General features: G+C 40.7%; 3 protein-coding genes and 3 long non-coding RNA genes across 7 annotated transcripts; 3 read left to right on the forward strand and 3 right to left on the reverse strand.

Moving 5' to 3' along the window:
- The first annotated feature begins 3,816 nt into the window (after positions 1–3,816).
- On the forward strand, positions 3,817–18,859 carry LOC113016616 (NLR family CARD domain-containing protein 3-like). The gene is made up of 5 exons (XM_026159556.1): positions 3,817–4,567; positions 7,097–8,867; positions 8,947–9,120; positions 11,509–11,685; positions 18,631–18,859. The coding sequence occupies exons 1-5, from the start codon at positions 4,294–4,296 to the stop codon at positions 18,806–18,808; spliced, it is 2,574 nt and encodes an 857-aa protein (XP_026015341.1). The 5' UTR covers positions 3,817–4,293; the 3' UTR covers positions 18,809–18,859.
- Positions 18,860–30,163: 11,304 nt separating this feature from the next.
- Positions 30,164–33,753, reverse strand: LOC113016500 (uncharacterized). The gene is made up of 5 exons (XM_026159373.1): positions 33,535–33,753; positions 33,028–33,339; positions 31,624–31,741; positions 31,313–31,358; positions 30,164–30,503 (listed from the first exon to the last, which is right to left on the reverse strand). Exons 1-5 carry the CDS (start codon positions 33,608–33,610, stop codon positions 30,351–30,353), a joined length of 705 nt encoding a protein of 234 aa, XP_026015158.1. The 5' UTR covers positions 33,611–33,753; the 3' UTR covers positions 30,164–30,350.
- Positions 33,754–37,047: 3,294 nt separating this feature from the next.
- Positions 37,048–38,701, reverse strand: LOC113016683 (uncharacterized). Its single transcript, XM_026159695.1, has 3 exons — positions 38,367–38,701; positions 38,095–38,150; positions 37,048–37,937 (listed from the first exon to the last, which is right to left on the reverse strand). Exons 2-3 carry the CDS (start codon positions 38,107–38,109, stop codon positions 37,071–37,073), a joined length of 882 nt encoding a protein of 293 aa, XP_026015480.1. The 5' UTR covers positions 38,110–38,150; positions 38,367–38,701; the 3' UTR covers positions 37,048–37,070.
- A 4,975-nt stretch (positions 38,702–43,676) lies between these two features.
- LOC113016998 (uncharacterized) lies at positions 43,677–46,119 on the forward strand. The gene is made up of 3 exons (XR_003271347.1): positions 43,677–43,709; positions 45,545–45,724; positions 45,823–46,119. It is a non-coding gene; the product is annotated as an uncharacterized LOC113016998 (long non-coding RNA).
- Positions 46,120–46,150: 31 nt separating this feature from the next.
- On the forward strand, positions 46,151–47,907 carry LOC113016999 (uncharacterized). 2 transcript variants are annotated; one of them, XR_003271348.1, is made up of 5 exons: positions 46,151–46,330; positions 46,809–46,939; positions 47,188–47,225; positions 47,401–47,522; positions 47,665–47,907. It is a non-coding gene; the product is annotated as an uncharacterized LOC113016999 (long non-coding RNA). The 2 variants fall into 2 exon arrangements; XR_003271349.1 differs by having other exon boundaries at positions 46,814–46,939.
- A 2,616-nt stretch (positions 47,908–50,523) lies between these two features.
- LOC113016667 (uncharacterized) lies at positions 50,524–52,231 on the reverse strand. The gene is made up of 3 exons (XR_003271286.1): positions 52,219–52,231; positions 51,735–51,792; positions 50,524–50,788 (listed from the first exon to the last, which is right to left on the reverse strand). It is a non-coding gene; the product is annotated as an uncharacterized LOC113016667 (long non-coding RNA).
- Positions 52,232–72,089: the final 19,858 nt, after the last annotated feature.

The raw sequence follows: 72,089 nt of genomic DNA on the forward strand, positions 1-72,089 counted from the left end.
ATAAAGAAAAATGATATGATTAAGAATTATGAAGAGGGTGGGGCTAATGCCATTGACTTTGATGTTATGAATGGTGTACTAAAACTGAAATGGTTAAGATCTTTCATTAGGAACAAAAATTCCTTTTGGAACATTATTCCCAGTGTGATTTTTGGCAAAATGGGTGGAATAGACTTTTTGTTACGTTGTGACTTTGATTGCAGTTCGTTACCTGTTAAACTCTCAGCTTTCCATCAGCAGGTCCTTCTCTACTGGAAGATCTAAAGGGATTTGGGCTGTAGCTCATTTTACGGATGATAATGGGGTCTTATTAAAACATGAGACGTTTTGTGAGAAATTTGATGTAAGATGTACTGCTAACAGATATAAATCCCTAGTGAAAGCCATCCCAGTCCCTTTGAGATCAAGGATAAAAGAAGATATTGTGCACTCTAAAATTTCTCCTGGACTGAGGCAGCTCTGCATAGCTGGAGCTGAATTTGGTGACAGCAGGTTTACAAACAAAGTGATCAGGAATATTTTGATCAACGACATTTGCCCTAATCTGGTTAAAAGAAATTATATCCTTAAAGAATTTGAGACCATGGAGGTTAAGGCGATAAGAAAAAAGTATATTTCACTTCCTCTTTCCCCTAAAGTAAAAGAGGTTCACTTTAAAATCATTAATGAGGTTTATCCAACCAATGAATTCTTAAGACGGAAATTTAACTTAGATGTGAACGCCTGCACATTTTGTGAAAATGATATTGAAAGTCTGGATCACTTGTTTTTCTACTGTGAATCAGTGCACTCCTTCTGGACTGACATGTGGAGCTGGCTACAGTCCAGGAGAATTCAGTTACCACATTTGACGGTGACAGTAATAAAATTTGGAATACTTGCTGAGAATGCAGATTTTGACCTGTTGATTAGGACGATTTTGTTAATGGGAACATTTTTTCTTCACAAATGCAGATACTTTAAAGCTAAACCATGTATAAACAGAAGGCTGAATGACTTTAGACTCTGGGCTAAATCGCTGAAACTTGTGAATAACAAGAAAGCTCATAAACTTGTTGTTTTATTTAACGAGTTTAATCTATGTTAAAAAAAAAAGAAACCTCCCTATTTTATAATCATGACTGCCATTTTTTGCTCATGGTATTTTTTGCCTTTGGTTCAAATCCTTCAAAATACATACAAAATCAGTATCGATACTGACGTAAATTAATAGAAATAGAGATGGACCGATACGTAATATCGCATCGGTCCATCTCTATTTCCCTGTCTGGATTAAGGAAGGTTGTAAAAGCAGCTCGATGTACAACCTGTTCTTTGGATCCTCTACCAACCTGGGCTATAAAGGAACTGTGGTCAGCATTAGGACCCTACAACCTGTTTCTTTTAAATACTTCATTGAGTCTTTCCTGAATGTTTTAAATCAGCTGTGGTAGTACCAATCTTGAAAAAGCCTGGACTGGATGTTGACATGGTCGCAAATAGGGCAGCGTATCGTCACTGATTTCTAGAATCGATTTGATTCCGATTCACAAGGTCCTGAATCAATTCGATCCACGATTTGATTCAATTCGATTTGAATCTGGGAAATTTTGCCTCAGACAGTCAGAAATATTATAATTCAGATCAGTACATTTACATATTTTTGTATCTATAAAAAGGAAGCTGACACTCGCAAGACTTTATCAAAGGTGTGAGCATCACAGCAGAGGCCTTTGTGTCAAAGTAGCTGAAGATAAAACAGAAAAACATGAAGGTGGTTTTATAAAAATATTCTACAGTAGATCAAAAACGAAAGAAAACCATTAATCGACATATGAACATTACCTCTGAAGTTACAGCGGTTTTATGACAGACACAGCGTTTTGCATTTTGCATAATTTTAAAAAGTTTAAATTTGTTCAGAAGCCTGTTGAACGGCAGAAATTAGGTTTTCTTTTCGGAAGTAAGTAAAAGGAAAAAAACAGCGGCCGACAGCGCTGTAAACAACGGTAGACTTGTGCGTAACAAGCAAGCGAATAATGCAGAAAACAGATTTTTAGACAGGAAACTGTGTGTGAGAGAGAGAGAGAGAGAGAGAGAGCTGTGCATGAAGTGTGATTTTTATCCTGGTGGAAGCAAAACAGCAAAAGTCAGAGTGAGTTCATGACGATGTTTATGTGAAGCGTAGTTTGGATCTTCTTTTGCTGCTGGTTCAGTCAATATTGTTTGGAGAGAGATAAAACTAACAGCTTTAGAATCAGCGTAAAAAGGACGTAAACACAAAGCTCGGAGCCGCAGAAACATCAGAATCAGCGAGCTGTCGGCTTTCAGCCCCGACCGTGTCCGTGCCATCGGGTGAGAAAGGCGACATCTCACTGATTCTGATGTGTCGGCGGCTCTGAGCTTTGTGTTTACGTCTTTGTGCAGAATCCGTGTTCCTGCTCTCATTTACTGTTTCAGCTGTTTGGTGGTTGTTAAAGTTTTGTGAGGTTTAACCTGAGATTCTGGCGTTGGTGCAAAATGCAGCTGCTCGCATTTTAACAAGAACTGGGAAATTTGAGCACATTACCCCTGTTCTGAGATGTCTTCACTGGCTACCTTGTCAGGTTCGAGCAGATTTTAAGGTCCTGCTGCTCACCTACAAGGCTTTAAACGGATTGGCACCTTCATACCTCTCCGACCTTTTACACCTTTATGTTCCATCTCGTGCTCTCCGATCTCAGGACTCTGGTCTTCTAAAAGTTCTTAGAGCCAGAAAAAAGACAATTGGAGAGCTTTTTCTTTTCATGCCCCGTTTCTGTGGAACAACCTCCCACAAGATATTCGGCAGGCTGCTCTGTGGAGGTTTTTAAAACCAAGTTGAAGACACATTTGTTCACCCGATCCTACATGTCTTAATTCTATGGCTTTTAGTTTTTACATTTTTATTGTTTTTAACTTGTATTGTGTCTTTTACCTGTATTGCTATGTATCGCTTTTATTTAATTTATCTCTTTAGTTGTACAGCACTTTGTTTGAAAGCGCTTTATAAATAAAGTTATTATTATTATTATTATTACAAGGTCCACGTTTACGGGAACATCTGCTACAGATATGGGAGAATATTTGATTTCTATTGTAGACAGAAGCCACGGGTGTGTTCAGTCAAACGTTTAGAATAAACTTTGGTCTATAAATGTGTTTCATGATTTATTTTTAACTCCAACTGCTTATTTGTACTATGCTTTCATTTCAGAGCGCAATGAGAAATAAAAAGGATATTTTCAATAAAACTGTCACGATCCTGGGTCTGTGACTCAGTGTTTTCTGTTTTGTATTGTTAATCTTTGATTTCATGATGTATCTTTGTTTATTCTTACGTTTTGGTTCTGTGTTTTGTTGTACCTCTAAGTTCAGTCTTTCTATTTCCTGCTTTGTTGTGAAGGTCCGTGTCTCATGTCAGTGTGTTTAGTTTGCGTTTCCTCTGTCTCGTCTTGTCAATCACTCCCAGCTGTGTCCTCCTTCTGTGTCTCATTCCCTCGTTATCCCTCTGTGTATTTAAACCTTGTGTTTGCCTCTGTTAGTTGCTGGTTTGTCTGCGTATCTGTCAGGGTCCTGGGTCTCCTGAGCTAGTGGTTTCAGTTCTTTGTGATTTTTGTGTTATGTCAGTTTCGTTTGTGAGTTATTCTATGCTTCCTAGGTTTTGATTCCCTGCCCCCCTTGTTTCTCTGTGCACTCTGTTCTGTGTTTAGTCTTCTCTGTCCATTTGTTGCGCCCTGTGTTGTTGCCTTCTGTGTCTCCCTCTGTGTAACTGTCTATATAGTGATGTGTTGTGGTGCTTTGCTTCCACCCCTTGTGTTCCGTGTTTTCGTCTTCCCTTCGTGTACTTCTTCATATTCGTGTACTATTAGTTTTTAGGTTTTTGCTTAGTTTCCATGCTCACCTTCGCCATTTCTGTTTGTATCACCATGTGATGAATAAACTCACTTGCATCTGAGCTGCCTGCATAAAGGGTCCTTTGATAATTTACACACGGCTCGCAAACCGTGACAAAAACACTGGAAAAATTGGGCTGTTCTAAAACGTTTGACGGGTAGTGTATATATTTAGTTTATATATTTTCTTTATTTATAATAGTTTGTTTTATATTGTAGCAAAGTGTTACTTGGATACTTCTCTATGTGCTTCTTCATGTGCAATTTTGTTGCATTCTGAGCCTTAGAAATTTATTGTGATGAACTGCTGTTAGAATCAAGTTAAATTCTGATAAATCAGACAATTACCTCTCCAGCTGTTGTTACAGTCTTTGTTTATCGGGTCCTTACAGGGTAAAAGATGACGACACCCAAAGAAATCCTTCTGGGGACTTTGGAGGATTTGGGACGTGATGACTTTGAAAAATTTAAGTGGCATCTGAAGAACGGGTCTGTAGAAGGTTTACCAGCAATCCCAGTGAGTAAACTGGAGGATGCAGAGAGGACAGACATAGTGGATCTGATGTTTGATACCTACTCTATCAACACTTTTCAAGTCACTAAAAATCTTTTGGGGAGGTTAAACAGGAATGATCTGTTGGAGAATTTAAATAAAACCATCCCAGAACCCACAGGTAAGTCAGGGAATGACTAAACAAAAAACACATAAACAATAAAAACCTTAGTTAACATTACACAGGTGCCATTAAAATCTATATAAATAATAAATCCAAAACACTTGCCAACACTTTCAGGAGTGAGAGACTGCAGAAAGCCAACAGTTTATGTGTTTTATGCATCTGCACAAATAACCTCCTGTGTACACATGAATATCTGCTCTTTGGGTTGGTTTGATTAAAATGGGACCAGCAGCAGGTTTTCTGCCCATTTTACAGATTTATATTGTCAGATTGGTTTTAGAGCTGTTTTATCAACATAAATGAGGCGACAACAACAGTTTGGGACACGTCACAAATATGATCAAAGTGCTATTTCTTAAATCTATTTACCAGTTGAAGGTAAAGTTGAAATAATGGCTGCCATTTCTTTCTGCTGTTTGGAGACCCAAACAAAAAAATGCCCACACAGTAAATGCTTTTTATTATGGTTGATAAACAGGACACTAAGGTGATTGGTCAAAGGTTGGAGGAAAGCCACAGTTCTCCTTATATGACTAAAATCCACCATTTCAGCTCATGTTTTTTCTTCTGCAGCTTTCTTGGAGATTCCACTTCAGCCTTCTGCTGGCAACGCTCCCATTACCAAGCTTCCCTTAGGCAGCATCATTAGAAAACATAGCATACATTTACACTGCTATGCAGATGACACCCAGCTCCATCTGTCCATGAAGCCAGATAACACACACCAATGAGTTAAACTGCAGGAATGTCTTAAAGACACAAAGACCTGGATGGCCGCTAACTTTCTGCTTCTTAATTCAGATAAAACTGAGGTTATTGTACTCGGCCCTGAAAATCTTAGAAATATGGTATCTAAGCAGATTCTTACTCTGGATGGCATTACCTCGGCCTCCAGTAACACTGTGAGGAACCTTGGAGTCATTTTTGACCAGGACATGTCCTTCAACGCACATATTAAACAAACATGTAAGACTGCTTTCTTCCATTTGTGCAACATTTCTAAAGTTAGAAATATCCTGTCTCAGAGTGACGCTGAAAAACTAGTTCATGCATTTATTACTTCCAGGCTGGACTACTGTAATTCATTATTATCAGGATGTCCAAAAAACTCGCTGAAAAGCCTTCAGCTAATCCAAAATGCTGCAGCAAGAGTCCTGACAGGGACTAGAAAGAGAGAGCATATTTCTCCTGTTTTGGCTTCCCTTCATTGGCTTCCTGTTAAATCCAGAATTCAAAATCCTGCTCCTCACATACAAGGTCTTAAATAATCAGGCCCCATCTTATCTTAATGACCTTGTAGTACCATATGACCCTGTTAGAGCACTTCGCTCTCGCTCTGCAGACTTACTTGTTGTTCACAGAGTATTTAAAAGTAGAATGGGAGGCAGAGCCTTCAGTTTTCAGGACCCAAAAAGATATTTGGTTTTTTTTTCAGTTGTATTATTGTAGGTTCTTTATCTTACAATATAAAGCACATTGGGGTGACTGTTGTTGTTATTTGGAGGAATTAAAAAAAAACTTTTATACTTGAAATTCTTTCATTTATTCTACATATTTATTCATTACTGGCTCCATAGTGTTGTTTATGTAATATGTGAAATGTTGCTAGTATTGATTTGGTGCTGTATAAATAAACATAATTAAATCGAATGTGTCTCTATAAAACCTGCCCTCAGTTATAACCCAAGTGTCAGGGCTCAATGGCTCATGAAAAGGAATGGAGTCAAGCACAGAACCAAAAAACGGAGGCTGAGTGACTTTTAACAGAAATGTATTTTACTAGATTTCTTGACGGAGAAAGCTGAATCACGGCTAAATTCAACAGCAAGCGAGGTATTATGAGAAGTGCAGAGCTGAGGCCAGAACATAAGCTGAGGCAGGTCAAAGGAACAACAGGGGCAGAATCGGGCGAATAGAAACTATCCAGGATCACTGGAACAAAGGAGATAATAATCAGAGTGGTCCACAGTGTAGTGAATGAGTCCAAGATTTAAAAACTAAGAGGTGTTACGTGGCTGCAGGTGGAGATCAGCTGGAGGAGGAGATGAATTAAATCTGGGTACAGAGTGAGATGTGGGTGCACAGGGAGGCAGGCAGGTGAGGATGGCAGTTTGCAAGAGTGAGTTTTCCCAGCAGTGGCAGGCCAGAATCCTGAGGCGTGACTTATGGCGAGAGTTGGAAGATATATCCAGGTGCCGACTAGGGAACAGGAAAAGAGGGTTACGCGAAACAAGCTGAGGAGCACAAGACAAAATGTGAGGCAGAGAACTGACTGTGCTAAGCACACAATCTGGAGAAGGTTCATTGTGAGTGCTGCTCATAAATACTGCCGGAGTAATTGGCAACAGGTGAGGAGCAGGGAGGAGTGAGGAGGGCTCCACCCAGGGGAGGAGAGCTGATGCTGTGGAAAGTTACTCAGACTCACCCGGATCATGACACCAAGAGTCCAGTGAACTGAACACATAACCACAGTAACCAGAATGCAGTTTTCTCATTTGTGTCATTTGCTGTTTATTCATGCAGAGATTCTCACTGAGTGTCAGCTCAAACTCAAGTCAGACCTGAAGCAGAAGTTCCAGTGTGTGCTCGAGGGGATTTCTACAACAGAAAACCCGACCCTCCTGAGTCAGATCTACACAGAGCTCTACATCACAGGGGGAGGGACTGCAGAGGTTAATGATGAACATGAGGTCAGACAGATTGAAACAGCATCCAGGAAACCAGACAGACCAGAAACAACCATCAGACAAGAAGACATCTTTAAACTCCCACCTGGAAGAGATAAACCAATCAGAACAGTGCTGACAATGGGAGTGGCTGGCATTGGGAAAACAGTCCTAACACAGAAGTTCACTCTGGACTGGGCTGAAGACAAAGCCAACCAGGACATCCAGTTCATGTTTCCATTCACTTTCAGAGAGCTGAATCTGCTGAAAGAGGAAAAGTTCAGCTTGGTGGAACTTGTTCATCACTTCTTTACTGAAACCAAAAAAGCAGGAATCTACATCTTTGAAGACTTCCAGGTTGTGTTCATCTTTGATGGTCTGGATGAGTGTCGACCTCCTCTGGACTTCCACAAAACTACAATCCTGACTGACCCTAGAAAGTCCACCTCAGTGGATGTGCTGCTGATAAACCTCATCAGGGGGAAACTGCTTCCCTCTGCTCGCCTCTGGATAACCACACGACCTGCAGCAGCCAATCAGATCCCTCCTGACTGTGTTGGCGTGGTGACAGAGGTCAGAGGGTTCACTGACCCACAGAAGGAGGAGTACTTCAGGAAGAGATTCGGAGATGAGGAGCAGGCCAGCAGCATCATCTCCCACATCAAGACATCACGAAGCCTCCACATCATGTGCCACATCCCAGTCTTCTGCTGGATCACTGCTACAGTTCTGGAGTTTGTCATGAAGAACAAAGAGAGCAAAGATCTGCCTAAGACTCTCACAGAGCTCTACCTACGCCTTGTGCTATTTCACCTAAAAACGAAGGACATCAAGTATGATGGAGGAGCTGAGACAGATTCATGCAGGAAGATCATTGAGTCTCTGGGAAAACTGGCCTTTGATCAGCTGCAGAAAGGAAACCTGATCTTCTATAAATCAGACCTGACAGAGTGTGGCATCGATATCAGAGCAGCCTCAGTGTACTCAGGAGTGTTCACACAGATCTTTAAAGCTGATGAGTGCCACATGTTCAACAACGTTGTTTACTGTTTCGTCCATCTGAGCATTCAGGAGTTCTTTGCTGCTCTTCATGTCTATCTGACCTTCATCAACTCTGGAGTCAACCTGCTTAAGAAACAATCTCCTCTCTTTAAAATCTTCCAGAAAACACTTACTGTAAAAGACTTCTACCAGAGTGCTGTGGACAAAGCCTTAGAGAGTCCAAATGGACACCTGGACTTATTCCTCCGCTTCCTCCTGGGTCTTTCACTGCAGACCAATCAGGATCTTCTATGCATGCTGACACAGACAGGAAGTAGCTCACAGACCAATCAGGAAACAGTTCACTACATCAAGAAGAAGCTCAGTGGGAAACTGTCTGCAGAGAAAAGCATCAACCTGTTCCACTGTCTGAATGAACTGGATGATCGTTCTCTAGTGGAGGAGATCCAACAGTCCCTGAGATCAGGACGTCTCTCCACAGATGAACTGTCTCCTGCTCAGTGGTCGGCTCTGGTCTTCATCTTACTGTCATCAGATCTGGATGAGTTCGACCTGGAGAAATACTCCCGTTCAGAGAAGGCATTGTTGAAGCTGCTGCCAGTGGTCAAAGCATCCAAGAAAGTGCTGTAAGTGAATCTATGAACAAATATGTTTAATAATGCTAGATGAATAAAAGAATATGTCTCCATTATTATTCTTCCTCAGGCTGAGAGATTGTAAACTCTCAAAAAGAAGCTTTGAAGCTTTGTCTGAAATTCTCAGCTCCTCATCCAATCATCTGAGAGAGCTGGACCTGAGCTCGAACTACCTGCAGGATTCAGAATTGGATTTGCTGTGTGTTGGACTAAAGAGTCCTGACTGTAAACTTGAAACTCTCAGGTAAGGATACAGACTTTTTGACACTTTTTGACTCTTAAATCTGTAAGTTTATCTTGATGCGGACGTTCAAAGTCAGCACAATTTTCCTTTTAAGTTCCTGAGTTTATATTTTTGACTGTCAGGTTGTCTGGACAGATGTTTTTATTTTATTTTATTTTTTTACTTGTCCCTAAAGTCAGAACTAAACCCACATGTAGATGACTTTCTGTTACTGGAGCAGCCTTCCTGAAGACAGCAGTGTGTTTTCATGCTTTTAAAGCCAAACTCACCTTTCAGACCTGGCTTTCATTTATTATCTATTTTTGTTTGTTTATTATATATTTATTTCTACTGTTTAACTACTGCTCACATCTGTTATCCTCCTTTTTAATTGTTCATTTCTTTTTACCCAGTGTTTCTATATTGCACTTTGTATTTGTCATCTATATTTATCATGCACTACTTTGCTCATTTATTGTTTGGTTTTAATGTTATTAAATTCCGGTCCTTTGGTATTCGTTATGGCCAAAAAGACACGGCTCAAAAGTGGTCTTTTTACTTTAAAAGATGATCTTTATTTTACATATCCGGATATGGAGACCTGAACACACAACCCCAGGTCTGAAGCACAAAACAGCAAGCCTAGTCATTTATATAGACATCACACACACTTTAAGTTTCGACCAAACACTGTGCTTAGTTTCACTTTTTGCCTGCAAAAGCATGTAATTTCCTGTCAGTCCTGTCGGCACAGAGTGTACTCAGAGTTGGGCCTTTCTTATAAAGCAATATAATCAGCATATAAGTATTTAAGATTATAAATTTAAACCTCAACAATGTTCTTACCTGGTCTCTGGTTTGTTTGTTTATTTGTTTGTTTGTTTGTTTGTTTGTTTGTTTGTTTGTTTGTTTGTTTGTTTGTTTGTTTGTTTGTTTGTTTGTTTGTTTGTTTGGTTTGCTCAGTTCTGTTTTTCTGAGGTTTTTAAGTTATTAAATTTGTAACTGTAGTGATTTGTGTGTGTGACAGAGAGGCACTGCCAGGGATTTTTGACACAAGTTGTTCTTGTAAAATCAGTCTGTGAAGGTTCTCAGACATCCAGGTCACCGTAGTCTAAGGAGCTTGGAAAGAAAAGTGTCTGGACTTCTTTAAGTTTCCTTGAAGATGTTTCACCTCTTATGAGAGAAGCGTCTTCAGTTCTAAGGGTCAAATGGTGGAGTGGGGCAGTCAGTGAAAGGGCAATGGTGGTGGCTCAGGGTTTGTATGTTTGGGGGGTTCAGAGGGAAAAGATGAATGCAGGTCTGGAGTTGGTGTGTGAGAGCAGGGAGTGAATCTGATCAAACATGAGTGTCATGAAGCCTGTTTGCAGTTATTTGCACTGTTTTCCACTCTGGATGTTGTTTCTGTTCAGCTGTGAGTAGAAAAGGCTCCATTCTACAACCTGTTTGTGTTAGTTGTTCAATAGAAACATTATTTTGTGCTGATGTTGCACTTCTTTTATTCACAACCAAAGAGTTTTTGAAGTCTGCATCAAATTGATTTAAATGACTTTTGAATATTACTTTAAATACTTTTGATTTAAAATTCTGATAAAAGTTTAAATACAAAGATCACTATATTCTAATGTTTTGGCTGCAGTGTGTTTTTGCAGACAGGTATAACAGAACAGCTTTAGTGTTTAGGTTGTTTAAACTTGAGTATGAACTTATACAAAATGCAGCAAGAGATTAAAAAAAAACGTTTGATTATAAAATCAACTATATTGGATTCCTATCGATATCGGACATGAAAAGTGGCATCGTTCCATCTCTGCTTTGATTAGAGACACAGCTCTGTGTTTTCCAATTTGTCATTTTGAAAATTTACATTTCTTCACTGTTGAAGAGCAGAAATGAGACTTTCCTGTCAGAGGTCATTTTTAAAAAATGAGGTGAATCAACCATGAAAACCATGAATCAACATGTGAACATGAGCTGATGCTGCTGAAGTGAAGTAAAGTTACAGAGGTTTGATTAGGTAATGAGTCCTAATGAGTCCAAGTCTTCTGCTGAATCAGCAGAAGACTTGGACTCATTTGATTCCAGCTTTGATATCATTGATTTCAATATGTCCATTTCTTTCACACTTCACCTTTAAAAGTGAAGCCATGTGGTTCCTGGAAGGAAAAACACGACTTTTTCAAGTCTTTGTCCTGTTTTTATGAGAAATGTACGACTTTAATGTGAAACATTCAGAGTTTTTTCTCTTGTTGTGTTTGTTTGAAGCTGCTTCCTGTTGGCTTCAGCTGTTTGGAGTTTCCATTTTCTAAACTTCTACATTCTGAACCTTCTTCAGCTCTGAACAGATGATGAAACACTGAATGATTTCAAGCACTTTGTCTAATAAACTTACATCTTTCATTCTTTATACAGATTGAAGAGCTGTGATTTGTCAGAGATCAGCTGTGATTATCTGGCAGCAGCACTGAAGTCCAACCCCTCCCATCTGAGAGAGCTGGACCTGAGCTCCAACAACAAGCTGCAGGATCCAGGAGTGAAGCATCTGTGTGGTTTCCTGGAGAGTCCAGGATGTAAACTTGAAACTCTGAGGTCAGTCAGCATGTTTTAGTTGTGCTGAGATGAATATGATGTGAAAGTTGTGCTGACACTAAACTGCAGACATCAGGCTGATATTATACTGATCCACACTGAGGATCTTCATGGTAAAGTCTGTTTTCTTCTTCTCTGGTTTAGTCCATTGACTGCAGCAGAACAATGTTCACATTTCAAACAGTGATACTCAACGTATGGCCCGCGGCCCACACGCGGCCTGCCCACCTTTCCTGATTCAGAGAGCTGTGTTTGTGTGGGCGGGGCTCAGACAGCTCCGCCCACTCAGTTTGTTCCCTCCTGATTCATCTGCATGTGTTCTGCTTCACACTGCTCACCTCCACCAAAGACTTCACAAACATCTTCTTTCTTTGAGTCCAGTTTGTCCCACAAACACTTCCAAATCTCCTCCTCTGAGATTCTGCAGCTTCTTGCAGTGTGACTCAGCTGACTTCTGACAGACCACAGACTGGCACAGCATCCACATGTGTCTCCTTTCAATCAGGCTCTTGATGTTTCCTCCCACATCATTCTGGCCTCTCAGTCTCCTTTGTTCTCCAGCTCTGTAGCTCCATCTGATGAAGCTTCAGTTTTCCATGTTGGTAACAGTAAACTACAGCCTCTGCTGTCAGCTGGGTAACTAAACAGAGCTGCAGCACGTCTCTGCGGTGGTGCTACATCCAGCCTGCAGACGGCCGTCTACATGTTGTAGTGGTTTACACTCACACGACAAGAGGTGGAGGTGGTGGGGCCACAGCACCATCATCACTGAGTGCCATAGGACACTTAACCTTTGTTTCCATATGCTGGGAACTTCCTGTTGTTCCAAGGAGGACTGGAAAATGTGTGAAACTCTCTCAGTCAGTTCCTCACAGCACACTTCAATCATTTCCCTCCCACAGCATCAGGACCAGGGCTTTTTCTCTCTTTGGTCCCACTAAGAGATTTCCACACAAACACCTCATCAGTGGGACTCTCAGAGCTACCAGCCCTTTGCTACAATCACAAAGCTCTTCTTTGAAATCAATGATATCAAAGCTGGAATCAAATGAGTCCAAGTCTTCTGCTGATTCAGCATCACATTCATCTTTGCTCCTTGTTCTGCATCCCCACCATGGACTTCATTCCTTTCCAAGCCAGCCTTGAGTGTCCTTTATTCAGCTCATCCTCTGCTTTACTTTTACACCTGATTTTAGCTGCTTTATCTCTCTTTCAACAGGTTTCTGTGCCTCAATCTTTTTCTTCTCTCCCTCATAACAAGACAGCTTCTTCTGCCTGAGAACATGTTGGAGTGATTTACTAATCCAGGGCTGCTTATTGGGGAAAATACTTCCTGTTTCCAAAGTAATCCCCATTTTTCCCAGAAAGAAATGTCAGTAGAAATCGATGATCTAAGTGAGAACATGAGCCTTTAAAAAGTCCCAGTGGGTGCAGTCAAAGCAGTCCCTCAGTCCCAGTATAGAGTCTTTGGTCCAGACTGGAACAACTGTGTGCCCAGTTTGAGCTCTCTTCAGTGCTGTGACCTGACAGACCCAGAGGGGCCATCACATCACATTTAGAAGCTAGACATTCTGCAACCCTTTACAGTGAACAGATGAGGAAACACGACTTTTTCAAGCTTTGTCTGTTTTATGAGAAATGTACGACTTAATGTGAAACATTCAGAGTTTTTTCTCTTGTTGTGTTTGTTTGAAGCTGCTTCCTGTTGGCTTCAGCTGTTTGGAGTTTCCATTTTCTAAACTTCTACATTCTGAACCTTCTTCAGCTCTGAACAGATGATGAAACACTGAATGATTTCAAGCACTTTGTCTAATAAACTTACATCTTTCATTCTTTATACAGATTGATGGACTGTGGTTTGTCAGAGATCAGCTGTGATTATCTGGCAGCAGCACTGAAGTCCAACCCTCCCATCTGAGAGAGCTGGACCTGAGCTCCAACAACAAGCTGCAGGATCCAGGAGTGAAGCATCTGTGTGGTTTCCTGGAGAGTCCAGGATGTAAACTTGAAACTCTGAGGTCAGTCAGCATGTTTTAGTTGTGCTGAGATGAATATGATGTGAAAGTTGTGCTGACACTAAACTGCAGACATCAGGCTGATATTATACTGATCCACACTGAGGATCTTCATGGTAAAGTCTGTTTTCTTCTTCTCTGGTTTAGTCCATTGACTGCAGCAGAACAATGTTCACATTTCAAACCTTCAAAGAAGAAGAAAAATCCTCCACTGGAAAATTCACTGTGAAACTCTCAAACTCTTCATTGCACCTTAAAGTCTGTCTGACACTGAAATCCAAAGCAAAATGTGCGTTTGCTTTACAGACAGCAGTCCAACACAAACATACACACATCATCCAAAACACAGTCCAACATCCAAATCTCCTCCACTGCCAGCATGAATGATGGGAAAGAGAAGGAGGAACACTCTGACATTCAGGGTTAGAATGAGTTTCATCAAGCAGACTGTGAAGATCAAAGCTGCATTAGAAAGCTTACATGAATGAATGAGTGGACAGAAGTGGACAGAGATCATCTGAAGCACTTCAAAGGCTTTAAATCAGCACATTTCTCTTTATTCTTTATCAACTCTGTTAGTTTCTCTCAGTTTTCTGTGGAATGAAGCTAACAGCAGGCTAATAAGATGCTGACCAATAGGTTTCTATTAAAGGTTGTAATTTGTATATGAAAAAGTGCTTTGGCTCAGCAGGGATCAGCTTACAGGTAGAATACAGCTGCTGGATGGGATTAGCATGTCATAGCTATCTACCAAACTGCTAACTGGGGGATTTCAGGCCATCTATGGATCATTTTTGCTAACTGTTTATTCAGCTTAGGCTCACAGGGCTGCAGCCTGTGCCCTAGCTGTCATAGGGCAAGAGGCGTGGTCCACCTGCACAGGTGAGCAGTCCATCACAGGGCCAACAGAGAGCGACAGAGAAGCACTCCCTCACATCCACACCTACAGCCAATGTAGAAGCACCAATGAACCTAAGCAGCATTTCATTGGACTGTGGGAGAACATCCAACCTCCACAGAAAGGCCCAGCTGACCAACAAGCTTCAACCTACAACCTTCTTGCTCTAAGGCACTAGTGCTAACCACTTTTGCCCATTTCAGCCCAAATCCTGCATCTTCCTGTTTCTGACTCCAGGCCAGCTCCACTAACACTTTCTCATCAGACACTGCCACCTAGTGGAGGAAGTCTTAGTTCCATTTGAAGCTTCAGATTACAGTTAGTTCCTTTACAAAGAGGTGGAGGTGGTGGGGCCACAGCACCATCATCACTGAGTGCCATAGGACACTTAACCTTTGTTTCCATATGCTGGGAACTTCCTGTTGTTCCAAGGAGGACTGGAAAATGTGTGAAAATCTCCCAGTCAGTTCCTCACAGCACACTTCAATCATTTCCCTCCCACAGCATCAGGACCAGGGCTTTTTCTCTCTTTGGTCCCACTAAGAGATTTCCACACAAACACCTCATCAGTGGGACTCTCAGAGCTACCAGCCCTTTGCTACAATCACAAAGCTCTTCATTGAAATCAATGATATCAAAGCTGGAATCAAATGAGTCCAAGTCTTCTGCTGATTCAGCATCACATTCATCTTTGCTCCTTGTTCTGCATCCCCACCATGGACTTCATTCCTTTCCAAGCCAGCCTTGAGTGTCCTTTATTCAGCTCATCCTCTGCTTTACTTTTACACCTGATTTTAGCTGCTTTATCTCTCTTTCAACAGGTTTCTGTGCCTCAATCTTTTTCTTCTCTCCCTCATAACAAGACAGCTTCTTCTGCCTGAGAACATGTTGGAGTGATTTACTAATCCAGGGCTGCTTATTGGGGAAAATACTTCCTGTTTCCAAAGTAATCCCCATTTTTCCCAGAAAGAAATGTCAGTAGAAATCGATGATCTAAGTGAGAACATGAGCCTTTAAAAAGTCCCAGTGGGTGCAGTCAAAGCAGTCCCTCAGTCCCAGTATAGAGTCTTTGGTCCAGACTGGAACAACTGTGTGCCCAGTTTGAGCTCTCTTCAGTGCTGTGACCTGACAGACCCAGAGGGGCCATCACATCACATTTAGAAGCTCCCCTGATGGAGCCACAACACATGTCCAATACTTAGTCTGTCTTGTTGGACCAACTGGAAGAAATGATTCAAGGACTTAGTCACAGAACAGAGATTCAAATCTCCAAAATCCAACTGGCTGCATCAGGACATATAGTCTGAAACTCTGCACAGTTTCCTGTTTGAAGCTGCTTCCTGTTGGCTTCAGCTGTTTGGAGTTTCCATTTTCTAAACTTCTACATTCTGAACCTTCTTCAGCTCTGAACAGATGATGAAACACTGAATGATTTCAAGCACTTTGTCTAATAAACTTACATCTTTCATTCTTTATACAGCTTGATCGACTGTGGTTTGTCAGAGATCAGCTGTGATTATCTGGCAGCAGCAGTGAAGTCCAACCCCTCCCATCTGAGAGAGCTGCACCTGAGCTCCAACAACAACCTGCGGGATCCAGGAGTGAAGCATCTGTGTGGTTTCCTGGAGAGTCCAGGATGTAAACTTGAAACTCTGAGGTCAGTCAGCATGTTTTAGTTGTGCTGAGATGAATATGATGTGAAAGTTGTGCTGACACTAAACTGCAGACATCAGGCTGATATTATACTGATCCACACTGAGGATCTTCATGGTAAAGTCTGTTTTCTTCTTCTCTGGTTTAGTCCATTGACTGCAGCAGAACAATGTTCACATTTCAAACCTTCAAAGAAGAAGAAAAATCCTCCACTGGAAAATTCACTGTGAAACTCTCAAACTCTTCATTGCACCTTAAAGTCTGTCTGACACTGAAATCCAAAGCAAAATGTGCGTTTGCTTTACAGACAGCAGTCCAACACAAACATACACACATCATCCAAAACACAGTCCAACATCCAAATCTCCTCCACTGCCAGCATGAATGATGGGAAAGAGAAGGAGGAACACTCTGACATTCAGGGTTAGAATGAGTTTCATCAAGCAGACTGTGAAGATCAAAGCTGCATTAGAAAGCTTACATGAATGAATGAGTGGACAGAAGTGGACAGAGATCATCTGAAGCACTTCAAAGGCTTTAAATCAGCACATTTCTCTTTATTCTTTATCAACTCTGTTAGTTTCTCTCAGTTTTCTGTGGAATGAAGCTAACAGCAGGCTAATAAGATGCTGACCAATAGGTTTCTATTAAAGGTTGTAATTTGTATATGAAAAAGTGCTTTGGCTCAGCAGGGATCAGCTTACAGGTAGAATACAGCTGCTGGATGGGATTAGCATGTCATAGCTATCTACCAAACTGCTAACTGGGGGATTTCAGGCCATCTATGGATCATTTTTGCTAACTGTTTATTCAGCTTAGGCTCACAGGGCTGCAGCCTGTGCCCTAGCTGTCATAGGGCAAGAGGCGTGGTCCACCTGCACAGGTGAGCAGTCCATCACAGGGCCAACAGAGAGCGACAGAGAAGCACTCCCTCACATCCACACCTACAGCCAATGTAGAAGCACCAATGAACCTAAGCAGCATTTCATTGGACTGTGGGAGAACATCCAACCTCCACAGAAAGGCCCAGCTGACCAACAAGCTTCAACCTACAACCTTCTTGCTCTAAGGCACTAGTGCTAACCACTTTTGCCCATTTCAGCCCAAATCCTGCATCTTCCTGTTTCTGACTCCAGGCCAGCTCCACTAACACTTTCTCATCAGACACTGCCACCTAGTGGAGGAAGTCTTAGTTCCATTTGAAGCTTCAGATTACAGTTAGTTCCTTTACAAAGAGGTGGAGGTGGTGGGGCCACAGCACCATCATCACTGAGTGCCATAGGACACTTAACCTTTGTTTCCATATGCTGGGAACTTCCTGTTGTTCCAAGGAGGACTGGAAAATGTGTGAAAATCTCCCAGTCAGTTCCTCACAGCACACTTCAATCATTTCCCTCCCACAGCATCAGGACCAGGGCTTTTTCTCTCTTTGGTCCCACTAAGAGATTTCCACACAAACACCTCATCAGTGGGACTCTCAGAGCTACCAGCCCTTTGCTACAATCACAAAGCTCTTCATTGAAATCAATGATATCAAAGCTGGAATCAAATGAGTCCAAGTCTTCTGCTGATTCAGCATCACATTCATCTTTGCTCCTTGTTCTGCATCCCCACCATGGACTTCATTCCTTTCCAAGCCAGCCTTGAGTGTCCTTTATTCAGCTCATCCTCTGCTTTACTTTTACACCTGATTTTAGCTGCTTTATCTCTCTTTCAACAGGTTTCTGTGCCTCAATCTTTTTCTTCTCTCCCTCATAACAAGACAGCTTCTTCTGCCTGAGAACATGTTGGAGTGATTTACTAATCCAGGGCTGCTTATTGGGGAAAATACTTCCTGTTTGCAAAGTAATCCCCATTTTTCCCAGAAAGAAATGTCAGTAGAAATCGATGATCTAAGTGAGAACATGAGCCTTTAAAAAGTCCCAGTGGGTGCAGTCAAAGCAGTCCCTCAGTCCCAGTATAGAGTCTTTGGTCCAGACTGGAACAACTGTGTGCCCAGTTTGAGCTCTCTTCAGTGCTGTGACCTGACAGACCCAGAGGGGCCATCACATCACATTTAGAAGCTCCCCTGATGGAGCCACAACACATGTCCAACACTTAGTCTGTCTTGTTGGACCAACTGGAAGAAATGATTCAAGGACTTAGTCACAGAACAGAGATTCAAATCTCCAAAATCCAACTGGCTGCATCAGGACATATAGTCTGAAACTCTGCACAGTTTCCTGTTTGAAGCTGCTTCCTGTTGGCTTCAGCTGTTTGGAGTTTCCATTTTCTAAACTTCTACATTCTGAACCTTCTTCAGCTCTGAACAGATGATGAAACACTGAATGATTTCAAGCACTTTGTCTAATAAACTTACATCTTTCATTCTTTATACAGATTGTGGGACTGTGGTTTGTCAGAGATCAGCTGTGATTATCTGGCAGCAGCACTGAAGTCCAACCCCTCCCATCTGAGAGAGCTGAACCTGTACTACAACAACCTGAAGGATCCAGATGTGAAGCAGCTGTCTGATCTTAAGAAGAGTCCAGACTACAGACTGGAGACTCTGCTGTAAGTAGAGTGATGGAGTGAGTGGGTGGTGCTGTCAGCAGTATTGTACTAAACACAGTCAGTATGAAACAAAGATCCAGTGTTTCCTGTAAAGCTGCAGCTTCTCAGTGAAGCTGTGAGAGGAGAACGGTGACAGGCTTCAGGATTGGACACAAACACTTCCTGTTTCTCACCTTTATGGTCACCATAGTAACGGCTGACACGCTCTGATCAAACACTGTCAACAGCCAATCAGCTCTCTGAACAAAGCAGCACGCAGACCAATGACTGCATTGATTTCCAAGTTTAAAGCAGTGAAGAACACAGTCTGTAGGTGAGGAAGAATTTAGTGAGAGCAGATGTTTGGATGGAATTCCTCCAGTTAACAGCTGGAACCGTCCATCTGGATTGTTGGGCTTGTTGTTGGGGTTCCTACAGAGCTCAGAGTGGACACACCAAGGTTCTTCTAATGAATGAAAGTCCAAACTCAAACTAGGAGGGAAAAACATTTTCAGCAACTTCAATAAAAATCCAAAGATTAGAAAAAGTGAAGCAACAATGAGTCCTAGTACAGTCCCAGCACTGACGTCCCTGCTGCTCTTTATACTGGATGTGCTGCATCACTGACTGACAGCTGATGAAGAGTCTCTGGAAACACTCGTTTATCTCCTCTGCTCTTCCTCCTTCTCTCTGCAGGTGGAGGCCATGATGGTAAACAGGACGGTGTGTGTGCTGAGAGAGGAGCAGCTGTGTCCTGATGATCCAGAGAGGTTGAAGCAGCAGCAGCTTGTGTGTAGAGACGCTCTGACTGGGCCATGTTACTGGGAGGTGGAGAGGAGAGCTTCATCCAGCAGTGACTGACAGAGGAATGAAGTGCAGATGACTGTCAGTGCTGCAGAGTGAACTGCTCTGAGAACAGCTCCACTGTCAGACACAATGTAGAGTCCAGCATCAGCCCTGTGTGTCCCTCTGGATCTGACAGAGGATCATCAGTGTATCTGGACTGCTCTGCTGCTGCTCTGTCCTTCTACAGTCTCTGCACAGTCTCTGTCTCACTCTGGAAAGATTTTACAACTTGTTGTAATTACAGAACGTTAATATAATATTCAAACATGTGATCTTCTCTTTATTTCTGAATCTTTACCAAATAAAGAAAAACCAAACTAACAAACAGAAGCTGTCGTGTCCTTTTTCACCACATCTGTGAATCTTTTCTGTGTTTTTCCTCTTTTCCTCCTTCCTGCAGCTCCATCTTCATCATTCTGTGTCCAGTATATGTGAACACGTCCAAAGCATCTGAGCCTCATGTTACCCGTTTGTGTGAGTTACGCCTGTCGTTGTGTTGTGGTGTATAAATAAGGGGCAGGAGACAGCGCTGGATCTCCGAGTTCTTTACTCTCAAATTCTGCAACATCTGCAATATCTAGAAATGCAAACCTGCGAGCTGTGTGTGTTGTGCGTCTGCTCGGCCACCTCTCCTCCGGCCGTGCTGGAAGCAGCTGTGCGTTTGACAGTTTTATCGACTCGACAATAATCGAACAAATTAAATGTTCAAAAATATCAACTTAAGCACTTCAAAGTCAACAAAAAGCTTAAAACAATGAAATAATATTTCACTGAAAAAACAACAGCTCATAAGAACGATACACAAAATAATACAGAAACAAACAAAAGTTATTAACCAGGATCCATGTTTTTGTCACAAACACTGAATCAGCTGATTCACTCTTTATGTTTCTGAGTTTGTTTTGTGATTATAGTTCTGGTTTCTGTTTCTGTGTCTTCACTGTGTCCCACGTCTCCTTACTTTGGACTCTGTGTTATATTTCCTGTTTTACTTTGACAGTCCTGTGTTACTGTTTCCTGTCTCGTGTGTGTAATTGGTCCCAGCTGTGTTTCCCTCCTGTCTCCCGTTCCCTGATTACTAAACTGCGTCCACGCCGCCGGCGCTCCTCTCCACAGCTGGATTCCAGGATTTCAGAGCATCCAGCTGTGGTGAGTGATGGAGACACTTTCTCTGCTCCCTCAGTAATCAGGACAGTTTATTGAACATCAGAGGACATAAAGGACTGTTTTTCACCTGCCCGTTCTGAACGTGGACATTAAAGACTGCTGGCTTCAAGGACATTAATCCCAGTGTCAGCCAGCCAATAACAGCCTGTGTTTTTCAGCTCTTTAGGAGTCAGAAATGAGAAAGACACAGACTGCTAACCTCTCCCTGCAGGAAATAAGCTCCGCCTCTTCCTTTCAACAAATTCCTTTAAGCTTCAGTATTAGACTGTGTAGGCTCAACAATAACAGTGCAGCCTGCTGATAGAGGTGAAGAGGGAGGTAATTTACCCCACACAAGGTGTTCCTGAAAGGGTTCCAGCGTAACACGCTGTCTCAACTTCACTGTGCCAATCTTATCAGGCACCGCCCCTCCTCGCCAACGCTCAACATTGGAAAGCATGGATAAAAACTGTCTACAGTCATCATTGGTGACATCACCTGAGATAGATACAAGCCTCCAATACTCATCCGTATTCTTCATTACATGAATCAACGACTTAATAGCGTTACTGCCAATAATCATGTCGTCACTTTGGCCTGGAATAACCAGCATGGGGATGAGCAGCTTGAAACCATAAAGAGTCACTTCCAAATCACAAACTGCTTTAGGTTGGAACTGGTGACCCCCAGCACCAACAACAACAATGTCATTAGCTGGTTCGAGCTTCAGATCAGGGCAGGACTGTAAAAGCCGCGTAGCAGTAGCCTCACTAATAGAGCACGACATAGAGCCACTGTCGATCATGGCTCTCAGTGAAACTCTGCCCACAGTCCCCACAGTCGTATAAAACAAATTGTCAGATTTCTTAATTCTTTGCGTCATTTGGAAGACAACTGTCGTACCAGGTGGCGAAGTGGAGCACAGAGATTCATACATGGATCCCAGGTCATCGCTGTCGCAAGTGGGAGAGTCACTCAGATGATCCACACTTTCCTCCCTCAAATGTGGATCAACTAGTTTTCCGACCGTCGAGGGGCAGAAGACGACGAGGATCCAGGACAGGCACGCCTGGTGTGGTCATTTGAGTGGCACAGAAAACAGAGTTTGTGATCTCGGCAGTGCATGAAAGCTGTGTGAGACATATCATGACAGACGGAGCAGGGCTTATCATGTAGGCCCTCAATCCTGGAACGTCTGGAGTTAGGCCGCGTGGTCAAACCAGGCTGAAAGGATCTTTGCAGAAGAACCTTCTCAAGCATGCCTATGAGCCGCTCCAAAGTAGCTGAATCTGTCGACTGTGGCTGAATGTGCTTCTCTGTTGGCTGGACAGGCAACGCTGTTGATATCTGCTGCGCATTCACTGCAACTCTCTCGGCTGTCGTGCTGCTTGAGTTCAACGTTCCTCCAGAGTGGGACTCACACAGGATTTCCTGGACCTCATTGGCTGTCCATTTATCAATTGTCTTTGATCTAAAGATCATGGCAAGCTCAGGGGAGGGACAGTTTTTGATGAACATTCGGGTGACCTCAGTGCTGGGGCTACCCAATGCCTGTCCTCGTTCCTTCAGGCGCTCAACAGCAAGATCAACAGCACGGTGCAGCCTAAGCCAGTAATCGAATGCACTTTCGCCTTTCTCTGGGAGAGTGGTGTAGAAGTCTGCCAGTGGAAGAGGTGAGCACTGAGCAGAGTCAAAGTGTCTCCTCAGGATTCCAAAAATAGCCTCTGGATCACGTGTGACATCTACGACACTGTTTCTAATGCCAACCTGGACCACATCCTTAGCCTTGCCTCTCAAATGAACAAGAATCTCCTCAGCCTGTTCTTCAGGTCTCAGACTCCCCAGCTTTATAAAGGCTCTCATCAGATCCTCCCACTCTCTCACAGAAATGAGATCAGAACCATCCCCTCTGAAGCATGGTGGGTCCTTAAGCTTCCTGTGGGACACAAACTGCACCGGCGCAGCATCAACAGCAGATGTAGATGACACAGCATGGAAAGGTGTGGCCGTGGGTGCAGGTAAGGGGGTACTAGCAGACGGGCTGAGCTGGGTTAAGATACTCTGCGCTACTCTCTGACCAACCAGTTGGATCACATCCCCCATCTGACTCACAATCTCCGTGGCAATAGTATCTGGGTTAGGAGAAGGTGAACTGTTGTTCTGAGACGTGTGTGACACAGGGCTAGGGGGGGGGACAACAACCCCTTCACTGGACTGGGGCCCTGGGATCCCCTGACTATCCCCCCTAACAAAACCACGCCCACTAACAGGAGTGTCATAACGCAAACGCAAAGGGGAACATAACAACCCCCTACCCCTACCAACAACATTAGGAGTACTCGATCCCTCCTCTGTGATGTCCATCACAACAACTAGAATAGAACAAAAATGCTATATATGCTCCTTTTTTCTTTTTTTTTTTAAATGTGTCAGAAAGAACAACAATGAATCACAAACGTGCAGCGCTGAAACTGGCCCACGTTGCTGAGAGGAGTCCACCGTCCAAACACTCGATTGACGGCTCACGGCACCAATGTAACCCCTGGTCAGCTTCTCTTTCCAGCGCTGTGTGAATAAAACTCTCTGGACTCGAAGTGGGTAGAGCTCAGGCGTGATTTATTCCCCAAGGAAATAATTAACATTGTGAAGACATTTAAAAATAAAAAGTCCACTGACTGTTTTGGTATTGACATGATATTAGTTAAAAGTATTATAGAATATATAGTGCAACCTTTCGCATACATTTGTAATCTGTCCTTTCAAACTGGTGTGTTTCCCTCACAAATGAAAATAGCAAAAGTTATTCCAATCCATAAAAACGGAGAGAGATGTCAGTTTACCAATTATAGGCCAATATCACTACTCCCACAGTTCTCAAAAATTTTAGAAAAGTTATTTGTTAATAGACTTGATAAATATATTGAGAAGCATAATCTCCTAAGTGATAACCAATATGGCTTTAGAGTGAAAAGGTCCACTTCGATGGCAGTGATGGAACTTGTTGAAGGGATATCTAATGCTATAGATAATAAGGAATATATTGTTGGTGTTTTTATAGACTTAAAAAAGGCGTTTGATACAATTGATCATTCTATATTAATGAATAAACTAGAGAGATATGGCATAAGAGGGATAGCATACAAGTGGATGAAAAGTTACCTGGATGAAAGATATCAATATGTCGAATTCAATAATGTAAAATCTAAGCAGTTGAAGGTAACTTGTGGTGTTCCTCAGGGCTCTGTGCTGGGCCCTAAATTATTTATATTATATATAAATGACATATGTAGTGTTTCCAAACTGTTAAAATGTGTATTGTTTGCTGATGATACCACTCTGTACTGCTCAGGTAAAAACTTAGAACAGCTTCTGACTACAGCGGAAAAGGAGTTAAATATATTAAAAAACTGGTTTGATGTAAATAAGTTATCGTTAAATATAAAGAAAACAAAATTGATTATTTTTGGCACTAGACAAATGAAAAATGTATCTAAAATCAGGGTTAATGGAATTGAAATTGAAAGAGTGTACGAAAATAAATTTCTTGGAGTGATGATTGATGATAAGCTGAGTTGGAAGTCTCATATAAACCACGTGAAAACAAAAATGTCAAAAACCATTGCTATTCTCTATAAAACAAAGCATGTCCTGAACAAAAAAACATTATACACACTTTATTGTACTCTGTTGCTTCCATATATGACTTACTGTCTGGAGATATGGGGTAATGCATATAAAACAAACACTCTTCATATTTTCAAGTTACAAAAAAGAGCTATAAGAATTATAAACCAATCAAACTATATAGAACCAACTAACATTTTGTTTGTTAATCTGAATACCCTGAAATTTTATGATTTAGTTGAATATAAAATGGCACAGATAATGTATAAAGCACAAAATAACTTGCTTTGCCCCAGTACTCAGAAGCTGTTCAAAGTCAGAGAGAGTCAATATGACTTAAGGGGAACAGATTTCTAATAAGGACAAACATAAAGCAGAGATGTGTTTCTGTTAGAGGAGTTAACCTGTGGAATAGTTATGACAGTGATTTAAAAAGGTGTAATTCATTTTCCTTGTTTAAAAATATGTTTAAAAATAGAGTATTAGAAAAATATATATATTGATGTCGTTACTTATCTAAGGTGGAAAGTTGTTTTTGTTTGTTTGTTTGTTTTGTTTTTGCTTTGTTTTATTATTTGCTTCGAGCCCTGTGTACAGGAGCTGCATGCAAAAAGATCTTTTGTTAAAAGGGTTGGCGTAATAAGCAAATGCTTCAGCCAATACCTTTTGATTAGCCTTGTCTCATGCTTTCTTTGTGGTAGATCTTTGTTCTGTCTTCACTGAGATATTTGAATGCTAATCAATAAAAATCAATCAAATCAAATCAAACCAATAACAGCCTGTGTTTTTCAGCTCTTTAGGAGTCAGAAATGAGAAAGACACAGACTGCTAACCTCTCCCTGCAGGGAATAAGCTCCGCCTCTTCCTGTCCTGTATATGAGTGATTTGATTCTGACATGAGACACAATGAGTTTCCTGTTTATTGTGACTTAAAGCGAGCAGCAAAGACACTAAACTGTGTGTTTCCAGCTGAAGCTGCTTTTTGTGTTGCTCCCACAATCCTGTCTAAAACAGTCAGTGAGGAAAACTCAATGTGACTTCAGAGTGACAGAGGTAAGCGACTCATGTTGTAACTGACGTCAGACGCCGGAGATTTTGGCGGAAAATTAAAGTGAATGGTAGTTTAGAATTGAACAAATTCCTTTAAGCTTCAGTATTACCAAATACACTTATCAATAGTCTTCTAACTAACAATATTTGTCTAAATCATCTCCAAAACCCTGGAGAACAACGGGGAGAGTTTAGAGGCTCTCCAAGATTACATTGATCAGTGCTTCCAGGATCTTGTGATGAAGAAGGCTCAGAGTGCAAAACCTTCATCAAAACCCACCTGAAGCTGCTGGAGGACACGGTGAAGAACATCGCCTTTGATAGAGTGCATCGCATCGGCCCCATGCGGGCTGCGACCGGGAGACCACGTCCTACTGTGGCCAAGTTCGGCCACTTCAAACAAAAGGAACAGGTGAAAAGTCTTCGTGTCCATCGGTGTTTCTCCACGTCTCTCTGTCTTCTTCGTGTCATCTCTGTGTTTCCCTGCTGCCCTCATGTTTTCTGCTTTGTCTGTTAGTTTGTCCCAGTTTAGGTTGATGTTCACTTCTTCCCTCACCTTTGTTATTTTCACTGTAAATAAATCTCCACTCGCATCTCCACCGCCGTCTGCATCTTGGTCCTCATTCACTCCACCACACGACTGCTGCCCCAGCCGTGACAACTTTAGGTGTTTCCTCTACATTCACCTTTAAAAATTATTTACTTTGCCTTGTTTGGTATCATTTGGTATCAGATGGCCGACTTCTAAATGGCCACCATGGTCACCACCCAACTTGAGGAGTTTGCCCCCTCACATATACTAATGTGCCTATGCCTACATTCCTATGTTATTACAGTGTATCCATATAACTGGCCCACCCTGTACAGTTATGCTTTCATTTTGACATACTGTATTAACACAATTCAGGGAGGATTCTAGGATCAGAGCTTCGGGGGGCTGAGCACCCAGAGAGCTGCCCAGCCAGCCAAGATACACTTTACTCGTCACAATGAGACTTCTTCCCCGTCTCTGTCCCTGCATCCTCCCTGTCCTCATCGTCTGTTGTCTTCGCCTCCTTTATCAGTCATCATAATTTTACCATCTCTGTGCACGTCTGCAAATTTCTTTATTAAATCAAAAGATTATTAAATCCATCAAGTCTCTCTGTGCCTGGGTCCTCGTCACAAAACATGACATCACTGTTTTGTACTTTTTAACAATTTAATCCCACATTTGTGAAAGAAAAGCAAAACACTTTTTTGAAAAGTCTGTAACAAAACCATCAATTCTGATCAAGGTTATTTAAATGCTGCCAAAGAAGAATGGATTGGAATAAAAAAAATACATATCCTAACCTTAATTACTGGAGGAGAATAATGAATGATGCTCACAGTGAGTAAGAAGTAAACTGAGTGCATATTTTGGACAGAGATTCACTTTTAATGTGTTTGTATAATATAATACAGATGCATAAAAACACTCCTGAAACAGAATAAATTATTACAAATAAATTATTACAAAATATTAAAAAATATTATGGATACTTTTGTTGTTAAAATGTTACCTCTCAACCAAGTTCTGCCTTTTATATTTTTAGTAGTGTGTCACACAAACAGGAAATATTGTTAAAAAAAGTAAGTAAGTGCTGAAGCACCCCAAAAATGAACCAAAGCACCCCAAAAATGAACCAAAGCACCCCAAAAATGAACCAAAGCACCCCCAAAAATGGGCTAAAATCGCCCCTGTTAACAAATAATAGCCCAACAGTCACTTTTATGCTTACTGTAGCTGTTAGCTAAAAACACTAGTTTAGCCTAGTTTGCCCTGAATTCAGCTTTGACAGACATGATCGACTGTTTCCAGTAGAATTCCTCGTTGTCATCTTGTTCCCTCTCAGAGCCCCGTATGCTTGCAGAGACCCCTACAGTAGGGAAATGTGCCAAAGAACGTCCAAAACATTGCATTTTAGGTTTATTTATGCCTTACACACAATCCCAACTCTTTAGCTAACTTAACAACTTTGGCTAAAGTCTATAGTTAGTCTTACTCGTTTGTACAACATTTCTGGATCGCCACTGTTTGAAATGATATGACATATGACTCTCACTGAAACAGCAAACTTTGTAGAAAACACAACACTTCTGATTCTCTATCTAGCTGTTTGGTCACAGCTGTAGATTACATTATAAGTGGTTGTTCACTCTTGTCAATAATTACATTTCTAAATTCTATTTGTGCAGTTACATGTAAACAAAGTCCAATATTGTATCTAAATGATTGTGTTATGGTGGGACAGTTTCCAATTTTGTTGTATTATTGTACTAGGTATGACTGTGCAAGAGTTATCTTATCTTCCTTGCTTGCACCACACTCTTTGCAGAAATGGTGCACAGCAGCACTGCATCATGTTATTGTGTTGTATAATATACCAGAACTAATACAAAGCAACATCCATGTACACTATAGGTCCATGCCAATGTGCCCAAATGGGACCTCCATAAATGGTAAGGGGCGCAAAGGCACTTTAAGACCAGTGGGCACACCATCGGTGCACATCCGCTCGGATGCTTTTTTCTATTCATTTATTTCCCTGTTTATTTATCGATGCACAAAAGCAATTATCTCAGAGACACCATCCTCTTAACAGAGACTCAAATCAGGAACCTGCAGATTATTAGTCAGCAGCTTTAACTTCCTGTCTTTGTCTCACTAAACCTTCCACGTGGAAACTTGAGCTGCCCACTCAAGCACAGTAGGCTTTAACTGGCTCTGCTCAAGTCACTTCAGTATCTGAGAAACTGTCTCGATGCATGCCAAAGAACACTTTGACAATACGCTTGTGTTGAGTCAAATCCACCACAAGCATATTCTATGGCAGTTTAATTCCACTCCACATAAAAATAGTCACGTATTATTTCCCCCCACCACACTTCCTGCCAGTAGCTGGTGCCCCCACCCACAGTGCATTAGTGGTTCTCTGTGTTTAGTGGCTCACTCTGGGCGGCTGCTCGGTGGGGCCCGGCCCCCTGGCTCTGTTGGGCCTGTGCTGCGGGTGGGGTGCCCTCAGGTCTCGGCCCTCTGGGCCCATTTACTGCTCAGTAACATTTAATATCTATTATTTACTACTACTTACTAGCCTACTTACTGCATATTATTGGTTGTTGCTGTGGGTTCCCCACTGTGTTGGTTTTTCCTTGTGTTTTTCAGCAGATGATGAAATAGATTTTCAGTATTTTTTCTCTCTTCCTCTCCATCTATTTCTCTTCTTCTCTATTTTTCCCTCTTCTTCTGTTAACTTTCTCCCCAGCTTATCTTTTTTCTTCTTTCCTGACCCCCGTTCTGATTCTAATGACTCAAAATAAAGTAAAATCATCATCAAATATGACTATCAAGTGGACCAGTATAGCAAAAACCATAATGGTGGCAGAGGCCACAGAGCCAAGTGGCAGGATTTTCAACGTTCAAACCAGATAAAAAACAGAAATTAAATGGTGTTAAAAGCCATGAATTAAGGCAATTCATTCACAACATCATTACAAGTTTTACTGGACGTTAATATTTTTCTCTTTTTTCAGTGCAAAACAAACTAACAGTACACATGATGCTGGCAAGTTAAAATGTCAGTGTCTTTTATAGATAGCATGTCTAGCATCATAGTTTTATAGATCACGTAGTCAGGATAAAAACTCCATCTCTGATTATTATTGTACATGACTGTGACATGCAGTGGCCTCAGCATCATGATGAAGGCGACCGGAGGAGATAGTTTGGTAGACATCGATGTTTTGCCGATGAAGGCTCATGTAGCGGTCCTCTTTGTCCTAAACAACAATTTACACTGTCATTTACATTTAATTAAAGTGCAGCTTAAAACACAGACATAATGCACTGCAGCCTCGGCACAATTAAGTGTAAAACAGAACTATGGAAAACTGACAAACATCTGGCGAGTTTCAGATCCTGTTAAGTTAGTTAGACCTGATCTGTTTTCTCTGTTAGGATAAAAACATCAGAGGTCATGGGGTGAAAAATACCTCAAAAACAAGACTAGCTATGTCTACAACTAATGTGTGGTGTTTTAAAAGAACCTATGAGATACTTTGAACACCACAGTGGCTGCTGTATGCAGTAATGTGCTCAAGTGATTTCAAAGGGTCATTTCATGAGTTTAAGTGCGTCAGTAAAAGTTTTCACCTGCGAGGATTTCTCCTCAGGCTGTAACCACAGGTTATCACAGCCACACTGATGAGTGAAGCAGCAGCAGAAATGATGGGAACTGTAGCCATGAACTTCATGCCAGAAGAATCTCCATCGTCTGTTGAATGTTGCCACACACACAAAAAAACTTCATTTTGAAAGCATGAAAAGTCACGAAATTTGCATTAGCCTGTTATATTAAAGTGGAAAACATGTTTATCTTTTCATTACATTAGAGTTACAATTGCATCATTCAAACATTTCACTGATGAAATAACACCAAAGTTGTGATTGGACAGTGTGAGGTAGACTATAGTGAAAGCAGGAAGACTTGCACCCTCCTTATTTCACCTCTTGTGTCTACACTGAAACTTTTACTATGTCTAAAATAGAAGTGCACAAAAGTGGAAGGACAGTAGAAGGTAAACCACCAACATTGTTTAAGCCAGACTGATCTCTCTGTTTATCTGGATGGACATTGTGTTCAAATTATGATGAGATGTTTGTTAAAAAACAAAACTAGTCTGATACAAAGAGTCATGTTTGCCACAGTTTATTGTGTTTGTATTGTATTAAATCTGAGAGCCTGAGTTGGAGTATTATGACTGAATGGTCTCCATTACTGGGAAACAACTATCCAGTGTGAAAAGATGGACGTTTATTATAATATATGAATATTATTATATTAGTATGTCACCTAAAGTTTTATATACTTTAAAATGTTTCATAGAGCTTTATTATCCACTCCCACAGTTCCTGTGCTTCTTGCTGAGCGTGTCTTGTTGTCGTGTTGATGGTTCACTGAGATGATAGTCTGGTAGGAATCACTCGATGGCTGCTGAAGGTTTGTATAGGGCTGATCTGGCTCATCGTCATCCTTTAGAAAAGTGAAATATTTTAGGTATTAATCAAGTTCAACCCGGTCTACCCACACACTCTATTGATCTTTAAATCTCTCCATCTGTTGCCTGGATTATTTAATGTTTCTGCTCATTTCTGTAAGAGCTTCTTCACAAAATAAAGGACACTGAAGTTGGCACTAATAGTATTATAACACTAATCTGTAATTATCTATATAAGTAACATCCTAAAACATAAATGTAGATGTTTTACCAAGTCTGGCAGAGCTCATATTATATTTTTACATGCTGTAGTGCCATTTTTGGGAGCATTTCAAGTTGATATACATCAATACAACCATTATAGCCCAAATTCTAATAATATGTCTGCATTAAGTGCACAGTAATTACATAAATTGCAAAAAAATGCAATAAACTACCAAAAAATTGAAAATCGTTTTTGTTTTTTAACATATATTTCTAGTTAGAGAAATTTAAGAGGCTTATCTCTCAAAACTGTAAATACAAAATAGTTGCACAAAATAGTTTCCCACCACAGGAAATTTATTTTGAGTGTCTTCATAGTTTTATTTCTGAAAAACACCAATTTTTATATAATGCAGGAAAAACAAAAATAAATATTATAATGCAAAATTAATCATCAAAATAAACTATTTCCAGCAGTGCAATATGAGTTCTAAGCATCCCAGAAATGACACAGAAAGTCATAAAGTCAAACATAACTTTTAAAAACACCAGTATAGGCTCATAAGGCCCTGATGGTAAAAAACTACATTTCTGCAAACTTTTAACTAGCTGCTGTAGATCGTAGCAATAAATTGCTCACCAAACCGTTGGGATTTTCAGGTACAGACACTCCAGATGTTCCTGACCTTAAGCAGCCACGCTGATAAGAAAGGATGTCAGCATTAGTGTAACACTATTCACATTCAAACAGAGAAAAATCAAGTAAGAACATCTACATTTATATTATCTTCTCTCTTAATAATGATAATTATTTTTGGAAGGATAAAAAGTGTTCATTCTAGACATGATGTTTAACATACAGCGAATTCTCATTTATTGAAATGCGATGTTTCCTTTTACTTTCTCTACATCTATATCATCTTTGAATTACTGCAGCAAAAATAGTCTCACCCATTACTTTTCCTCCAGTAGATAAATCCCACGATAACTCCAGTTATAAAGATGATCACAACACCGGGCAGATAAACGGAAAAAGATTTGTCTGCTGAAGTGTGGGCCTCGTTTGTGTCTAAATCATTGAAAAGATGCATTTGTCAGTAAAATCATTTACTTTCATTTCCTGGAAATCAAAACACAAATCAAACACAGTTTACGTCTACTGAAACTCTGAGTGAAGTAATGAAACCCCAGTTTTATAACCACAGAGCTTTAAATATTGTCACTGTGCTCTTTTCTTTTGTCTTCTTCTTCTTCTTTTGCATCTTTTCTGAATATTACTATGAACTGAAATTGGTCCAGCTGCTTATATACATTCACTGGCCACTTTATGAGGTACACTTGTTCAGGGTGTAACACAAATATTTCAGTGTTCATTTCATTTGTCAATCACATGTCAGCTTCATCTTCCTGGTTAAATAAAGGTTAATAAAATAATAAAATGTCAGCAAATCAATGCTCAAACAGAGCAACATGGCACATGTTACTGGTCCCAGTGCTTCACAAACTGCTGATCTGCTGGGATTTTCCCACACAATCATCTCTGTTCACAGACAATGGTCTGAAAAATAGAAAATATCCAGTGAGCTGTGATTCTCTGGGTAAAAATGCTGTTTACACATCAAACCTTGAGGCAGAGCGGACCACACTGGATATCACTGCTGTCCTCTAACAACAGCAAGCTGAGGCTACAGTTTGCAAGTCTGGACAACAGAAGACTAAAAAAACGATGCCTTGCCCGATGAGTTGATTTCTAACAGTTCAGACTGCTGGTGGTGTAATGCTCTGTGGGGGATTTTCTTTGCAAACTTTGGACCCTGTAGTAACCACTGAGCATCATTTAAACACCACAGCCTGCCTGAAGGTTGTTGCTGACCACATTCATGTCTTTATGCCCAAAAAATACCCATCGTCTGATGGCTGCTTCCAGCAGGATACCACACCATGTCACGGCTCTCAAATCATGTACGGCCTGCGCAGTCACCAGATCTCAATCCAGCAGAGCACCTTTGGGATGTGGTGGAACGGAAAGTTTGCTTCAAGTAAGAGCAGCTGACGAATCTGCAGCAACTGTGTGATGATGTAATTTCAATATGTCTTGAGAATCTTTGAGGAATGTTTTTAGCGCCTTGTTGTGCCACAAAAAATGAAGACATGTTTGATGGCTGAAGGTGGTCCAACTCGGTTCAAAGATTTACCTGATAAATGAGTCAGTGAGAGTATTTAAACTGCTGTCAGTGAAAATAAGAAGAAAAGAAATGAACAAATTACAAGAATAAAAAACACATAAGCAGGTCAATACAATGCTGACACAGTGCTGAATAACTGTGTCAAATAAAGAAACCAAAATGCATTTACCTTCCACAGTGACACTGATATGGACAATATATGTCCCTTCAGTGTTTGTACACTCACAGGTGAAGTTCCCACTATCAGCTGGTGTTAAACTGGTCAGCTCCAGAAAGGCAGTCTGATTTTCTTTTGTTATTGAGAACCTGGGGTCACATTCCTGAGTAACGTTCTCTCCGTGTCGATACAGCAGATGACACTCTCCTCCTGTGTCCCTCTGTCTTTTGATCTTACAGATAATCAAAACAATAGTAGTCTGACTTTCCTTGTTGCAAATCCGAGTGACATCGTGTTCTCTCCTGACTGTCTTCACAACAGTCTCTGTAAACAGGGACAGCAAAATACGGTAAATACAAGATTCAGCCTGTGTCAGAGAGGACTTTAGTTTCTATATTTTGTGAATGTTAAACCATCTTTTTAATCCCATAATAATGTGTTTAGTTTAAACTAAAAGCAAGGAGGTTATAAATTTAAAAATATTAATAATGCATAATGAAAATAGTTTCCTTGTATTACCTTCAGCATCATGGGACACAGCTAGTGGTAACAGCAAAATCAAGCAAAGTTTTGATACGTCCATGCTTGTTAACATGTCTATGAGCCACCGACAGTGAAGAGGAAGATGTGCGGAAAGAAACAAGCTGAAGCTTTCCTGGCTAAGCAGACGTCAGACTGTTGCCCTTCACGGGGCAAGTGTGAAATGATGTAAAAAGGAAGTGTACTGACAGGACTTTCATATTAAAAGGCTGTAAAGTTGAAACACTGTGCCAGCTCCCACACAAAAAGAAAACAGGCTAGTTTTTCTTTATCACAGAGGAATTATTACACTGCTAACTGTCATGTTCGCTGAAACTGAAGGATGGATAATATTGTAAAAGTAACAACAAAACTACCATTTATCATAACATTATAAGCATTTTAAACTAAAATAGCGTGTTACGTCATCAAACCGCTTCATCCAATCACTCAGATACTTACAAAGTTTTGACCGCATTACCTTTAAAATTTGTACGAAGATGAGCATAAAATGAATAAAACTGACATGCTTGCATTTGTTGTGTAGTGCAACAGGTGTATGTGGCTGAGGGATTCCCATGATGCAATGCGTATTTCTTCTTCAGTCACCTTTCCTACTCACTGTGTGTTAATGCAGCTCTCTGCATTGAATCATATCTGTTATTAACCTCTGTCTCTCTTCCACAGCGTGTCTTTATCCTGTCTTCCTTCTCTCATCCCAACCAGTCGCAGCAGATGGCCCCGCCCCTCCCTGAGCCTGGTTCTGCTGGAGGTTTCTTCCTGTTAAAAGGGAGTTTTTCCTTCCCACTGTCTCCACACTGCTCACTCATAGGGAGTCATATGATTGTTGGGCTTATTCTCTGTAAGTATTATTGTAGGGTCTGCCTTACAATATAAAGCGCCTTGAGGCGACTTTATATTGTTGTGATTTGTCGCTGTGCAAATAAAATTGAATTGAAAATTGAATTGTGAAGGCCACACCAGAAGCCACACAATTGGGAAGTCAGTAACGTCAGACACCAGCATCTTTATTTTAATTTAATGCACATTTCCACAAACATAAATAACGACACATGTCCCATAAACTATTTCTGGTTAAAGTTTTACTGGTGCTGGAGGTCTGTTGGACTGCTGAGGGTAACTGGAGAGAAAATGATGTGTTTTTTTCATTGGGCGTTAAGGCGTCTGGGAAGGGATCTCAGACCATTTACATCCTGGGCCATCTGACCTCAGGAAATCACATGATAAGGTGGGGCCAGGTTTCACAATGAGCTCACCCGAAACCCTGGCTGATTAGGACCCACACCCGCTTTCACACCTTGGCTCATGTGATTAGGTAGAGGATCATCAGGGGGTCCTTTGTCCCTCTTTGGGGCGAAACTCCCACTGGTTTTAAGTCTGGGACTCCCCACCATTGACCCTTAGAACTGAAGAAGCTTCTCGGATGAGAGGTGAAACGTCTTCAAGCAACTCAAGAAGTCCAGACGCTTTTCCTTCCAAGCTCCTTAGACTACGATGACCTGGATGACTGAGAACCTTCACAGACTTAAGTATTAAATTAATAGTTGGTTTTCATTCTTTGTTTTTAGATATTTTTTTTCTATTCGTATCCTCTCGTGTATTTAACTGGCCAGTTCAGTCCAATTTACTTTGGGAAATATTTAATCTGAGGTAGGGTTGCACCGATACCGGTATCTGGTATCGGCCTCGATACCACATTTTCTAAAGTACTCGTGAAAAGTTCCCCGATACCGAGGACCGATACCACGGTCTGAGACCTGTCTATGTTTGAGCGGCATGTAAGGGGTTAATCACAGGCGCCGAGTGCCCGCCCCCAGGCCCCGGCTGCATCTCAGAGCTGGGAGAAAGCGAGGCGAGACAAGTCAGCCGTGTGGAACTATTTCAAAGTGAACGAAGACACGAAAACAAAGGCGGACTGCAAATTGTGCTCATCGAAATTGTCCAGAGGAGGCTCAAAAAGTAGCGCATTTAACACAAGTAATTTAATCAAGCACCTAAAATCCCAACACGACAACGAGTACAAAGAGTTTGCCCACGCTTATTTACCCACGCTTATTAGCACAGAGGAGCATAGCTGATGCTACAGCAGTGGGACGGAAAATAGTTGGGCATTTTAAACATTTTAAACGCCTTAGCCTACTCCCGCCTCGAGGACATTCAGGGACAGCTCAACCAGCCAATAAAGAGACTGCAGCAGGACGTACAGACACGCTGGAACAGCACGTATTACATGACATCAGTCCTATTTTTCCACATATTAATACATTTATGAATTTTGTGCAGGTATAAAGATCGCTTCTTCTCCAACAACACTGCTCCAGAGGCCAAGCTGCACCTGAAGCAGGAGCTTCTAGAGGTGAGGCAGAGGGGAGTCGGGCAGAAGCTGCAGAACCTCCTGCTAAACTGTTCCTCAAGGCCCAGGCTGCCGCTGGCAGCAGGTGCTGCCATTGAGCTCGACACATACCTCGGAGAGGCCCCAAGCCCTCGTGAAGACAGTCCTCTGAAGTACTGGGGTGTCAACAAAATCAGGTTCCCCACTTTGGCTAAAATAGCCTGTAAATAGCTCTCAGCCCCATGTAGCAGTGTGGACAGTGAAAGGCTTTTTAGCTCAGTGTCACACATTATAGATGAAAACAGAAACAGTCTGACTGCTGATGATGCAGAAAAGCTACTTTTCTTAAAAAACCCTGCCACTCACTGTTTCTCTCCATTTAGTGAGTCATCTTAGACTTGATGTTAATACCTACCTCAGTTGCACTGACTGCCACAGTTCTATGTCAGTGGATGTTGTTAGTTTATTCACATATTGTGCACTAAATGGCAAAGATGTTTATTAATGCCCCTTGTGTTGTCCAAAGCGGCAGAGTTTAAAATAAACTGAAAAATACTTGAGTTGCACTGTCACTGTTTAAATTTTTTTATAATTATTTATTCTGTAATATGTTGCATACAACATGCTTTTCATTTTAAATAAATGTTCTTAATTCCAAACCAGTCCCTTGTTTTTTTTGTTGTTAAATTATAGGACTAAAGCTGTTACCTGTAAATTTAAATCATGTTTTTATTAAGTACTCGGTATCGGCGAGTACTGAAATGCAAGCACTCGTACTTGTTTCCAAAAAAGTGGTATAGGTGCATCCCTTATCTGAGGTAAACATTTTGCTTTTCATTTGACCCCTGACCTGTCTGCTGTAATGCAGGAGGCAGGTTTATGACCTATACTGCAGCCAGACACCACAGGAAGCCTTCCTCCATGTTTTCTTTACAGTAATTGATTCAGCCAGTTTAAGTCTCCTTTGTTTTTGTGCATTAGATCACTGTGTGGGTTGTGTTGAGTGCTTATGTATTTGTAAGTAGCCATTATGACTTGACTAGTGGTGTTTATCTCTTTTAAGGGGTCTAGTATCATCAGTTAATTAGTTTTTTACTGTTTGGAGAATTATAACCATCATAATCAACCGAATCATCTCAACATGTATTTGCTCAAAAATGTATTTATTACCACAAACATGTATTTAATTATCAACAAAAGGAAAATCAACAGTTTCTAGAACTCCAACAGGGGCAGGACTTGGAGGTACTGGGATTTCAGGAGGCAGCAGAATGGTACACTGGTCAGTGTCATTATTATTGACCTGTGATGGTGGATGGCCTTGGAGGGAGCTGAGAGGTAACTCAGACCTCTTGTCTTCAGGACACGTAAAGCAAACATACTCCTTCTCAGCAGCTGGAGACTTAGAGACATCCCAACTCATCAGCCTCATGCGTTTGGGCATCAAATGTTCCTCTTCATCATTAACAGAAAAAGCAGTAGAATACCTGCGCTTTCTGCAGAGACCTACCTCTGCAGTGGGTGGAGGTCTCGGAGGCAGAGGAACATCAGTAGGACACATGAAAAACATCACTTCATCATCCAGGGATGAACGATCGTTTTTCAAATCTGGATGCATGATCTTGTCTGTGTCCTTCGACTGAAAGCTGGCATCAGCAGGTGGAGGATTTGAAGAAACTGGTACATCAGAACTCATCAGCCTCATGCGTTTGGGCATCAAATGTTCCTCTTCATCCTCCACAGAAAAAGCAGTAGAATATCTGCGCTTTCTGCAGAGACCTAACTCAGCAGTGGGTGGAGGTCTCGGAGGCAGAGGAACATCAGTAGGACACATGAAAAACGTCACGTCATCATCCAGGGATGAACGATCGTTTTTCAAATCTGGATGCATGATCTTGTCTGTGTCCTTCGACTGAAAGCTGGCATCAGCAGGTGGTGGACTTAGGAGCTCACATGCAGGTGCGCTGATAGGTCGGAACATGAAAGCGGGAACTTCATTGTCCAGAGCACAACGGTCTGCACTGGGTGAGCGTGGGAGCTTCTCCTTTGCCTGTGGAGGAGGCAGACTTTGACTTTGTGTTGCAGAGGAACATTTAAGTCATCTGACGTTTTGCTCTGTTACATATTATTATTGTTGTTGTTGGATTTTTCTTTAAAAATTCACACGATTTAATGTTGAGAAACAGACACAGTGAAGGGTAACTTACCACAGCTCGAGGCATTTTAGGCGTCTGTCAAGGCAAAGACGCAGGATTTGGTTTCTCTGTGTAAGATTACAGGACAGTTGTCAGTTTCATTTTCAAGTCAGTTGGATAAATTCATATCAAACTTCTCAAACTGTATCATTAAAGCATTGTTTAGGTGGACAAATATGAAAGATATGAAGATAAAAACAGTAACAGCTGGCAATCAAGGGAAAACAACCTTACGAAAAAGGTCTTAATCATTATTGTTTAAAAGTAAATCTTTCAGTCCTTACTTCAGTGATTGTTTGAAGTCTCTGTGCTTGTTGTCAGTCGCAGATTTGTGTAAAATATTTGCAGTTTGTGAATAAAGTTTGCAGGAGCTCCAAAGTTTGTCTGTTCAATACCAAAGTAATGAGGAGACTGAGTGCAGGTTTGGAATCCTCAGTGACAGAAGAATGCAGCAATGTTTGAATTTGAATTTGTTATTGTTTTATTAACAACAACTACCAGGATCATACCATAGCAACACAGTGATGCCCAATCAAATGTCAGGTACAAGGGATAGCCCACATACACATCCAACAGCACAGTAAAGCAATGGGCACCAATGCCACCAGTCAGGCCTTAAAAATACCTGAGTTATATAACAGCACACTGACAGTGTCTCATCCAAAAATATAAAATGTATAAATACAGTTAATATCATTTTCATTTAAATTTTATTTAATTCTCTTCATATAGTGCCAAACAGATGTCTCAAGTCGTCACTGTTACAACATAGATAAACATGAACATGAAATCCATTATTTAATTCTCTTCCATTCACTCCAGTTCAATTCAATAGCTATATAGATGGATAGACAGATACTGTATTATATACTATATTGATTCCAAATGGAGAATTAATGTGTTATATCACCAGGATAATGAATTCAAGTAGTACAATCTCCAATAAACAGACAACACAGTTCAAGTTCAAAGTGCAATATGTGCAGGATCCAGGCTTTATATTGTAAGATGCAAAATGTTTATATATACATAATATTGTTGAAAAACTAAAGAAAGTTAAAAATCAAAATAAGTTTATTGTCACTGTGGCTGATGTGATTGCAATATGAACCTGGAAGCAGACAAGGGAGAGATGGAACTGAATCTTAACAAAAAAACAAACCATTTATTAGGTTGAAAAACACGAACACAAAACAAGGCCCAGCAAACAGGGGCGGAAACTAAAACTAAAACCTATCCTGGGAATAACTCGGTATGACTATGACAACTATGACAAGAAAAACATGAACATGAATCCGAGGAGGTGCATGCGAGAAACTCTGATGAAAAATCATGAACATGAACATGGACCTAAACAGAATCAGGAGATAACCTGAAACCCGGAATAACGTGAACGGAGGAAAACGCACCAACACTGCCCAGAGGAAGACAGCGGACTTAAATACACAGAAGAGAAAGGAGGGAAGTGGAAACACAGCTGACACAAATGAACCTGACACCACAGGGGAAGCAACATGAAACACACTGAACATGGAAACACAACCCTTTCATAATAAAAGACGAAACAAGGAGAGACGTGGACGTGTGATGGGCTGAGTTGCCAAATGGCTGGTAGGCTTTTAGCTAGGCTTTAGCTTCAGCCAAGTGGAAGCTAAATTGGCTAGTCATTCATATGTAAATTAGGTTGTTACCTGAGAATTCTGGAGGGGAGTGGGGGTGTGTGAATGATTGCTGATTTCTAACTGCCAACTGCCTCTTTGTTTGTCTGGGGGGGAGCTGCTAAAAGCGGTGAACTTCCTTTTGTGTTCGTCTTGATGCATTCTCAATCATCCAGGAAAATAAATCTCCAAAAGTCACCAACTTGTTTCCTGAGCCACAAGGAAACTTGTGTTTCAGTTTGCCATCTTAGGGAGAAATCAACACACATGGGTGTTTGTCCTTTGTTGCTGAGATTTATTGATAAAAACAGTACAAAAAAACCAACCATTTGTACACATATTTACAAATAATAAGAAAAAGTGAGTGAGTACATTTCAACATTTGCAGCAATCACTCACAATCCTGGCACTGCCATGGTATCTGTAGTCTGCATTTACCACATGTGTATCTGTAGCAGTGAACACATCGCACAGTGGCATGATTGTTCTTGCATTTGTGTTTGACCTGACACATGGCTCTTTTTCCAGGGCTCGGTGTGGAGGGTTGTGTCCAAAGCAACTGTTCTTTTCTTGCCTTCTTCCCAGCTACATGAGAGCGAGCCAGCTCTCTTGCAAGCTCCACCAGGAAGTCCACCCGTCTTTCCTTCGTCCCGGTGCATGCTTGATACAGCACATCCTGCGGAGTTCCATAGGATAATTCTAAAAAATGCTTTAGTTCCTCACATTTTAATGCAACCCACTGAATTAAAGCTGAAACTACATCTGAGTTGTATCATTTCAAATTCATTGTTGTCATTTACAGAACAAAAGTTAGAGAAAGTTGTTTCTGTCCAAAGTCTTATAGACATAACTGTATGATTTTCAATGATTTCAAGGACAGCTGAAGATAAAAAGTATTCAACAAGGAGAGACCAGGAATTAGTGATGTGCAGAGTTTGAATAAGAAGCTGTAATTAGACTGAATGCAAGACGAGAGCAAAGCCATGGCAACAGCAGGAAGTGGAGCAGGACCTGCGTGTGTCCATGAAGCTCGATGTTTTTGTGCACAGATCACATGCAGTCTGAAATGTTGTGCAGTCCAGACTGTATATTTTGCTGAGTGAAATACAAAAGCTTCCTTCATGGATGGAAAAGAAACTGTTTCAGTGTCAAATGAAACACTTTCTGTTGATTTCAACTCCCAGAACTGAGTTCAGCTGAGCTCCACGGTGCAACAATTAGACTCCACTATGTTTCCTCTGTTTTGTAACAGCAACAGGCTGTTTAGGGCAAGATTTGCTAAAAGGCTCAAAACAGACAATTCAAAATCCTGTTTGACTTTATAAAGGAGACACAAATGTGCAACAATCTTGACAGAGTGCCACAGTGTCACAGACAGTTGCACTGCCTTTGATGAGAAACACTGAATGATAGTAAAACTAAACAATCACTGCAACACACTGATACAGGAGAAGTTGTGATTGTTCTTTTCATTTGTCCTGTTGTGTAGTTTGGCTGTAGTGTGCCCCCCACCCACCCCCCTTTCAAGAAGCCAGCTGTATGATCGTCCACATTAAGAGAAGGAGTTAAAAGTGGGAGTCAAAACCTCCAACTTAAAGTGGAACATTAATGTCACACAAATGCAGACACAGACTCAGTGCCATTTTTATATTGTTAGATTCAGAGATTTTATTGAAGTTCTCAGTTATATTAGGGACATACAGAATGCTTTCTAATGGAATAAGAGGAGAGAGTGAAGCAACTGTGCCACCCTAAGGACCATGGAGTGGGATTAATGATGAGTTGTGCTCATTTGATACCAACTAATGTGTGTTGGGTGCATTGTGGGCGCCGTCCCGGAGCGAACCAAACCCCAAGACTGGCAATTGGGACATTGAATGTCACCTCTCTGGTGGGGAAGGAGCCTGAGTTAGTGCGTGAGGTTGAGAGGAACCGGCTAGATATAGTCAGGCTCACCTCAACACACGGCTTGGGCTCTGGAACCAGCCTCCTGGAGAGGGGCTGGACTCTGTCTCAGTCTGGAGTTGCCCCTGGTGAGAGGCGGCGGCCTGGGGTGGGTATCCTGGTGTCCCTTCAGCTTGCTGCCTGTATGTTGGGGTTTCTCCCAGTGGATGAGAGGGTTTGTTATCTGTGCCTCCGGGTTGGGGTTCAGAGTACCCAGCCTTCTTGGAGTCCCTGGGTGGGACACTGGAGGGTCCTACTGGGAGACTTAAATGCTCATGTGGGCAACAACAGTGAAACCTGGAGGGGCGTGATTGGGAGGAATGGACCCCAGGACCTGAACCCAAGTGGTGTTTTGTTATTGAACTTCTGTGCAAACCACAGCTTGGCCATAACGAACACCATGTTCGAACATAAAAGTGTCCATAAGTGCACGTGGCACCAGGACACTCTAGGCCACAGGTTGGTGATTTGTTGAGTCTTCTCAGTTTGTGCTAAATCATTGAGTTGATTCTCAGTACTGTTCATTAGAGTTCCTGACCTGTTCTTTCCTCTACCTAGATTTCCTGTACGCGTCCCTGACCCTGTGTGGATTGCCTGTTGCTGGATTGGCATGAGAGTGTAACGGTGTGAGGGTGAGTGGCTGAAGAGGAGTGAGCGTGCGAGCCTGGAAGAGGTGAGTGTAACACAGACGATGCGACGAGGAGCACAGGCAGACAGGAGGGGACACAGCTGGAACTAATGGGCATAACGAGACACAAACCTACAAAGTAAAACAGGAAACTCACAGGCTGTTTCACAATACCAACTTGGGGACACGAACAGAACACAGAGGAAAGACACAGGTAGGGACAATAGAAACACTAAACACACAACTCAAACCCTAAGAACAAAAACAAAACAGCAGAAACTGGAAAATAATACCAACAAACTCAAAACACTGGGTCAGTGACTCAGGACCATGACAGATCTGCCCTGTTTCACACTTAACACTTTGTGCCCACAGAAATTGGGCGCACCCACAGAAACGCAAAGCAGGAGATGAAGCATCGCTGAATATATGTCCAAATCAACTTCATTCTAAGCCAAAGACTAGAAAATATGGTGAAGCATATTTTACATGTAGTTGTTTTTTCCTGTGTAATAATATTCAACATTGCTATCAATACCTACCTCGGCACTTGTGCAGGTGAAACCAAAGGGAAGATAATCACACCGTGACGCCTCTGCCTTTGTAAATGGAGGGACAGTAACTGCATGTGTGTATGTAAGCGTGTAAAACCTGCAGATAGTCAGATTAACAGTATTTTGTCTCTATCTGCCATTCTGCAATTCATCTCATGTAAAAAATAATGCGTGCACAGCGTGACGTGAAAAAAAGGCACATATCTTTGACGTTGCGTGACCAACTCTGTATTCCTCGTCCACACGTAAACGCAAAAAAGGAGTTTTAAAAAATCTCAGTTTTCGGTGATTCGAAACGCCGTTTACATGTGGACGAACAACACGTTCTCACTCCCAACTCGTCAAACGAGTGACGCATGGTCAGGCTCCCTGTGCTTCACTTATGGACGCGCAGGGTACCCCTCTCGCGTCGGGAATTGACGTGAAGGGTCCTCCGATTGAAGAGATTGCCGCGGAAGTGCCTGTTGTCGGTATATTTAGACATTTTCCAAATCACATTGTAGTGACGTATACAGAACACAACAAATTATATAATGTAAACAACTACCTGAAAAACAGGTAGAACGATACTTTTGTATCGTTTATTGCATTTATGGAGGGAGTGATGTATGCTGGGTAATGGCACAGCTAGCTACTGGGTGACTTTATTCACCCGCTTCGGCTGTTATCAGTCCATACAATGGGCGTTATTAGCACAAATCAGTCCCATAGATATGGGCCATCTCCTGCTAGATTGTTCAGAAGGTTGTTCTCATCCATCCAGATGGAGGATCACTAACAGGAGCGTGGGAAGACTCCAGAATCCACTTTGGCTGGAATCCGGTGGATATGCAGTGTGTACAGGTAAGACCATTTAAACAGACAGCATTTATAGAATGACTATTAAAAGTCAGCGAGTGTCAGTAATGTTAATGTGGTTATGTTAGTAATACACCGAGTGCTAATATAACAGCTTTAAGATGCATTTGTAGATATTATTACGTGTTTTACCGTCTTTATGGTGCTAGCTTAAAGTTACGGTGTAAACGTTAGCTTATATTGGAGGAAAGCTGTTACTGGTTAAACGATGTTAGCACAGAAATATTAGCTTCTGTCATGACTGATGAAGTTACTAGTTAATAAAGTTTCCAGTAAAGTGTTTAATCGCAGCCACAGACTGACAGCAAATATCTCGATTAGCTTCAGTGCATCTATAATAAATATGTGCAAGTTTCAGTGCTTCGTTTAAACTGTATGATACTTATACTGACCCAGGGTCAGTGTAAAATACAATCCTAGCTGTGTGAACAAAGCCTGGCTCCTTTAATCCTGCATGACAAACCTCAGGATGCAGGCTATTATTACTCTTTCCTGCTGGCACACCTGTCACACCTGAGAGTCAGCTAGAAACTTACAGTGACGTGGACATCATGCAAAGACTGCCAGACTCTGTAATACTGCAAATGATCAGTGACTCAGGTTAACACTAAACTTTAAACGGCACCTCTGTGTCTCTGTGTGCTGAACATCTAGGATTGAGTCAGGCTGCATCAGCTGAAGCTGTTATTTGTATATATCAGTATTTTTTATTCAGGTGTGGGGAAAATACGTAAGACTACAGTGAAGCGATGCACCAGATGAATCCCTGGCCAAAGGTATCGTACTTAAATCAGACTACTGATCCAGCCACATCAGCCTTTTGTGAGGTCTGTTTAAAGTTGACTAAAAGTGAACTGCAGGTTCCTGAGAGGTGGACTGTGAGCACAGAAACACATGTTCATACATACAGCTGCAGCAAACTTACATTAATTTTAAATAGATTTGTTACTCTGATGTCTGTCTCTGTGTTAGTCCTCTGACAGACTGGTGACCTGTCCAGATGTGTTCTACCTATGACTACTGGGACAGGCTCTAGCCTCTGTAATAGAAATTTTCTGTTATTCTCATTTAAAGTGTTTAAGTGCTTATGCATATGCTTAGTTGTGACACTGTTATAGACTGTTCAGTGAAAGTTTCTAAAACTAGATGAACTTACTTCAGCATCAGCAGTTTGAGAAAACAACTCCCTTTAAAGGTGCTGATAAGGCCAAGGGCACAAAACAGCTTAACCATTGATCCGTTAGGTTTCATAGCGAGACACGTGAAGTGTGGTAGGATCAGTTTGTAACTTCCTCTTCCTTGGAATGCATAAAGGAGGAGGAGCACCACTTCTGTGGCAGCGCTGACATGACTGAACTGTGATGTTTGATGTGTGTTGGCGCAGTAATAAATAGCTTGATCACAGCTCTTTCTGTGTTGCAGACTTTATTTTAAAAATTCCACGACACCCCCCACCCTCCCACTGTGAACATGAATTGAATATTCAGAAGACATTTGTTTAAATAGTTCTACAAATCGGAGCTGTTGGTGTGTCCTTGGATTGTGTGGTAATAATATTAGAGCCTGCAATCTTTCTTACTGAATCTCTACTATGAGTCATGTTACCTGAGATTAATTCTATGTTTACCTGTCAGCCTGGACGAATGTGCTGTGTGAAGGAAATTAAATTAAATCAGATCTGAACTGCGTACATTTAAGGAACCTGTTCATATTTAATTGAAATATGAACCAGTGATTTTTTTGATTGCTGATTCCAAGAGAGTCTTTGTGGAAATCCTGTTTGGCTTTTTGTTATTTTAATTCTCTTCTCTGTTTTCCAGAACAGTTCTCCACAGTCGCTGTCCACATGGGTCAGTGGGACCAAGAAGCACTCTGCTAATGTGGGACTCTGACCAGCAACATCCAGCAGGACCCAGACAGCGTTTTCTATCTCCCAGCTGGAGTTTTTGTTTGTCTGTGACTGGAGAGTCAGATTTTTGTTGAGCTTCACACTTGCAGAGGTAAGTCAGTTTGCAGAGATCCCTCCCACCCTGGCTTTTATGTCCTAGATTTCTTATTTGAAACAGTAATATTTCAGTGACTGCTGCTTATACCACAGGTTAATACACGCTACTGATCCCTGATAGGAGAATCATCACCTCTGCCAACAAAGAAGCCTGGTGGATGTTTGTTTACAGTCTGATGATGGGACATCATGCTCTGCATCTTCAAAGTTTGCCTCCTCATTATTATTCATACCCAGTAATGTGAAGTATGCTCATATCTACTATAACTGAACCAACCTGGTGCTCTTCATTGAGTCTGAATGTTGGATGTTGTGTATCTCGTGTTCTCTGGGCTTTGTTGTCCTCAGTCTTTTTGCAGGATCAGAAAACAAAACCAGGAGGCGCGTAAATGTTTCTTCTCCATGATGTTTCTTCAAATGTTTCTTCTCCATGATGTTTCTTCAAATGTTTCTTCTGGATGATGATAAGACTGTGACACGGGATGCCACCTTTGGTCTTGTGATGAAGCAAAGCTCAGGAAGAAGTGGGATTAAATGGTACCCACATGTGTGCTGCTGAGAAGGATGTACAGGGGCACCTGCAGCCAAATCCAAGCTTCAGGTTAGTTGTAGTTGCAGAACGCTATAGACTGAGACAGCTGAGGCATCAAATGTTTGATTAAACGGATGAAAAAGAGAAGTTTCTTCCCCATAATTATCACTTCTTAAAATCTGTAGCAACTTCAAGTCTGTCAGCGTGCTGAGCATGCTCAGAATGTGACAATATATTTTTGTTCAATATTTAATTTCTTTCAGTTGCAATTGTTAAATGAAAAAAAATAAAAATATATTCTTATAATTTAGCAAACGAATTTATCAAAAAAAATATACATATATCTGTATTAGTTTTAATAAATTAATTTGACAGCTGTATTGAAAATACCATATTGTATTCATACAGAATCAGTTTGGTATCATTGTTTGTCTGATTGTTGAAACTAAGAGCTGCTTTGATCTGTTAAGATCTAAAGTATCCAAAGTTGAGCTCTGATGTTTCTTCACCCTTGTGTGTGTGATATGTGATTCCTACATGCTGGCAGAGCAGAGCGGCAGTTTGTGCTCACAGATGGTGACGGTGTGGAGAGACGGTGGTGTTTCCTCAGAAGAACCAGCAGAGTCACTTGCTGACTGATGTTCGTCTGCACTGCACAGAGGAAATCAGCTGACCGAGGTTTGTCCAGTGACGTGTTATGAAATGTATATTTGTTTTATGATTACAGTTATGATTTTCTTTACAGAGGCTCTGCAGAGGTTAGACAAAGCAGAGAAAACATGTGCTTTACATTTTACTGTGATTTATTGAGATATTTGTTGCCTGATGTTCAGCAGGAATGGAGAAATAGAATCAAAGGGAGATGTTTTTGCTGTTTTTGTAATGATGTAAATCTTCAATATTATTTATTTGCTTGGTTATATTAGGAGTGTTTCTGAGTGAGGGCGGAGGAGTCATCATCCAGGTAAAGTGACGTAGATCAGTGGACACACTTGTCTCCCCTTTAAAGGAGACGATCAAAGTCATCCTTAAATGTTAGTGCTTTCAAATACACAAACATTTTTAAAGGACAAAAATGAACATCCAACTTTGACTGTAATACAAAATAAATCTTTGCATGTGTGTTTTCAAACTCTCAGATGGGCAGCATATCAGTCTTGGACTGTGTAACCTGCCGGAGCAGCACTGAATGACCACCACACACGAGCATGTTCCTGCAACATTCAGCATCTGATCCTTCATCTGTGTGCTGCTGCTTTTGGTAAGTAGAGTTACCCAACTCCAGTAACTCTAAACACATGCCATCCATTTCTAACGGCCTGGTTACTTCCTGTCAGTTACTTTAGAAACCATGTGGTCACCTGACCTAACACTGTTTCTTCTTCTTCCCCTTAATGTTCAAGTGTCACATGTCAAACAGCTGGAGAGGAAACTACACCAGTGTACTGGGATGTTTCACCAACACGTGCCAGATGCTGTTCCTTCATGGTGACATCACCAGAGACAGCCCCGCCCACCTCAGGACCTCGCCATTGATCATGATGATTATAATGATGACAGCGAGCGGAACTAAGACTGTAAAAATCCACGACCAGAATTTTTCTTTCTAATTATTAATGAATACTGAGAGCCTCTTTCTGTGTTTTGTCTGTTTTGTTTTTTTTACCTCATTTGTTACTAACAAAGTTCACAAACTCACACAGTTTACATTCTGTATGTTTCCATCTTTACCAGCCACACTCTAACTGCATTTAAGAAAATAATCCTTAGAAATCGTCCTTTTTCTCTTTTGTAATTGATGATAATTCAGTGAATATACTGCGCTGCTTCCTTTTATTGCGTCACACATTGCTTTAAGTTTTTCAGTGTCCAGTTATTTTTTATTGCTGTTTGAATTCTCTGTATGTTTGACCCTGTAGACTGTTTGATGGACTGCTTGTCTTCCTGTTTGTTACCGCCGCCTGTTTTTTAATAAAGATTTGGATTTCTGACTTCAACACAGCCTCTGCGTGTCCTCCCTTTGTGTCCTCTTCCTCACTGAATGTGTTGCATGTGTCACAGATTCCTTTTATTAACAGCTTTCCCACAGTGAGTTGCATCAGCATTCATTCACAGCACATTTCAGAAGGATTCAGATTAATACAGTGATCTTACAGTCAGAATGATCCTGACAGAGTGCCACTGTAAATGATCTTTCATCAGGTACATTTTAAAGTTCAGTATTTCAAAGCAGGAGTTATGAAGACTCATACTGGCATTAGGACTAATAATATGTACTTACAAAGTCAAAGTTTTTTAATTATGCTGGAATATTGGAAGACAATCAACTTTGTGTTTTCCGCATATTAATTATTCTGAAATAGAGACGGTGACCCTAACTGTACAGAAGCACTAAACAACTGACAATCTAACAGACATCATTGGCCTGAGCCGTCATGCACAGTGAGTCTGATCCTTTGCTGTGAGAGTCTGACAAGCATGTTTCTGGTCAGTTTGGAAGAAATAATATCACAATGTTGATCTTTCTTTCCAATATTCCTTCTCTTTTACAACATAAACTGTGATCAAAGCTACTTATGTTCACAGCATGTAATAATACTGACAGTCCAGGGCATTGTGGTCTGTTGAGCTAGGGTTAGGGTTAGGGTTAGCAATTCAGACATATGTAATCAATATTAAACGTCTCTGACGTGGGCCACTGTCCGCAGTGTTGGGAAATCCATACCAGGCTGGAAGGAGTCAAGGTAGGTGAGCATCCACGAGAAGACAGCAGATGCATCCTACTAATACTGACAGGACCAGGAGACTCCAGAAACCCAGCATCTTCTCTTCAGTGCCATCCTCTCCTGTCACCCTCTCTGCCCGCAGCTCTTTGAGTATGGGGTAGATAAGGGCGCAGTGAAACCCTTATTACTAATTTGTATTATAATTCAGTTTTCATGAAATATTCATATTCAGTATCGGTCCTTTTATATTAATAACCACGTATCCACCCAGGCTCATGGTGGGGCAGGGCTCTGTCCTGGGATGCTTGAGTACAAGGTAACGTACACCCTGACCAGGTATCCAGTCTGTCAGAATTGTTTTCAATATTTGGTTCAAAAACATGAGTGACAACAAAAATCCAACTAGGATTCTTGCATATGATGAATGAAGTCTGTCTTTGACTGTATTGTCCAGCTGATCCATCAAACCCCCAGCAGGTGAACCTTATTCATGACATAACACAGCAACAATGTAAAAAAAGAAACAGCAACAGTCTAAATGTAAAGTGCATTCTAATCTCCTCTTCAATAAATCATATTCAAAGAGTCATTCAGGACTGTAAAACGTGAACTACAGAACCCAGAGTCTTCATCATTAAATCTCTGGTTGCTTCATTTTTCTATCCTATATCAGATACTTTAAGGTTAGGTTAGGTGAAGTTGCATTCTCATGGTGAGGCAAAGTGCTTTATGTGTGTGTGTGCGTGTCATGAACGGCTATAAAAGGCCTATAATTAAAGAACAAAGTGGGGTTTGAGTTCGAGTTGCGTCAGACTGTCACTACTTGTAAATGGAACGCAGCCTTCCAGCTGCGTTCCATTTACAAGTACAGCTAATAACAGGAATCGGAAGCGGTCCACCCAAGTCCACAGCAACCACCATAGCAACCGCCTAGCATGACCTTAAAAACATATTCTGTCTTCATAACTATCAAACACGTGAAATGATTTGCAAAGTGTGAAAGTGTTACAGCTGCAGAGAGCTATGGCGGTATCTTTGGAAGCTGTTTACATAGCTAATAATATACGATGTAACCATGGAGACAGTCGGTCACGTGAGCTAGCGGTGCATGTTTACTACAGTGAATAAGGTGATTGCGTGCACAGCGTCCACACGCTGCAGAGGGTAAAGACATTACTTCAATATTGTTTTATATTGATATATATTTGCCTTCTGTTGACCATCACCTCAGGTTCACCATTACAGTTTCAGCAGACAGATGCACACTGTCTAAATATGAACACATTCAAAAACTCATGTCTCAGAAATAAGCACAGCTGTTCATGTTTGTCATTAGAGTTTTATTTGTAAGAAAATTATGAACTTCATATTGTGTATCAAATAAAAGAACATTTCACAACTCTGAGTCAACAGAAACAGGAAACAGAAATGTCTCTAATGCAGACGTGTACAGTGTAGTGTAAGCATTAAAAGATCATAAAGGAAACACTAACATTCATGTGAAACTAATTGTAATAAAAAAATGAACAGGTGCTTTATAGATGTAAAAGAAAGAATCTGAAAACAACACTTTGTTGGTCTAAGTGATCAAAGTAGAAAACAGAACTGATGTTCAAGAACAAACCGTAGCTGCACTAATATTACACATCTCCATTGTTGTGGTGAACAGACATGTTGCTTTTAAAACCACATGCAGTGTGTGACCGTGACTGTTCACTGAGACCATGAACGCCACTTTGCTGAAGCCTTCGCCTTCTTCTTCTAAAATGGAAGCAGAAGGAGCACGAGCTGCTTTGATCTACTGAAAGGAAAAAGCAGAACATCTGAGCTGAAACCAGTCAGCTGAAACCATTAAGACAGGAACAATCATTCAATGCAGTGTCTCAGGTGGCTTAGCCTGTTACAACTGTTGATACAAGCTAAATACGGTTAACACACAGTGTCAGGGAGCTCCAGTGTGGAACTAGTGGCTTTAGGTTTGTAGTCATTTAACTTTCATCCATTCATTCATTTAATTCAGGAGGAAGAAATGCCAGGTTGATGCAGGCTGGTTACATGCATTTGGTCCCATGCTGTCTTTAACTAAATGACTTGGTTCATTTTATGGCTGGGCTGTATGTGGGGTTATATCATGTTATTTGGGCAGGAGTACCTGTCCTCTGTTAGACTTAGAAAGTTTATCCATAAGTAGAGTTTCTAACTCTTCTAGCACATCTGTGGCTGACAGCTTTTTGGTGGCTCTTTTTACCCCACACTGGTTGTGAGTGTGTAAATAGCCCCACTAGTTCTTTTGGGTTGCAGTTAACTTGGGAGGAAGGGGTGGGTCTGCCATGACTAGATGAATAACAATTATCTGGGATACATAAATTTCATAATGCATGCATATATCTCTATAAACCTGCCTGAGGGCTGCCATTTTTTACATTCAGTTATTTCTTTGTTGAATCTAAATAATGAATGTGTTACAGTTAAACTGACACTGGTCAGTGTAAATGGCTCATTGGGACACAGAAACCTTTAAATTAAACCCCATCACCTGATATCGAGTGTCAAACAATATCAAAGCTGTAAAAGCTGTTTACAGTCAGAATTTATAAAACTATGATTGTAAATAAATTCAAACAAGTGAGCTTTTCTCTTTGTGCTGAACATCAACACTGTGGCTTCTTAGACTGTAAGCTTTACTTTAGCACAACCAGTTGTAGAAGCTGCCACTCCAAATGTCTTTGATAACAAGACAAAAATACCTTTTCAGTCCACGGCCTGAAGTTCTTCTCTGACATCTTCTTCCATCAGCTTTGTCTGCTGGTTTGAAGACAATAAACCACAAAAAAGATGATTTAGTCACTTTGTCTGTGTCATGCAGCTCGAATGTGTCGTGTAACGATGTTGAATAGCCGTCGTTATCCCTCTGCTGTGTCAGCAGGATTGTACTGTACAGCATCTCATTGATATGTGAGGAATGCTAATGTAACACGATAACAGACTTACATCATTAAAACATAAAGGACAGGAGATATTTAGATATTTTTATATTTATATTACATTTTATAGCTGACGGATATTACGAAATAGATAGAATTTACTAAATAGCTGGATGAACATGAAAAATATGTCTATAATAACAAATGACCATGAGAGGCAGTAGAATTAATTCAACTGGGCACTCAAAAGACGTCCTTAAATGCTCTTTAAGTGGCAGAACACATGAACAAACAGTTAATCGCTTACTTGAGATGAAATCTGCTCAGCTACTTTGAAAACAGTTTATAAGTGGTTCCTCCTGTAACAGGATGACTGCTCAGGGGTAAGGCCATCATGCAGTCCAGCAATCTTTATGGTTCTGCTTTGATTCACCAGGAACTATTAGGGAAACCTTCCAGCGCCTCTTGTGAAAGAGGAGCTACTTAGGAGAGTCTTGGAGCTCCCACCGACGCGGGATCATTCCGTGAGACTCCATGTTAGTCATCCTGTTGAACTGAGTTAGTGTGTGTATGCCCGCGGTTATATGTGTCCTGACGGCTGCGTCTATTGTGTCCCCAGGAGAAGTGTGGAGCGCCAGACGGCAGCCAGCACGAGGGGTGCTGAGACACGGGAGCGGAGAGCACTGAGACACGGGAGTCAGGGAAAGCACGGGGATTTATTGTTACACTGTAAATAAACGCACTGTTTGTACATAGAGCACCGCGCCTGGGTCCTGCTTCCCCACACCTCCCACGGTTTGCCATGCCGAGCCGTGACATCTGTGTTTAGGGAGGAGCAGTGAAAGTGAAAGTGTTGATCCTCCGTTCAGAGTAGTGATGGGATTTCCGGCTCTTTTTAGAGAACCGGCTCTTTCGGCTCTTCAGGTTGTTTTGTTGCTTTAATTAATTTATTATTAACAATAATATAAAATTATGCACAAAAGGAATTACTGACGTAAAAAAAAGTGGTTATGGTAGATATATGCGGTGGCCCCTTGAGACAAAACACGTACAAACTCCAAAACACATTTCTAGCATGAACTGAACTTCCAAAGCAGAGCTACTAGATCACTTAAATTACACAATTGAAAGCATGTGTGTATTGTTTGTGTATTTATACACAGGCACTCATATATATCCAAATAATAAAAAAAAACATTTTCATTTACCTGTTACTACCACACACCAAATCCGGTCGTTGGTACTTGCTGGCTTGTGTAGCCACTAGGTAACAAAAGCTCAACACTGCGCCCAGCATCCTGGAGCACTTCTGTTGTCTTTTGTATGTGTTTTGAGTTTTTATTTGCTTCGGAGTTTTTATGTGCTTCGGAGTTTGTACATGTTTCGGAGTTTTTACGTGTTTTGAAGTTTGTATGTGTTTTGTCTCTAGGGGCCACCGTAAATATACTTTTATTTATTCACTCCACATAAAATGTAATAACTAAATCGTATAATACAAAAATCAACTATTCACATTTCAACTTTTAACTGTTTAAATTTTCAGCTTTTTCCTTTTACAAATTTAAAGTGAAACAACACAAAACACTGCAAACCACAACACAATTAAATATAAATTAAAATATGAAAACAAAAAGAACATGCATATTCTCTGTCATATGGACCTGCATGAATAAACTTTCTGAATCCTTTATCATCTGCAACTGAAAATAGTTGTGGATGATTACTATACCTTTCTAATGTGACGATGTTGGCCCTGGCTCTCTTTCTCTCTCTCTCTGCCTCTGTTCCTGTGCTACTGAGCGTAACTACTGCCCCTCCCGCCTCTGCCCAGCGTAAAGCACAAGGCTCGTGTGCAGAGTGAAGCGGAAAAAAAGTGCGAGAGAGAGAGAGAGAGAGAGGGTGAGAGAAAGAAAAAAAACCCACGATGGCTCGTGATAAGGAGGCGGCTGCGTCATTCACGTCTCAGAGCCGGCTTTGAGAGCCATTTCATCACTAGTTCAGAGCAGCAGGAGGAGGAAGGTGGAGCTGAGGCAGGTGAGTGTTAACATGAATATGTTTCTTCTTATGACATAAAATAATTCCACGCTGTTCGTGTCTGTGGGTGAAACGTGAGGCTCCTCTGAGCGCTGGTTTCCTGTAAGTAGAGAGGAAGTGAGTTTAGCTGAGAGAGCAGGAAGAGAGTGAGAGGTGTGCTGAGGCAGGTGAGTGTTAACACCGCTCTGACATTACTGTGTCTCTGTGGCGGGAAATACAGGCTCCGTCAGTGGAGGCAAAAATAATCAGACTTTGGTTTTTCAAAGGAAACTACTTTATGTTGGGAGAAGCCGCGCGCTCATTGGATAACGGCTCTTCAATCTCAAGTTATTAGCCAATGAGCGCGCAGGTTCACAGTAAGACCCGCCCTTATCACGACATTTTTAAAAACTAAAATGGCGACAGAAACTCTGGTCGTGTCTGTCACTACCCGATCCGTACCGGAAACCCGATCGTACCCCGCATGCGCAAATCTTACATCACTTCCTCTCTTTGCCAACATTGCGACATTCAATATATTTGAATGACACAGTTAGCGCCTAGTTAGCTCTTAGCATTTCTCAACAGCTCTGCCTCCTTTTCGACTACCGGGACATTTAAACAATGGATAATCTGTATCTGCAACAAATTGTTGCTTTTCTCCTCAACAGAGAGCGTCCCCCGATTGAACAACAGCGCCGTAAAATAAGAAGAATGGTGCCTAATGACAGAGTTAATAATACAGACTTTATAATATGTCATGTGAAGATTCAGCAGCCAGATGAAGTGTTTACTGGCAATTGACAGTGATAGCGGACATTATCATCACTTTTCCAACAATCCTCTCCACACAGACAAGCATAAACACACTCGATTATCACTAAATCAAATTTAACACACGTTTGTAATGACGCTAATTCAGTTTACAATAGGGTTCATTCTCTCAGCCAGCAGGTGGCGGTATCCTCGTACACTGGGGAGTAGGGCTGGGCCATATTATACCGTTCACGGTAATACCGGTATAATGTTAGGCAACGATAGGAAAATGAAATATCGCGATAGAATATGAGTAAAACGCGCATGCGCAGTGCCTTTGTTTTCATACGTACATGGCCGATTGTTGAGTGAAACAGATGAACCAGAATTGGTTTGTAAAAATGGTGCAACTTCAGTGATGTGGAACTGGTTTGGTGTTTGTCCGTCAGATACACGACAAAGCACATTTTTTTGCAGAACATGCAAGCGGCCGTCGTTATTGTCGTATTTGTCGGACTAAGATGCTCTTAAATCTGGGAGTAATCTGGGTCCTAAACTCTGTATGCTTCAGGGCAAACGAACACTGCAGCATCACTGAGAGTTAAAAACTGTCTCAATTCTTTCATCTTTAATAAAACGATCAGCATTGCTGCTTTTCCAGGTGTAACTATGAAGTTTAACTTCCAGGCATCCATGAAAACAAAATTTATTACATTTAACGGAGTTAGAAGTTAGCAGGAAGCTAGCGGAAGTTAGCTCGCTAGTTTCGCTAGTTACCTAAGCATGATATTGAATGTTCTGACTGAGAGATTTCTGAAAAAATTCAAACGTACAGCTCTGCTATCACGTCCAACATAAATGAAGACAGGAAACTAAACAGCAGTGACGTTTGTAGGGTTACTGAAGTTGGGCTAGCTGGTATATAATGATATGCTACGTGATCGCTAGCGACACAGCTATGTTAGCATAACATAAACAGTGAAGCTGGAGGACGAACACTAACACTTTTCCACTTATAAAAGTTAACGTTAAGGTTCCTGATAGTTAGAGACAAATGCAATCGCATGGCAGGATGCTGTAAACGGACCAAACTTCAGTCAGGAGAACAACTGAGATAATCCATCCACAATACGAGGTTAGTCATTAATATACTGCAACAACATGGGAATAGAGCAGCTGCCAGAGAATTCAACATTAATGAATCAATGGTACAGAAGTGGAGGAAGCAAGAAGAATGAGTTTAATAAAGTTTGATTTATCTGACTGCTTTGTTTCGCTTAATGTGCCTTATAATCCCGTGCACCTTATGGTCCGAAAAATACGTACTGCACACTGCAGTTTAATGTTGCAAAGCACCTCTTTTTAACTTCAGTGGATATTATACATGGTTATGCTCAGGATATGTCAGCCCATTTCTACTGGAAATGCCTTTTGGTTAAACTTTAAGCAAGGAATTTGCATTTGCACTGTTACATTTTTATAAAGCTTTAATGTACATAAAAACCAGCTTCTTGTTTAAGTGAAAATAAATGGAAGGTTGTCTTTTTGCGCTAGTAATGTTGTGGAGTTGTATTTTTAGGTTGTCTATACAGACACGTGCGGGGGGGGGGGCTGGAGGGGCTTGAGCACCCGCCCCTTTCCTGATGGGTTCCCAAAGTGCCCTTTTGTTGAGGCAACTTTTAAAAAAAATGTATTTATTTTTATGAGTGTGTGCGTGCGGAGTCCTGTCTGTGCCCCTCAACAATAATATTTAACTATTAATCACAGTTTTGCTAAATAAAAGGATCTGGCTTGCATCAGTCACATGATCACATTTAACCAATGATCGCCCTTGACGGCAGAACGCGCTGGTTACGAGCCGAGAACGAGCTCACAAAGAGCACGCGCATCTTTTGCAGTCCGGAGCTGTAGGAGAAACACAAGTTAACTCAGAGACACAGACTGATGCGACAAAACCAGTAAGTAGGTGTACAGCGTACACTGTAGTGTGTAGCACACAGGAGTATTAGCTTATTACGTACACGTTGGTAAGTTGTCTTGTGGCAATTTGACGAACTGAAACAAATGAGCGTGCTGTGTGTGCAACAGCATGACAAACATTACCTGTCCTTTTATTAACTGCACATGTAGTGCTGGTCATAGCTGCTGGCTACCTGTGTAAGGCTGTCATAGGTCTGTAGCTCTGTCACCGTTTTAGGGAACTGTTAGAAGTAACTTTTAAGCTTTAACTGCAGATGTCTATTATTAAAACATACCTCCGTTATAAAGCTTTTAAATGTATTAAAATGTTCATATATTTTTGTATCACATGCCATTACATCCTGTCACGTACACACACACACACACACACACACACACACACACACACACACACACACACACACACACACACACACACACACAGAACACACATACATGCTGATAAGTAAGCTTGAAAAACAGGAAATGCTATACAACTGTCTCTTGGTATAAATAAACCTGACTACAGTACCTCGGTGTGAGTATCACCCGATCACTCACCCGTGCACGTAGCTCTATGAAACTCCTTTTGATTGTCTTGTATTCCTTCATCGTATTTAAAAATGTCACACACCACTGACATTTAATTGGTCCTCCGAGCCGGAGAGTTGACCGATATTATTATATCGTCCAGCTGTCCACAGACGGAGTCATCGGATCCTGACGTCGTGATCGCCTGCACTGCAAACGCTCGCTTCCAGGAAGACGAGGAAAGCCCAGAGTTGTGAATTCGTCTACTGGCCAGTGTCTTACACAGGCTCCACAGCGGCAGGACTCGATAACACCGGGAAAGAACACAGCGCTACTTTGAAGGTAAATATAAAGCAGTCAAAAACACTTTGCGTTTAAGATATTCGATTTTAGGATGACACAACTCACAGAGTAATCCTGTGTGGATTTAAAATAGACTAGTTCTGTGTGGGCTTAGAAAAGTCAAAATTTCCTGTGTGGATTTAAAGTAGACTAGTCCTGTGTGGACTTGAAAGTCACAAAATGTCCTGTGTGGACTAAAGGTTAAAAGCTCACCTATAAGACGAGATTGTATGTCCTGTGTGGACTCGTCTCGCAACAAAAAGGTTGGAAGCTAGAACCTTCACTCTCGAGGTGAAGGGCAAAACAAAGAGTGTGTCAAATAAAATAGCATATCCTAAAGCGCGAAATAACTGTGTGTCAACCCATATGGAAAAGATATATATAAATCCTATAAAGTTTGTATCTGTCTTGTGTGAAACTTGTATGAAAAGCATATAAGTGTGAAAACAGATATAAGATCCCTTGAAAAATTATATAATGAAACTTGTATGTTTTGGATACTTACTAAAACAATGTATGAAAGTAATGCGAAAGTGGCCACTTTCATGAGTAAATCATGTAAGCCTTATATGATTTACTCATGAAAGTGGCCACTTTCATGAGTAATCACATATAAGTTTTTACTATTTCTTTTCCGTATGGGAAGGAGTAAGTGTACCATTGAATAGAAACTCTAGGTTTCTGCACTACTCCTGTCTGTTTTCCTGTGAGCACCAATTGGTGAGAAAGAGGGAAGGTTGCGCTTCAACGCATAAAATTGAGGCCGCCCTGGGTTTAGCTCAGGGTAGAAGGCTGCCTTAATAACCTCCTCTGACTCTACTACCAAGAAGTCTCACAGTGTGTGTGTGGCAGTATTAATAAAATAAAAGCATGGGGAACAAACCCACAAAACCTGAACTAACGGTAGAGGAGAGTAAAAGGCGCGAGGAAAAAAGAAAAGAAAAGCAGAACAAACAGGCTAAGAAGCCACCCGCTGAAACCAAATGGTTTGCAGTCCCTCTGCAGTAACTGTTTTAAGAGGAACCTTACAAACAGAACTAAACAATGAAATATAGTTGGCATGACAATCATGCCCAGATTGTATAAAATAAATAAAAGGAAATCATTCACATGAAAACCTTTTCTATAAAAAAGAGAGATGCATAAGGTAGATTAAGGCTGTGTCATTGTTCAGCCAAGGAAAGTGTGTGATAAGGTAAATGTCTCCAGCCCGGGTGAGGGTGCGACTGCAGCCCACCCGAAGCCCTCGATGGATACAAAATAAAATATAGAAATAAAAATAATAATAAATTACTTGGTTCGACAGGCAACAGAGAGAATGAATGTGACTGAAGGTTGGATCGGAGATGAGGCAAACAGAAGACCAGTCTAAAAAGTAGGCACAAACCTGTTCAGAGACAAAGCATATTTGTACAGATTGGATGAATTCTAAATTATCTGTTTGCTGAGTAAGATGATCCTAACTATTAAATTGGCTCAGTAGTAGTATAGTGATTTACACTGATAAAATGTTGTAATATACTGTTGTCATTATATAGAAAGAAAAAGATGATAATATTAATAAAAATATAATATTAATGACAAGAAGTATCCTAGTCAGTATGATGTGAGATGGATAATAATTATGAAGTAGTCTGCATCAAGCTTAAGGTTTGCTCAAACTCAGTATAATGACATATGAGATGAAGAAAATAAAGGCAATATCTAAACCAATTAGGTGCATAGAGGTACTTAACCTGCTTGAAAATCTGTCATTTATCCTAGATAAATATTACTGAGATGTAGAGCACATTTATAATGACAACTAATAAGCCAAACCCTGTAGATAATAGCTAAAGCTACAAGATTGAGAAGCTGATTTAAATATGTGGACACTACTAAGCTAATGAGCGAGTTAAACATTTTTATTTATTTGTTTTTAGAGCAGAAGCTGCATAGAGGACAGCACAGGGAGCTGTCTGTCAATGAATAAGGAAACACACATACACAAATTGTTACATGTGAAATTATTTTTGGAAAGAATCAGAAGTGAGATGGTTTTGAATTAAGAAATCAGTGAAAAGATGCATGAATTAAACCTGATAATAACATACAGAGGCAATGAAGGAAGCAGTTTACACTCACTGAACATTAACATGCATACGAAAAGAAATGAAGACCTGCTTACACTTATACACATAACATAACATGAGTTGGTATTTCTGACCAGAGAGAGGGAAACGGGTAGTTTAAGTACTCAGGATAATAATGAAAATGTCTTAGTTGTGTTTCTTCAGGAGCAAAACAGACCTGGACCAATTCTCCAGGTGCAGCGGTCGGAAGAAACCTATAGGTTAACATGACTGAACTTAAAATTTGGGTTAGCAAATTTGGGAAAGAAAACTGACTGCTTAAGATCTAGCAGATCCAGTTGTAGTAAAAACTACCACAACTTACAGGCCAGTTAAACCACAATATCCCTTAAGCACAGAAGCAAAAACAGGGAACAGGCCAGTAATTGCAGATGTGGAAAAAGCAGGCATTTTAGTGAAAACAACTGAAGCAACCTGTAATACTCCAATTTTCCCAGTGAATAAAGCAAACACGGGGAAATATCGACTAGTACATGACTTTAGAGCAATAAATGACATAACAGAACAAATCCCACCTGTGGTGGCAAATCCACACACCATTTTAAATCAAGTGGCACCAAAGGAACAGTGGTTTTCTGTGATAGACCTATCCAATGATTTCTTTTCTGTACCACTACATTTTGACTCACAAAAGCTATTGGGATTCACTTTTGACAACCAGAAGTATACCTATACAAGGTTGCCTCAGGGATTCCAGAATAGCCCCACTCTTTATGCAGAAGCTCTGAGAAAATCCATGTCATTTTGCACGCTTCCTGCCCCAGGTAAATTCCTGCTATACGTTGATGATATTTTGATTACAGGCTACACACAGACTAATTGCGTAGCAAACACACTGACAGTTTTGCAACATCTAGCAGAGCAAGGCCACAAAGTGTCACAACACAAGTTACAACTGTGGCAGTCAAAGGTCATATATCTAGGTCATGAACTGACAGGACAAGGCCGAAAGCTGTTAGATAGCCGAAAAACAGCAGTCCAGGAAGCCCCAAAACCACTGACAGGAACATATTTAGTTTTAAAGTAAGTTACAGAGCATTTCCTGCCTTTCTGGGGGGATTATATTTCACTAAAAAACGATCTAATATGCATGTCCACATAATAATTATTATAATTATAATATATTAAAAAACACACGCTGTATTTTAAAGAACATACTTTAAGAAGCAGATTATATTAGATTTATATTTTAAATAAGACAAAACTTGGATTTTACAGCAGTAAAATTATTGTATCTCTACAGTTTAAAAATGTAATAAGCTTTGCCCCTGCACAGAGTGGATAGTGAAACAAATGGAATCATCATAAATACATTATTTCATATTTATTACTTCCCCCTCCTCTTTGCTTTATTATTGTAGCTCTAGTAATAAATAATAATGTAAGGATTCTGGATCAGCACCATGATGCCCATAGTATATACAGTATTCTGAAGAAGGTCTAAAATGTCATTGTGTGTGCGTGCATGTGTGTGTTTTATTTAGATGGATTTTTAAAAAAAATATTACTCATGATATAACATTGTGCAGACATGGCTGGTAAGGACATGAGGAGGAAACAGCAGGAGCTGTGTGAGGCTACTAAAGGCAGGGCTATAACATTTTTCTGTCATCATTTTATTATAGATTAAGTGCAAGAGTTGTTAGGTGTGGATAATTAGATTATAGTTTATTGCAATAGCAAGTTGTGCCTTGTTCTCAGATGGACAGCAAGTGGAGAGTGATATATGAAATGATGGGATGGAAGGAAGAAGAGAAGCAAAGAGTGAATCACATGATGACTTTTTAATGTCTACAGTCTCAGATCAACACAGCCCTGCCCTCCAGCACTATCAGCAGCAGAAACACCTCAACAGCAACATTGTACCCATCAGGTAAAACATCGACTACGTTTGCTTTGCCTTGTCGCCACCTCACAACAGTGATATAGTATGATGCGATCCCATATTAAGATTCTTGATGAATGTGTGTTGTTGTTATTCAGCCTGGTTCAATGTGCCCCTCTTTAACTTTGAGCACCCGCCCCTTTAAACGTCTCTGCACGGCCCTGGACTTATATATCACGTTTAACCTGAGTAGCGAAAGTCCGCGGTGATCTGAAAATGATGTGCCGGGAGTTGTGCCGTTCTCGGCGGCTTCACTGACCCTCGAGCTCCCGGCTGGCTATAGTGCTGGTGGGTAGCAGACGTCTCCGAAAACGTCGAAGCACTTTTGCAAATATGCGGTATCTTGATAAACCGAGCAGATATTTGATGTTTACACAGCTACTTTCTAGCCTGGAAATATGTTAAAAGTTTATTTTGTGACCCAGAAAGATTAGTATGAGTAATTTTAAAACTTAGTAGCGGCCGCCAAATTGAGGAACTGGATTTGGTGGTCATGAAAATGGCATTAAACAAGTCCCCAGGGACAGATGGACTCACTACTAATTTTTATCAATTCTTCTGGAAGGACCTAAGAACTTTATTGTTTGATGCATTAAAGGAATCGATAGAGAAAAAAGAACTGATGCCAAGCATGAAACAAGGGCTGATAACCCTGATCCCCAAATCGGGTAAGGATAAAATAATTTTAGACAATTTAAGACCCATCACCTTACTAAACACTAACTATAAGATCCTGTCTGGAGCTGTAGCTGAGAGGCTAAAGAAAGGCATCTCAAACATTATCAGTGAAACACAATCAGGTTTGTTGAAAGGAAGACTAATTCATAACAATATTGGGCTGGTTTTGGACCTCCTTGAGTACAGTGAAATAATCCAAGAGAGAGGATACATCCTGTTCTTGGATTTTTACAAAGCATTTGACTCAGTTGAACATACGTTCATATTAAAAACTCTGCAGTCTTTTTGTTTTGGACAGGAATTTATCAATGTTATAGAGATGCTATATAATGACATTAACAGCTCTGTTTTGCTAGAACATGGTACATGTTCAGGGTTTGAGGTTAATAGAGGGATAAGGCAGGGATGTAGCAGCTCACCACTTCTGTTCATCATGGTTGCTGAGCTGTTGTCTATTTTGATTAAAAACAGTCACATTGAGGGGTTAACTGTGATGGGTGAACAGATAATAATCAGTCAGCTCGCAGATGATACCACCCTGTTTCTAAAAAATGAGGACCAGATTCCTTTAGCCTTACAGGCGATCAACCACTTCTCCAAAGCTTCTGGCCTGCAGCTGAATATTAATAAATGCGAAATTCTAGCTCTGCATGAGTGGCCCCTGCAAGCAATAAATAATATACAGATAAAAAAAGAGGTGAAGTATCTGGGCATTGTAATTTGCAAGGATAAGACATCAACAGAAAATAAGAATATCTGTGCCAATATAGAAAAGTGTAAGTCTATTTTAAACAGGTGGCTGCAAAGGGACATAACTCTGTTTGGGAGAATCTTGCTAACCAAAATGGACAGTCTGTCCAGACTAATCTATCCAGCCTTTTCTCTGCCCATATCTCCAAAACTAATTAAATCTATAATTAATCTTAATTTTAGGTTCATATGGAGGAACAAATGTCATTATATAAAGAAAAATGATATGATTAAGAATTATGAAGAGGGTGGGGCTAATGCCATTGACTTTGATGTTATGAATGGTGTACTAAAACTGAAATGGTTAAGATCTTTCATTAGGAACAAAAATTCCTTTTGGAACATTATTCCCAATGTGATTTTTGGCAAAATGGGTGGAATAGACTTTTTGTTACGTTGTGACTTTGATTGCAGTTCGTTACCTGTTAAACTCTCAGCTTTCCATCAGCAGGTCCTTCTCTACTGGAAATTAATCTACAAACATAACTTTACTCCTCACAATACCCCTATATGGAACAACAGGTATATCCGTTTGTGTAGGAAATCTGTGTACATGGATGAATGGAGATCTAAAGGGATTTGGGCTGTAGCTCATTTTATGGATGATAATGGGGTCTTATTAAAACATGAGACGTTTTGTGAGAAATTTGATGTAAGATGTACTGCTAAGAGATATAAATCCCTAGTGAAAGCCATCCCAGTCCCTTTGAGATCAAGGATAAAAGAAGATATTGTGCACTCTAAAATTTCTCCTGGACTGAGGCAGCTCTGCATAGCTGGAGTTGAATTTGGTGACAGCAGGTTTACAAACAAGGTGATCAGGAATATTTTGATAAACGAAATTTGCCCTAATCCGGTTAAAAGAAATTATATCCTTAAAGAATTTGAGACCATGGAGGTTAAGACGATAAGAAAAATGTATATTTCACTTCCTCTTTCCCCTAAAGTAAAAGAGGTTCACTTTAAAATCATTAATGAGGTTTATCCAACCAATGAATTCTTAAGACGGAAATTTAACTTAGATGTGAACGCCTGCACATTTTGTGAAAATGATATTGAAAGTCTGGATCACTTGTTTTTCTACTGTGAATCAGTGCACTCCTTCTGGACTGACATGTGGAGCTGGCTACAGTCCAGGAGAATCCAGTTACCACATTTGACGGTGACAGTAATAAAATTTGGAATACTTGCTGAGAATGCAGATTTTGACCTGTTGATTAGGACGATTTTGTTAATGGGAAAATTTTTTCTTCACAAATGCAGATACTTTAAAGCTAAACCATGTATAAACAGATGGCTGAATGACTTTAAACTCTGGGCTAAATCGCTGAAACTTGTGAATAACAAGAAAGCTCATAAACTTGTTGTTTTATTTAACGAGTTTAGTCTATGTTAAAAAAAAGAAACCTCCCTATTTTATAATCATGACTGCCCTTTTTTGCTCATGGTATTTTTTGCCTTTGGTTCAAATCCTTCAATGACTGTTCTATATTTTTGTACTAACTATTTTAGCTTTGTGTTTATTGTTTTTTTTGTTTTTTTTATGGGTTTTTTTTTTTGCTATAATGCTCAACCGAGGATGTTACATATTCGGATTAATGATGGTGCCTTGTATGTTATACTGTTGTTTGTAAATAAAGTTTGTAAACAAACAAACAAACAAAAACTTAGAGGCAGCTGTGTCCCAATTCAGGGTCTGCACGCTTGAGGTACGCGCACTACGTACGGTGCGTACTATAAGTACAAAAAGTGCGGAAGTGAGAGGCTTGTGAAATGGGACAGTCTAGCCTGCGTCGCGCTGTTCAGGTTGCCTAGCAACCATGATACTAACCGCGAGAAATGTTACATACAGCTTTGTGTGACAGAAATGAAGGAGAAAAATGTTTTGTTGGTCATTCATTTTTGTCATGACATCACTTTGATTAGTTGAGTATCTTGAGTATCTATCTAAGTGCTGCGTTTGACACTGTGCATCACTGCATTTTATTGGATAGGCTTGAACATTTTATTGGAATTACAGGAAATGTTTTATCATGGCTGAGATCTCACCTGTTTGGGAGGTCTCAGACTGTTAGTTTTAAAAACGATCTCTCCGAGACCTGTGCAGTGAGGCATGGGGTCCCTCAGGGCTCCATACTGGGACCATTGCTGTTTTCTATGTACCTGCTGCCTCTTGGTGTTCTTTTACATTCTTTTAATGTAACCTTTCATTGTTACGCTGATGACCTGCAGCTTTATGTTCCTTTAACCATTGGAAATTGTGCTGAAGTCTCTAAACTAGAATGTTGTTTATCTGCAATTAAGGGCTGGTTATCGGACAATTTCTTGCTCCTAAATACTGATAAGACAGAGTTGATGGTCATTGGGCCACACAAATTTCAGCACTTGTCCCAAAATTAGATCTTGAGAATTGATGACAGTGTCATAAATTGCAGGAACAAGGTAAAAAACTTGGGTGTGTGGTTCGACATGGTGAAAGAGATAACAAAGACCGCCTTTTATCATTAGAGGAACATCGCCAGAATCAGACAAGTTTTGTCAAGCGACACTGCAGAGGTTCTTGTCCATGCATTTGTGTCTTCCCGTATTGATTATTGCAATGCTCTTCTTTCTGGCCTACCAAAGAAACGTTTTAGAGGTCTGCAGATGGTGCAAAATGCAGCTGCTCGCATTTTAACAAGAATTGGGAAATTTGAGCACATTACCCTGTTCTGAGATGTCTTCACTGGCTACCTTGTCAGGTTCGAGCAGATTTTAAGGTTCTGCTGCTCACCTACAAGGCTTTAAAAGGATTGGCACCTTCATACCTCTCCGACCTTTTACACCTTTATGTTCCATCTCGTGCTCTCCGATCTCAGGACTCTGGTCTTCTAAAGGTTCTTAGAGCCAGAAAAAAGACAATTGGAGAGCTTTTTCTTTTCATGCCCCGTTTCTGTGGAACAACCTCCCACAAGATATTCGGCAGGCTGCTCTGTGGAGGTTTTTAAAACCAAGTTGAAGACACATTTGTTCACCCGATCCTACATGTCTTAATTCTATGGCTTTTAGTTTTTACATTTTTATTGTTTTTAACTTGTATTGTGTCTTTTACCTGTATTGCTATGTATCGCTTTTATTTTATTTATCTCTTTAGTTGTACAGCACTTTGTTTGAAAGCGCTTTATAAATAAAGTTATTATTATTATTATTATTACAAGGTCCACATTTACGGGAACATCTGCTACAGATATGGGAGAATATTTGATTTCTATTGTAGACAGAAGCCACGGGTGTGTTCAGTCAGACGTTTAGAATAAACTTTGGTCTATAAATGTGTTTCATGATTTATTTTTAACTCCAACTGCTTATTTGTACTATGCTTTCATTTCAGAGTGCAATGAGAAATAAAAAGGATATTTTCAATAAAACTGTCACGATCCTGGGTCTGTGACTCAGTGTTTTCTGTTTTGTATTGTTAATCTTTGATTTCATGATGTGTCTTTGTTTATTCTTACGTTTTGGTTCTGTGTTTTGTTGTACCTCTAAGTTCAGTCTATGTATTTTCTGCTTTGTTCTGAAGGTCCGTGTCTCATGTCAGTGTGTTTAGTTTGCGTTTCTTCTGTCTCGTCTTGTCAATCACTCCCAGCTGTGTCCTCCTTCTGTGTCTCATTCCCTCGTTATCCCTCTGTGTATTTAAGCCTTGTGTTTGCCTCTGTTAGTTGCTGGTTCGTCTGTGTATCTGTCAGGGTCCTGGGTCTCCTGATCTAGTGTTTTCAGGTCTTTGTGATTTTTGTATTATGTCAGTTTAGTTTGTGAGTTATTCTATGCTTCCTAGGTTTTGATTCCCTGCCCCCCTTGTTTCTCTGTGCACTCTGTTCTGTAGTGATGGGCAGATGAAGCTTCATGAAGCACTGAAGCTTTTCATCCAGTTGGTTCACCCCAGCAGAGCTTCTTGAAGCTTCATTTGCTCTAGTAGGACACCTACTGGACGTAAAAATATTAGTTGGCATGAATTTGAAGAGTGTGGCCTTTTGCACACAGCCTGTAAATGTCAACAACAAAAGGAGTGTGTAAAGCATCTATATTGTATTGATGCAGTATACTGTGTATATTTATGCTGGCTGTATGGAAAATGATCATTTGGAAATGCTTAAAATGGAAATGATCATTTACTGTGAGGTGAGGTGAGGTTGGGGTGTGGACAGTAGTTGTGCTTTTGTAACGTTGAGGTATGGACAGCTCCTGCCTGTTCACATTTTATTCTGTAAAAACTAAATTTTCACTGCCTTTATGGCCTTTTTAGTGGGGAGAACATAGCTAGGATTTAACGATTTAACAAATCTTTTAAATCCTTTGTCCTCCACAATGCTAAATGGCTGGGAGTCCTCGATCACCATGCTAACCAGGTCTTCATCTATTTGAGATTGTTCTCCTTAGGGCTGCTCGATTATGGCAAAAATGATAATCACAATTATTTTCACTGAAATTGAGATCTCGATTATTTGACGATATTTATTTAACAATAACAATGTATTGGATAATGACTTTAAAAATTGTCAAAAAATAATATAAAACAGTGTGCAAATACTGATAACAGTGCAAATGTCTGCAATATAAAAAATAAATGAAAAATGTAAACATCTATGTTTAGTGAACTTTGCAGTGTTGCTCTGTGGTGCAGCTACACTGTAGCAAAGTTTGCACACTGTGTCTACTTGATCCACGTCTGACTCCGCGAACCCATAATGTTTCCACACCACTGAAGTGTTTTTTTTACCTCTCTTTTCAACCAACAGCAGTCACTCTCCTCTCCAAATAACTTCTGCTTAGCTTTCCGAGCTTCCCTCGGGTCCTCTTAATCAGCGGTCCCCGCGATTAAGCAGTACCGGTCCGTGAGTCGTTTGGTACCGGGCCGCGAGAGTTGAGGCTCAGGTGTTAAATGTATAGTTTTCAGGGTTTTTATCGTTTTTATCGTTTACTCGGTTTTCCTGGGTCTTTTCACGTGTGTTATGAATAAATTTTATTTTTTTCGGTACCGGTACTAGTTTTATTTTGTTGTATTTATCTGCGACACCTTAAAGGCCGGTCCGTGAAAATATTGTCGGGCATAAACCGGTCCATGGCGCAAAAAAGGTTGGGGACCACTGCTCTTAATTGTTGTGACACGTGTTTGAAATGCAGAGAGGTGCGCTCGATTTGCCACACTGAGCAGCGCGAGAGTAAAGCACGAGGGAGGGGCTAATAATCGGCTCAGTCATTTTTAATGATCGTTGAAAGCCCAGATCGTAATTGTGATTAAAATTTGATTAATTGAGCAGCCCTAGTTCTCCTGAGGAAAGACAATAAAGACAAAGCACAAATATAAATATCACACACGTAACTTATTACAGCTGTATAATATTGTTATATCATTTAGTAACATTACTGCATGCTATATTATCATGGCATTTGATGGCTCACCTGGTCTTGCTCCACAATCGGTGTCCCCCTTATTCTCATGCAAAGCTCTGTAGTGCCTAAGCATGGATGAGGTGTTGTTGTTATATCCCAGCTCCCTGGCACATAGCAAACACTTCACATTGTACAAACGTAAAGACAGCTTAACATAAATTGTATTGCACCATCAGTATTATGAAAATACATCTTCTGTAGAAATTTACATACCTTGTTGGGAGGAATAAGATCAAAATGTTCCCACACAGGGGAGGACATCCTCCTCTTCTTAGCTGGCTCCATTCTCTCCTGACTTTCTCTCCTCACTCTCATAAACCTCCAAACTGTCTCCAAACTCTCACTAACCGCAGCTCTCCATCAAACACCCACATTTTGAATGAAGTCTGAGGGCTTTATATCGCTGTCATAGCTCGCGGCAAAGTTCGAACCACTTCATGAACCAGTCACGTGGTACAGCCGAGCAGCGAGGCTTCGGACGTCATCATTTTCAGCTCCTCCCATAAATGAAGCAAGCTTCGATACGCGCATCGCGGAAACGCCCCCTCCATTACTCGACACAAGCTTCGAAGCCTCAATACAGAACGTCACATCACTACTGTTCTGTGTTTAGTCCTCTGTCCATTTGTTCCGCCCTGTGTTGTTGCCTTCTGTGTCTCCCTCTGTGTAACTGTCTATATAGTGATGTGTTGTGGTGCTTTGCTCCCACCCCTTGTGTTCCGTGTTTTCGTCTTCCCTTCGTGTATTTCTTCATATTCATGTACTGTTAGTTTTCCCGGTTTAGGTTTTTGCTTAGTTACCATGCTCACCTTTGCCATTTCTGTTTGTATCACCGTGTGATGAATAAACTCACTTGCATCTGAGCTGCCTGCATAAAGGGTCCTTTAATAATTTACACATGGCTCGCAAACCGTGACAAAAACACTGGAAAAATTGGGCTGTTCTAAAACGTTTGACGGGTAGTGTATATATTTAGTTTATATATTTTCTTTATTTATAATAGTTTGTTTTATATTGTAGCAAAGTGTTACTTGGATACTTCTCTATGTGCTTCTTTATGTGCAATTTTGTTGCATTCTTAGAAATTTATTGGTGGTAGTGATGAACTGCTGTTAGAATCAAGTTAAATTCTGATAAATCAGACAATTACCTCTCCAGCTGTTGTTACAGTCTTTGTTTATCGGATCCTTACAGGGTAAAAGATGACGACGCCTAAAGAAATCCTTCTGGGGACTTTGAAGGATTTGGGACGTGATGACTTTGAAGAATTTAAGTGGCATCTGAAGAACGGGTCTGTAGAAGGTTTACCAGCAATCCCAGAGAGTGAACTGGAGGATGCAGAGAGGACGAACATAGTGGATCTGATGTTTGATACCTACTCTATCAACACTTTTGAAGTCACTAAAAATCTTTTGGGGAGGTTAAGCAGGAATGATCTGTTGGAGAATTTAAATAAAACCATCCCAGAACCCAAAGGTAAGTCAGGGAATGACTAAACAAAAAACACATAAACAATAAAAACATTAGTTAACATTACACAGGTGCCATTAAAATCTATATAAATAATAAATCCAAAGCACTTGCCAACACTTTCAGGAGTGAGAGACTGCAGAAAGCCAACAGTTTGTGTTTTATGCATCTGCACAAATAACCTCCTGTGTACACATGAATATCTGCTCTTTGGGTTGGTTTGATTAAAATGGGACCAGCAGCAGGTTTTCTGCCCATTTTACAGATTTATATTGTCAGATTGGTTTTAGAGCTGTTTTATCAACATAAATGAGGCGACAACAACAGTTTGTTCATATTTGTGACGTGTCCCAAAGTGCTTTTTCTTAAATCTATTTACCAGTTGAAGGTAAAGTTTAAAAAATGGCTGCCATTTCTTTCTGCTGTTTGGAGACCCAAACAAAAAAATGCCCAGACAGTAAATGCTTTTTATTATGGTTGATAAACAGGACACTAAGGTGATTGGTCAAAGGTTGGAGGAAAGCCACAGTTCTCCTTATTTGACTGAAATCTCAGCTCATGTTTTTTCTTCTGCAGCTTTCTGGGAGATTCCACTTCAGCCTTCTGCTGGAAACGCTCCCATTACCATACTTCCTTTAGGCAGCATCATTAGAAGACATAGCATACATTTACACTGCTATGCAGATGACACCCAGCTCTATCTGTCCATGAAGCCAGATAACACACACCGATTAGTTAAACTGCAGGAATGTCTAAAGACATAAAGACCTGGACGGCCGCTAACTTTCTGCTTCTTAATTCAGGTAAAACTGAGGTTATTGTACTGGGCCCTGAAAATCTTAGAAATATGGTATCTATTTTATTGGAATTACAGGAAATGTTTTATCATGGCTGAAATCTCACCTGTTTGGGAGGTCTCAGACTGTTAGTTTTAAAAACGATCTCTCCGAGACCTGTGCAGTGAGACATGGGGTCCCTCAGGGCTCCATACTGGGACCATTGCTGTTTTCTATGTACCTGCTGCCTCTTGGTGTTCTTTTACATTCTTTTAATGTAACCTTTCATTGTTACGCTGATGACCTGCAGCTTTATGTTCCTTTAACCATTGGAAATTGTGCTGAAGTCTCTAAACTAGAATGTTGTTTATCTGCAATTAAGGGCTGGTTATCGGACAATTTCTTGCTCCTAAGTACTGATAAGACAGAGTTGATGGTCATTGGGCCACACAAATTTCAGCACTTGTCCCAAAATTAGATCTTGAGAATTGATGATAGTGTCATAAATTGCAGGAACAAGGTAAAAAACTTGGGTGTGTGGTTCGACATGGTGCTCTCCTTTGGATCTCATGTGAAAGAGATAACAAAGACCGCCTTTTATCATTAGAGGAACATCAGCCAGAATCAGACAAGTTTTGTCAAGCGACACTGCAGAGGTTCTTGTCCATGCATTTGTGTCTTCCCGTATTGATTATTGCAATGCTCTTCTTTCTGGCCTACCAAAGAAACGTTTTAGAGGTCTGCAGATGGTGCAAAATGCAGCTGCTCGCATTTTAACAAGAACTGGGAAATTTGAGCACATTACCCTGTTCTGAGATGTCTTCACTGGCTACCTTGTCAGGTTCGAGCAGATTTTAAGGTCCTGCTGCTCACCTACAAGGCTTTAAACGGATTGGCACCTTCATACCTCTCCGACCTTTTACACCTTTATGTTCCATCTCGTGCTCTCCGATCTCAGGACTCTGGTCTTCTAAAAGTTCTTAGAGCCAGAAAAAAGACAATTGGAGAGCTTTTTCTTTTCATGCCCCGTTTCTGTGGAACAACCTCCCACAAGATATTCGGCAGGCTGCTCTGTGGAGGTTTTTAAAACCAAGTTGACACACTTGTTCACCCGATCCTACATGTCTTAATTCTATGGCTTTTAGTTTTTACATTTTTATTGTTTTTAACTTCTATCTTAGAAATATGGTATCTAACCAGATTCTTACTCTGGATGGCATTACCTTGGCCTCCAGTAACACTGTGAGGAACCTTGTAGTCATTTTTGACCAGGACATGTTTCAATGCACATATTAAACAAACATGTAAGACTTCATTCTTACATTTGTGCAACATCTCTAAAGTTAGAAATATCCTGTCTCAGAGAGACTCTGAAAAACTAGTTCATGCATTTATTAATTCCAGGCTGGACGACTGTAATTCATTATTATCAGGAAGTCCTAAAAACTCGCTGAAA

This window comes from Astatotilapia calliptera, chromosome 23, assembly GCF_900246225.1.
Source record: "Astatotilapia calliptera chromosome 23, fAstCal1.2, whole genome shotgun sequence".
NCBI lineage: Eukaryota > Metazoa > Chordata > Actinopteri > Cichliformes > Cichlidae > Astatotilapia > Astatotilapia calliptera.

Coding starts and splice junctions, on each gene's coding strand:
- LOC113016616 (XM_026159556.1), top strand. CDS start 4,294: ATGACGACACCCAAAGAAATCCTTCTGGGGACTTTGGAGGATTTGGGA. Junction 8,868..8,946: donor AAAGCATCCAAGAAAGTGCT/GTAAGTGAATCT, acceptor ATTCTTCCTCAG/GCTGAGAGATTGTAAACTCT. Junction 9,121..11,508: donor TGTAAACTTGAAACTCTCAG/GTAAGGATACAG, acceptor TTCTTTATACAG/ATTGAAGAGCTGTGATTTGT.
- LOC113016500 (XM_026159373.1), bottom strand. CDS start 33,610: ATGTTAACAAGCATGGACGTATCAAAACTTTGCTTGATTTTGCTGTTA. Junction 31,359..31,623: donor TACTGGAGGAAAAGTAATGG/GTGAGACTATTT, acceptor TGGCTGCTTAAG/GTCAGGAACATCTGGAGTGT. Junction 30,504..31,312: donor CTGAAAATCCCAACGGTTTG/GTGAGCAATTTA, acceptor ACTTTTCTAAAG/GATGACGATGAGCCAGATCA.